Below are 68,992 nucleotides of genomic sequence, written 5' to 3' on the forward strand. Positions count from 1 at the left end.
CCCTACCCGCACACATACCAGCTGTGCTGGGGGAGCCCCATATCACTCCACTAATAGGAAATGGGATCACTTTTAACTGCAGTTTGTTCTCTGGGATTCCCTGCCAGGCTGCTAATAATGACCTGTAACTGTTGCCTGTTTCCAATATTAACTCCATGCTGGGTTTGCCTGCCTTATAATCTGATAGGACTGTTAATGCTGCTACTGACAGCCTACATTGAGTCAGCTTCCTATTGCATTCTTAGCTCAGCCCTCTCCCTCTCCCTTATCTGATAAGTGGTCTTCTTCAGTGTCAGTGAAATAAGTGTATGCAGAACGAAGCACTGATTACACATGTGCTATGTGCTGGACTCATTACAGTGAGTGTTTGATTGAAGTCTCACCGCCTCTGACTGCATTAACCTACCCTATCTAATCAAGACACACCTGAGATTGCAATTGCCATACAGGAACAGCAAACCCGAGAGCTGCGATTTTTACAGCCTCGGCGAGAGATAAGATGTGCCCTCTTTCATTTCTTTTTATTGCACAATGCCAGAGTTCAGAACAGGGGCGAGGTTCGCGAATCAGAGGGTCAGGGATCAACGCTGTCTCTCTCTTCAGCTACTCTGCACCGTAACGTTTGAGCGACCTGCCATAACACCGTTGGCAGGGAGCAGGATATCAGACAGCCAGCCTGCAAGGTGGAGAGATCCTGGACTGATCCTCACTGATAACTGGAATTCCTCTGGGGTGGTTGTACTAGGAAGTGGACATTTACAAAGCAGTACTTGGTAAAGTCCTGGATCCAGAATCACCTGTCAACTGAGCGCCCTCCAGCCCTCTCTATCTGCTATCCTTCAGCCTATTGCCACAGTCACTGACCTGCAGCAACAGGGAGGATAGTTTGTTCTCTAAAACATTCATTCACTTTTTTAATGTATCTCCTGAAACCTGCAGTGCATCATTATGTATAATTCCAACACCTATTACAATACAAGCAGGGATCTTTTTTTTTTTTTAATACAATGGCCCCACCTAGTGGAACTAAATGTCGTTGCACTCTTAATGCACCAGGGACGGAAATAAGACTCCCGTTGCGCAACAGTTTGATCCATTCCTGTTTTTACTAGGAGTTTAATAAGACACCTGAGCTTGTTACCTGCACGCTGGGGCTGATAAAACTTGGAATGGGTGAAACTGACATGCAATAGAATAGTCTTATTTCCATCCCTGAGATGGCAAGAATTACTCTAAATATATATATATATATATATATATATATATATATATATATATATATATATATATATATATATATACACACACACACACACACACATTTTTCTAGTTATAGTTTTACACATGTGCGTGGTGTACAGAACTGTGCTGTAAAATAAAAAATAAAAACTAGTGCACGTGATACATCAGGGTTAACAGGCATGTTAATGGAACACCTATCCCAATAATCTATTGAGCTGCGTCTCGATTGGCCACGCCTGTGAGTTGGGTCGCCCATGCTGGTGAAGGAAGATGGACGCTTTCGACTTGTTTCGTAGGCTGGGAGCAGGGGCCAGGTTTGATTTGAAGAAGTTTGGCAAGGACGCCGAGAGGTTTAAGGTGAGGATGCAGTGCAGACGGCTAACCTGGGCGGATTGCAGGTCTTGTGTTGTGAGCCGGCGTGTTGCATGCCTGGAGCGGTATCGGCTGGTGAAGTATCTCCCTCCGGCGGTACACATGCTGGTTCACTCCGAGTGGACACGGAGTTAACAAAACCAGCGTGGCGGATCACTTAACGCTGTGTAATAAGCTGTTGTTTCTTCATGTACAAGAAGGTGTCTTCCTTGCTTGACGGTACCATTAGGTTATACACACAGGCATCAAAACAGAATCAGCAAAGCTCGTGTTCTGATCAGAGACCAGACGCAACATCCCTAAATAAAAACACATGACTGGTAATCGATAAACACCAGCATCGCGGTAGCGATGGAACTAAGACTCCCATTGCGTAGCAGTTTCGTCTATTCTTAGTTTTAATAATACACACACGAGCCTGTTACCTCTATGCACTGTGACTAATCTGGCTCATTTTAAACTCTTGAATGGATCAAACTGCTATGCAATAGTCTTATATCCGTCCCTGCTGTTGCATGCCGTATTTAGCAGGGTAAGACCCTCACTAGTTCTGCACCCAGGGCTGGTAGATATATTACTGAAATGACCAGGGGCCAGGAATCAGACCTTGGCTACATCTACTTTGAAGGGATTGCAGCAGCAGGAATAAGCCACACTTGTGAGTCTGTGGAGGTATGCAGCTATAGGGGAGGGGTCTGATTGCACAGCGTCCTGAGCATTTCAGTAATACATTGCACTGATGGAACTACTCCCACCAGGACTGTGTTTGTTGTAGATTTTGATGAAACATCCCATTCCTGGGCCATGGTCAAATTATAACATTTTTTAAAAGCCAATCAAAAAAACACTTGCCAGTACTCACTAGGACAATTCTGCGCAGGTTTCTGTATCAGTGCCACAGTTAAAGAATTGGAAACGGCAGCCCTGAGTCGTGTGTGTCTCTTTTGCTCAGGTGGTGAAATCCAAGAAAAGCGAGTGGACAGACTCCTCCAGCAGCGTGCCGGACTTCTTCAGCACAAACGGGAACAGCAGCGGCGTCCGGAGCAGAGATGAGCACCACGTGGGCTCCAAGCCGGAGACGGAGGGATCGCCCCCAGCCGGGAAGAGGAAGAGAGGAGCGGAGGAATCTGGAAAGCAAATGAGAAAGAATCAATCTCCAGGTGTGCAGTAGGGTTAATGCTGTCTTCCGCCAGCTAAGTTTTAGAAGTTGTTATCAAAGGAGAAATGTGGAAAAAAAAAAAACTAGGCAGAGGTCAGATGATTCTCCACGTTCTGGGGACCTGCAGTGTCGCCCCACGTGTGCCATGCTTCTTGTAGTGATCTTGTATTCCTTGTTAAAGATGATGAAGCTGACACTGGGGACTCTGAAGCCCCGGAGAGCGATGGCATCCTGTGGACATCCTCGCTGGATAAGAAGGCCAAGGGGCCGCCAGGAAAGAGCCAGAAGCCGTCCTGGAAGAGGCTGAAGCACCTCCACCAGGAGAAGGTAATGTGCCTCCCCAGTCTGCCTCAATCCCACGCACAGCCAAGTAGAGTTCATCGCTGGCCCTGTGCTATGGTTTGTTATGTACCTCAAAGGTAGTTTCAGCAGGAGAAACACAGGTATGGAAGTAAGACTCCTGTTGCAGAGTAGTTTCACCTGTTCCAGGTTTTAATACGAGCTTGATCAGCCATGGTGTATAGGTAACAAATTCAGGTGTGCCTTATTACACTCCCAGTGAAACCAGGAATGGATCAAACCACTTATTTCCATCCCTGCTCTTACTTGCAGCGGTAGGAGGTTATACCCTATTATATTCGGCCCTATATGATTTTCTTTTCCTAATGCTGCAGGTGTGTTTCTTTTCTTCGTTGTTGGCTCAGACCACTGTTGTAGGATCCTAACCCCTCCCAATGATCCGTTCTTTCTCTGTGCTTCCAGGTCAATGGTATCAGGCACAAGCATAAGATTTACACCCACGGCTCAGACCTGCCGGACCCAGTCACCTCATTCGAGCAGCTGCAGGAGGAGTACAAGGTCCACCCGCGCATCATCCACAACATCAAGGAGGCCGGCTTCCAGGCCCCCACCCCCATCCAGATGCAGGCCATTCCCGTCATGCTGCACGTGAGCGCACTGCCCTGGGGTTAGCGGGGCGCCGGGGGGAGGGGGGCACTGCAGACGTGCTTGCTAGACTGAGACTCCTGTTGCATAGCAGCTTCTTACCCACTCCAGGTTTTACTAGGGGATTGATTAGCCACAGTGTGCAGAGCTAACAAGCTCAGGTGTGTCGTCTTAAACGCCTAGTAAAACCAGGACTGGATCAAACCGCTATGCAATGGGAGTCGTATTGCTATCCCTGTGTTATTTTTATTCTACGTGTCTGAATGTGACATGAGATCCTTCTCACAAAGTTTTAAGTATTTGCAGTAGAGAGATAAATTTGTAAGAATTTCTTAGTGTTTCATATTTATTAAACTAGTATAGACTGTAGGTTTCTGTTAAAAATAACAAACCCTAACAATAAAACACAGAGAGAAAAACACATTCCACTAAGGTTTTGTCGGTGTGGCCCATAAGCTTTTGGAACAAATGCGTACTGAGTGTCCAGCTGGTCATTCTGTTCGTCTCTCTTGCAGAGTCGGGAAGTGTTGGCGTGCGCGCCCACAGGTTCGGGGAAGACGGTGGCGTTCTGCCTCCCCATTCTGTGCCACCTGAAGCAGCCCATGAACAAAGGCTTCAGAGCACTGGTCCTCTCCCCCACCAGAGAACTGGCCAGCCAGGTAGGCTTTCAAATCAGTGACATGGAGGGTGTCCTGGAAGAACAAGTGTGCCGAAGCTCATTCTCATAATTGCCTGTTGATGGGCAGTTGTTAAACAAACCCGCTCTTTGGTGTCCCGTCTCCTCTCATGTCATTGTTGGTGTCTGGCCTCAGTAAATGCCAGTTCCTGGAACGCTGTGGTGTCAGGCTGTGTACTGACTGCGCTGCTCGTCTCTCAGACACACAGGGAGCTGGTCAAGCTGTCCGACGGTGTTGGCTTCAGGGTGCACATGATCCACAAAGGGGCCGAGGCGGCCAAGAAATTCGGACCCAAATCCTCCAAGAAGTACGGTGAGTCTGACCCAGGAGAGAGAACGGTGCTGTTTCATTATTGCACAGCAGTTTCACCCATTCCAGGCTTTGATCAGCAACAGTGTAGCGGTAACAAGCTCTGGTGTGTCTTACTAGACTCGGAAAACCAGGAACGGATCAAAGCGCTATGCAGTGGGAGTGTTATTTCCATCCCTGCTATTCATATCGTACGTCTAGAGCCAAGCCGTTCTTCACACAGTGATGGCTGTCAGTATGGTCTTGGATGTTAAGATTGCTATTTATTTAAGAATATTGATTTTACAAGATGCAGGATTTTGTTTAACTAATAGCAATGTGTCTGCCCCCCCCCAGACATCCTGGTGACGACCCCGAACAGGCTGGTCTACTTGCTGAAGCAGGATCCTCCAGCAATCGATCTCAGCAAGTAAGCGTCCAGCGATTTGAAACTGAGAACGTTTACTTCTCATTGATTTCATTCATTTTGCAGCCCTCAGTTATTTTTGTATTATTCACAGAAGACAGTAAGTGCCCTCCTTAACACATTGACTCAGGCTGAACTGTGTGCATTAGGGTTAGTGATATAGTCAGGGTTAGGATTGGGGGTATTGATCTTAGTATTGGGGCTGTGATCTCGCTCCTTCTCTGAGTTGGGTTAGGATTGGGGGTATTGATCTTAGTACTGGGGCTGTGATCTCGCTCTGTCTCTGAGTTGGGTTAGGATTGGGGGTATTGATCTTAGTACTGGGGCTGTGATCTCGCTCTGTCTCTGAGTTGGGTTAGGATTGGGGGTATTGATCTTAGTATTGGGGCTGTGATCTCGCTCCTTCTCTGAGTTGGGTTAGGATTGGGGGTATTGATCTTAGTATTGGGGCTGTGATCTCGCTCTGTCTCTGAGTTGGGTTAGGATTGGGGGTATTGATCTTAGTACTGGGGTTGTGATCTCACTCTGTCTCTGAGTTGGGTTAGGATTGAGGGTATTGATCTTAGTACTGGGGCTGTGATCTCGCTCTGTCTCTGAGTTGGGTTAGGATTGGGGGTATTGTTCTTAGTATTGGGGCTGTGATCTCGCTCTGTCTCTGAGTTGGGTTAGGATTGGTGGTATTGATCTTAGTATTGGGGCTGTGATCTCGCTCTGTCTCTCTGAACTGTGTGTGTGCTCTGTGGTTCTCTGCAGCGTGGAGTGGCTGGTAGTGGACGAGTCAGACAAGCTCTTCGAGGATGGGAAGAGCGGCTTCAGGGAGCAGCTGGCTGCCGTGTTCATGGCGTGCTCCTCACATCTGGTGAAGAGGGCCATGTTCAGCGCCACCTTCGCCCCTGACGTGGAGCAGTGGTGCAAACTCAACCTGGACAACCTGGTCTCCGTCTCCATCGGACAGAGGTGGGCTTCATTCACGTACGACATGCTGTGGCAGATGCTGCTGCCCTGGGTCCCTAATGCTGTTGTCAAGGGGGAAGACTTGCACTGTGGCGCTGAATCTACCAGACAGCTAAAACCTATACAATGCAATCATATCCAGTCCTGAAGTCCATTCTAGGCTTGACTTTGAGCACTTTTTGCAGTCAGATCGCTCCGAGTTGGAAACCTGTGTGTGCTATTTTCAGATCTGTTGGGATGTCTTTTTTAACTGTGGTTCCTGAATGAGCTGCGATAGTCTCCAGTGCAGATCTCAGTCTGCCTCTTCAATGAGACCTCCCTAGGTCTAGCCTGTGCCTTCACTCATCTCCTCTGTCTCTCTGTTCAGGAACTCGGCTGTGGAGACTGTAGAACAGCAGCTGCTGTTTGTGGGCACTGAAAACGGGAAGCTTGTGGCAATGAGGGATCTGGTTAAGAAGGTAAGCCGCTGTTATACTCCAGCATGAGCCTTTTCAGAGGTGGGTATGGCAAGTGTTGTAAATGCACATCTCTCAATAGCCCTTTAATTGCCTCCAATGAGAGATTCTGTCTAGAATCTTTGTTTTTGCTGTTCATTTTTCCACCAGGGTTTTTTGCCTCCAGTGCTGGTGTTCGTGCAGTCCATAGAGAGAGCCAAAGAGCTGTTCCACGAACTCATCTACGAAGGCATCAATGTGGAAGTGATCCACGCCGAGCGGACGCAGCAGCAGGTACAGTAACCTGGAACCAGCACAGAGCAGCAATGTAGCACAGAGTTTCAGCTCCACTACAGGATTCTAGACCTGCTTTGTTTATTCGCTTGATAATCGCTTGATGCATGTGCTTGCTGCTTGAAATCCTGTGCATGTGATCGGAACAAGCATCCCTCGAAGTTTCTCTCCCCTCCGTTACCCTGCAGAGAGATAATGTGGTGAAGAGTTTCCGAGCCGGGAAGATTTGGGTGCTGATCTGCACAGCCCTCCTGGCCCGAGGGATTGACTTTAAAGGGGTCAACCTGGTGATCAACTATGACTTCCCCACCAGCTCAGTAGAGTACATCCACCGGATAGGTGAGTCTGACGCAGAATGCATTTACAAAACACACCTTCCAGTTCAGGGGTGGTAATAAGACTCCTATTGCATAGCAGTTTCATCCATTCCAGGTTTTACTACGAGCTTGATTATCCCCAGTGTATAGGTAACAAGCTCAGGTGTGACTTGTGTTTTACCTATACGCTGTGGCTAGTCAAGCTGGTAGTAAACCCTGGAGTGGATGAAGCTGCTGTGCATTAAGATCTTTATTTGCAGCCCTATGAACGGGGTTTAAATGCTATTAATTGAAATGATTCCTATGCTTTCCAGGCCGAACTGGAAGAGCAGGGAACAGGGGTAAAGCCATCACGTTATTCACAGAAGAGGATAAACCCTTACTAAGAAGGCAGGTTCCTGTTTTACTCTGTGATGATGACCTTGTGCTGACAGCCATGTTGTTTGCTGCTGCTGCACTTCGTGGTAAAATCTTGCTTTCTCTCGTTTCCAGCATCGCAAATGTCATCAGGCAGGCCGGGTGCCCGGTCCCTGACTACATGATCGGATTCAAAAAACTGCACAGGTAAGCATCACGTTTTAAAGGGGATGAAGCTGCTTATTGCATTAAAAACCAGGAATCAACTGAGCATAAGCTGCCATCTCTGGGAGGGGATCGGACATGGAATGTGGGAGAGGATTCTGTAGCTGTGATCCGAGTCCTGTCCTGTTCCCTCCTGCAGTAAACAGAAGAACAGGCTGATGAAGAGACCACCAAGGAGGGAGACGATCCGGACCACCCCACTGTACCTGATGAAGGGGAAGGGGAAAGGAAACGCGAAGCGGTAAGAGCACTGTGTGAACCTCCTCAGACACGAGAGAGAAAGAGAGAGAGAGAGAACGAGATGCTGATGTTTCTCTGAAACTCAGTGACAGCGCTGTGATTCTCTTGTTTCTTTTCCAGAAAACCAAAGCAGAAAAAAAACAAAGAGGAGAAAGCAGAAAAGGCCCCCAGCGCCCCCGCAGAGACGAGTGCGAGTTGACAGGGCAGCCCGTCACCGTCACGACTGAACGAATCTGGAAATGTATCGCAGCAAAGAGCAACCAAATAAAGCAGACCTGGGTCAATTACAGTTACAGCAGAGTTGTTTGAAATTGCAATCACAAAGCTATTGTGTTCAATTAGAATTATACTGCAATAATTATAATTACAATTACACTAAAAAGTAGCACAAACCGCTCCTCACATTAACATGCTTAACTCTGTTTCTTCTAAATAACCAGCAGTAATAATCACAGCTACAAATACAGAAATAGACTATTAAACAACTTTTACTTATTTATTTTAAAACAAATCGGGGTCACCAAAGGGGTTGAAAATACAAGAATAACGATCGAATGACAAATACAGGCGTGATTGAAACTGGGATCGATCAGTTACTTGAGATAATTATAATTGCATTTACGCAGGCATGCCCAGATTCAACCACAGTTACATTGCAATTAATTATGCACTGCACGATTCCAGTTATAGCGGTGCCCAGGTGTGATATAAAGATAACTACCCCAGTGCTGCAACAGCTCCTGGGGCAGGGCTCTGGGGTTTGCAGTGCCTGTAGACAGCAAGGCGCTGCTGGAGCTACCTCTACACTCTTTATATAGCAGTTCAAACACTGTGGGATAAGTGGCTGCTGAATGAAAGTGTTCATTACAGACAGAATCATTTTATACTTTGTTATACACCTTGTGTTACTGTTGCTCAGCAGACTGATAATTAGAGGTACAGTATGTATTTATTAACTGTAGTAAAACCAGATATTAGTCTGGCATTCAATAGGTGAGTAAAGGAGGCAGTGTGATTCAGCAATCAGAAATGTTACTAATGCAGGTTTCACTGTCATTAAAAAGCCACCTTCCTTCAAAGTCTGAAATTCTGTGTGGATTGTTTTTTTTCTGTAAAAGGGGGCTTGAGGTTTCTATGAGATTGCCTTGCTAAAATTAACCAGGCTCAGGGAATGTCGGCAAACCAGTCTAGCACCAAGATTGCAGCTGTGGCCAGAACTGGTTTAAACTGGTCAGAAGTGATACGTTTGTTTAAATAATAATAATACCGATATATTACAAAAGAGAAGGGATCTAATTTTTACGGAGATTATAAATGTACCACATACGTTGTGTCAGCATTAACGGAACCATCAAACCCCAGGGTGTCGTGTAAATATGCGATAGCCGTTACATACTGAGATGTTGCAGGGCAGTGTGACCTTCCACTGTACGTGTTTTATTCTTGGCTGTCGCTTTCCAATCTTACATTGCGCCTTCATTCTGTGTTTTAAATATAGCCACGGCACTTTGTGAATAACACTGAGGAGAGGAGCCCCTTTCTCAATAACACTGAGGAGAGGAGCCCCTTTCTCAATAACACTGAGGAGAGGAGCCCCTTCCTCAATAACACTGAGGAGAGGAGCCCCTTTCTCAATAACACTGAGGAGAGGAGCCCCTTTCTCAATAACACTGAGGAGAGGAGCCCCTTTCTCAATAACACTGAGGAGAGGAGCCCCTTCCTCAATAACACTGAGGAGAGGAGCCCCTTTCTCAATAACACTGAGGAGAGGAGCCCCTTTCTCAATAACACTGAGGAGAGGAGCCCCTTTCTCAATAACACTGAGGAGAGGAGCCCCTTTCTCAATAACACTGAGGAGAGGAGCCCCTTCCTCAATAACACTGAGGAGAGGAGCCCCTTTCTCAATAACACTGAGGAGAGGAGCCCCTTTCTCAATAACACTGAGGAGAGGAGCCCCTTCCTCAATAACACTGAGGAGAGGAGCCCCTTTCTCAATAACACTGAGGAGAGGAGCCCCTTTCTCAATAACACTGAGGAGAGGAGCCCCTTTCTCAATAACACTGAGGAGAGGAGCCCCTTTCTCAATAACACTGAGGAGAGGAGCCCCTTTCTCAATAACACTGAGGAGAGGAGCCCCTTCCTCAATAACACTGAGGAGAGGAGCCCCTTTCTCAATAACACTGAGGAGAGGAGCCCCTTTCTCAATAACACTGAGGAGAGGAGCCCCTTCCTCAATAACACTGAGGAGAGGAGCCCCTTCCTCAATAACACTGAGGAGAGGAGCCCCTTTCTCAATAACACTGAGGAGAGGAGCCCCTTTCTCAATAACACTGAGGAGAGGAGCCCCTTTCTCAATAACACTGAGGAGAGGAGCCCCTTTCTCAATAACACTGAGGAGAGGAGCCCCTTTCTCAATAACACTGAGGAGAGGAGCCCCTTTCTCAATAACACTGAGGAGAGGAGCCCCTTTCTCAATAACACTGAGGAGAGGAGCCCCTTCCTCAATAACACTGAGGAGAGGAGCCCCTTCCTCAATAACACTGAGGAGAGGAGCCCCTTTCTCAATAACACTGAGGAGAGGAGCCCCTTTCTCAATAACACTGAGGAGAGGAGCCCCTTTCTCAATAACACTGAGGAGAGGAGCCCCTTTCTCAATAACACTGAGGAGAGGAGCCCCTTTCTCAATAACACTGAGGAGAGGAGCCCCTTTCTCAATAACACTGAGGAGAGGAGCCCCTTTCTCAATAACACTGAGGAGAGGAGCCCCTTTCTCAATAACACTGAGGAGAGGAGCCCCTTTCTCAATAACACTGAGGAGAGGAGCCCCTTTCTCAATAACACTGAGGAGAGGAGCCCCTTTCTCAATAACACTGAGGAGAGGAGCCCCTTTCTCAATAACACTGAGGAGAGGAGCCCCTTTCTCAATAACACTGAGGAGAGGAGCCCCTTCCTCAATAACACTGAGGAGAGGAGCCCCTTTCTCAATAACACTGAGGAGAGGAGCCCCTTTCTCAATAACACTGAGGAGAGGAGCCCCTTTCTCAATAACACTGAGGAGAGGAGCCCCTTTCTCAATAACACTGAGGAGAGGAGCCCCTTTCTCAATAACACTGAGGAGAGGAGCCCCTTTCTCAATAACACTGAGGAGAGGAGCCCCTTTCTCAATAACACTGAGGAGAGGAGCCCCTTTCTCAATAACACTGAGGAGAGGAGCCCCTTTCTCAATAACACTGAGGAGAGGAGCCCCTTTCTCAATAACACTGAGGAGAGGAGCCCCTTTCTCAATAACACTGAGGAGAGGAGCCCCTTTCTCAATAACACTGAGGAGAGGAGCCCCTTTCTCAATAACACTGAGGAGAGGAGCCCCTTTCTCAATAACACTGAGGAGAGGAGCCCCTTTCTCAATAACACTGAGGAGAGGAGCCCCTTTCTCAATAACACTGAGGAGAGGAGCCCCTTTCTCAATAACACTGAGGAGAGGAGCCCCTTTCTCAATAACACTGAGGAGAGGAGCCCCTTCCTCAATAACACTGAGGAGAGGAGCCCCTTTCTCAATAACACTGAGGAGAGGAGCCCCTTTCTCAATAACACTGAGGAGAGGAGCCCCTTCCTCAATAACACTGAGGAGAGGAGCCCCTTTCTCAATAACACTGAGGAGAGGAGCCCCTTTCTCAATAACACTGAGGAGAGGAGCCCCTTTCTCAATAACACTGAGGAGAGGAGCCCCTTTCTCAATAACACTGAGGAGAGGAGCCCCTTTCTCAATAACACTGAGGAGAGGAGCCCCTTTCTCAATAACACTGAGGAGAGGAGCCCCTTTCTCAATAACACTGAGGAGAGGAGCCCCTTTCTCAATAACACTGAGGAGAGGAGCCCCTTTCTCAATAACACTGAGGAGAGGAGCCCCTTTCTCAATAACACTGAGGAGAGGAGCCCCTTTCTCAATAACACTGAGGAGAGGAGCCCCTTTCTCAATAACACTGAGGAGAGGAGCCCCTTTCTCAATAACACTGAGGAGAGGAGCCCCTTTCTCAATAACACTGAGGAGAGGAGCCCCTTTCTCAATAACACTGAGGAGAGGAGCCCCTTTCTCAATAACACTGAGGAGAGGAGCCCCTTTCTCAATAACACTGAGGAGAGGAGCCCCTTTCTCAATAACACTGAGGAGAGGAGCCCCTTTCTCAATAACACTGAGGAGAGGAGCCCCTTTCTCAATAACACTGAGGAGAGGAGCCCCTTTCTCAATAACACTGAGGAGAGGAGCCCCTTTCTCAATAACACTGAGGAGAGGAGCCCCTTTCTCAATAACACTGAGGAGAGGAGCCCCTTTCTCAATAACACTGAGGAGAGGAGCCCCTTTCTCAATAACACTGAGGAGAGGAGCCCCTTTCTCAATAACACTGAGGAGAGGAGCCCCTTTCTCAATAACACTGAGGAGAGGAGCCCCTTTCTCAATAACACTGAGGAGAGGAGCCCCTTTCTCAATAACACTGAGGAGAGGAGCCCCTTTCTCAATAACACTGAGGAGAGGAGCCCCTTTCTCAATAACACTGAGGAGAGGAGCCCCTTTCTCAATAACACTGAGGAGAGGAGCCCCTTCCTCAATAACACTGAGGAGAGGAGCCCCTTTCTCAATAACACTGAGGAGAGGAGCCCCTTTCTCAATAACACTGAGGAGAGGAGCCCCTTCCTCAATAACACTGAGGAGAGGAGCCCCTTTCTCAATAACACTGAGGAGAGGAGCCCCTTCCTCAATAACACTGAGGAGAGGAGCCCCTTTCTCAATAACACTGAGGAGAGGAGCCCCTTTCTCAATAACACTGAGGAGAGGAGCCCCTTTCTCAATAACACTGAGGAGAGGAGCCCCTTTCTCAATAACACTGAGGAGAGGAGCCCCTTTCTCAATAACACTGAGGAGAGGAGCCCCTTTCTCAATAACACTGAGGAGAGGAGCCCCTTTCTCAATAACACTGAGGAGAGGAGCCCCTTTTCTCTCTTCACGGCTGCTCGGAGGAGCTCTCGGCGGCTGACCCGGAAGCTCCTGCGTGTTTCTCGGCAGGGCTGACGCTTTCAAATCGCCTGGTTTGTTGTTGTAAAGATGGCGCTACGGCCGGGAGCTGGCGGAGGCGGCAGGTATGCTAAACGGGATTTCTTATTGAAACGATTGCACTTTAATGGTCTGTCTCGGATCGTATTGATAGCGCTGCTGAAGCTGTAATTGCTCAAGTATTTAAAACGAAATGGGCGCTGTCGTGTTGTGCGTTTTCCCCCCTACCCCTCAAATCGAGACAGTCTCCTCATTTGTTTCTCTGCTAAACCGTCTGAATTAGTGAATTGGCACATTTTAATCGTGTTAATAATAATAATATCCGCGCTGTGTCACACAGATGTGTTTTTCACTCACTTCTTTTCCCTCCTTGTATTCGTATTTTACTAGTCTAGGTATTTCACAGGCAGGTGTGACGGATGATTATTTGTTTATGTAATTTATTTATATTTGCTTTAAAACAAACAAACAGCAGAATGCGTATTAATGCAAATTAATATATTTTGTCATTGTGTATAGTATTTGTATTGTTGTTTTAATTCAATTTGCTGAAACACTCGTATTTGGTTTTTAAAGGATGCGAAGTCTTTCCCTGTTCAATGTAATGCTTCCCAATTTGATGAAATGATATTATTAAATAATGATCAGTTATATTAAGTTCTTAATTTATTTTGCAGACGCCTTTATCCAAGGCGATTTACAGGTGTTGGGAAGTTGTGTAATCTCGGATGATCATTCATTCATTCATTCATTTGTTATAAAAACGGATAATCTGCCAGTCTAGTGGTTTCTATTTTTTACAGATTACGCCTTGCCGGATCAGTCATGGTTTTGTCACATATTTCCTCTATCTATGGCATGCTAAGGCAGTTTGCTCAATACTGAAGTCATTTATTCCTGTCCCTTTAAGCCCTGCCGCCGTATAGATGAGTTGACTATTCATCATTGCCAGTTAAGAAAATAACACCAGTGAAAGTAAAACAAGCAACTTATTATGACGTGTTAAAAAGTATACATTGTCTTAAAACGTACACAATAACACGTGTTTTAGTTTTAAATCTATTTCCACAGGTGTGATTCAGGGTCGTGTTTTTGTCAGTAAATTGGTGACTCACTCATTTTAATGGAAACGATATCTTAATCACAAGTCTAGTAATTGAATCTAGTGTATTTTTGTAATAACTGATAATACAATAGTAACACACAAGTAACTTGTATTTTTTAGTTGATGATAAGGAAAAGGTTTGGGGCGTTTCCTTTGTATTGCAGCTGGTTCACCTGTATAATGTTTTTACTGTAGTGGGTGTTAATGCGATTTAATACACCTGTGTCCTTCCTGCTGGGGTATTGCTCCAATCCATTTCTTCCGTCTTTCCTAAAAATTAAACATACTGTTTACTTAAACAGTGGCGTCATTTCATGTGTGGCGAATTCGCTATATAATCTATAGTATAAACCTTTAGTGTATTTACTGATTGAAAAAAGTCAATAAGCACAAATTATTGTAGACCCTTCTATCCATTGAAGCAATTGTGATATATAAGAAAGACAACTGAGTTGCATGTGATTGAAACTTCACTGCAGCAGAGATAATTGACTGTAGGTTCAGTTGGACGCGGTACAGTTTCAAAGCATCGTGCAGAGGTGAGTGATCATGTTGTTAGTGTGAGGCTTCTGGCGCTGGGACGCTGCGTTATCTCCACCTGGGAGCATGCAGCAGACTGGGTAAAGAGACAGTGCAGGCAGAATGCTTTTGTTGCTCGATTCAGGGCATGGGTCTGGCTATTTTTATCTATTGAAAGTATTTCCATGCTGTATATACTCTTGCACTGAATTGAAATCTCTTTTCAAGTTCTACAAGTCAGGTGTGTTGACCTCGCAGTAGTCGGTGTAGCATTTTGGATGACCGCACTCCATTTTATAAAAATTCCTTGTTTGTGGACTATGAAGGTGAAATTATTTGTTTTTTTATGTAAGCCTGCTGCTCAGCTGGGAAACTGGAGCACGTTTGTAATGGTAATTCGCTGGTTCTTTGGGGACTTTTTCAGATATCATAGCTGCATATCAATTAGACTTTGCAGCTGTGCTGGCATTTTAATTAAGCATCCAATCTTGAACCCCAGCCTGTACAGGAGCTGTGACGACACCCACGTTTTTAGCTGGCGTTTTTACTGTAACTGTCGTGCTTGATCTGGGTGTCGGGGCAGTGGCATCACTAGCTTTTACATGCCCTGGTGTTCAGAACTGGGGATACAGCAGTTAAACGCCCATTGCGTTGCAGTTTGTGACCTGCGTTGACTCTGTGCAGAGAGAGTCTTGTTGTATTTCTCTCCATTGCATTGCAGTTTGTGACCTGCGTTGACTATGTGCAGAGAGAGTCTTGTTGTATTTCTCTCCATTGCATTGCAGTTTGTGACCTGCGTTGACTCTGTGTAGAGAGAGTCTTGTTGTATTTCTCTCCATGGACATTGCATTGCAGTTTGTGACCTGCGTTGACAGAGTTGTATTTCTTGTTGTGCAGAGAGAGTCTTGTTGTATTTCTCTCCATTTGCATTGCAGTTTGTGCCCATTGCAGTTTTGTGACCTGCATTGACTCTGTGCAGAGAGAGTCTTGTTGTATTTCTCTCCATTGTTGCAGTTTGTGACCTGCGTTGACTCTGTGTAGAGAGAGTCTTGTTGTATTTCTCTCCATGGACATTGCATTGCAGTTTGTGACCTGCGTTGACTCTGTGCAGAGAGAGTCTTGTTGTATTTCTCTCCATTGCATTGCAGTTTGTGACCTGCGTTGACTCTGTGTAGAGAGAGTCTTGTTGTATTTCTCTCCATGGACATTGCAGTGCAGTGTCTGCATAGAAGTTATGGCTCTGAAAAAAGGTATAATGAACCAATAGCTGTGTTTGAAGGTGTTTTATGTACAGTAGCTGTTTTAAAATTTTATAAGATGAAAGATCCCTAGCTTATGAGTCCCCCCCCCCCCCCAACACCTGAGGATTTTACAATTCATGATTCTCCCAGCAACAAGTCTGTGCTCGCGAGGCTTGTAAATAATTTAAGACCCTTCCAGAAGGAGCCGTCAGGATCTCTTAAATATTTCATTCCCTGGTCTCCGTTTCCCTTGTGTAACGGAGTAGAATGTGACTCGTGTGCAGATCTAGTGACAAACTCCCGCTGATACCAGCTGAAACGAGAGCGGAGACGGGGGCCAGCTGGAATGAAGCTGATCGCCAGGCTTGTTTATTTCAGATGTCCATATTGAAAATTGAAGTTTACAATAGTTTTTAAGTTTTTATTAGTTTTTTTAATTGACACCACAAATATATTCTTCAGGGATTTACTGTACAGGTTATCTTTTAAAGGGAGTGATGAGAATACTGTCTTTTCTAAATGGCTGAGATCCTGCATTCTAATGTTTCCCCCTCTCTGCTCCAGTATGCTCATGATGGCTGGTTAATATCAATCCCTAAATATCGCTGGCTGAAGCAGGACAGGTCAGGCCGGTCAGTCTGACTGTTCGGACACCATAGTCCAAGCTTTCTATCCTTTATAAACCTGCATTGCTTTCCAGTTCACTTCTCAAAGCCCCTGCTCGTCTCTGTGCAGGATCCTGGTTTTGAACAAAGTACGTTTGCTAGTGCAACATCATTTGATGTCGAGACCTTGTAAATTCCTATTTGCATGATCCAGTACTGTCACCCACTTTGCCATCAAGTTTACAATCCTCAAAAGCCAGCGTTTCCCTAAGCATATGCATTATGTGAGCTTGAGTTCTTTGTTTGGTTAAATTATTGTAGCTTGTCTTCATACACAAGTAGTTTGGCCTTGCGTGGGTAAAATAAATGAATAAATAGTTTTCTAATGCTATGCACTTGTAAAGTGTAGGTTTCACCTCCCTTTGGCTGCTTTGTAAACCTTGGTTTTTACTGTTTGTGGCGAATGCATCACTCAACTGCTGTTCGCACTGAAAGGGCTGCAGCACTGTGTCACCACTGACAGGTTGCAGAAGCGTCACAGGATTGTCAGAATGACTGAATGCAATGTGAAGCGACTGGGGCGCAGCTGCCCGGAGCTGTGTGATGAAATCGTGTTTTGGGTTTGTACCATCTGAAAGTGCAAACTCCCTGGAAGACGTTCTGATGAGTGTAGAAGTTCCAGGAGTGAAAGCGAGCGTGGTCTTTGTTTCTCATCCTGCCAGTTTAACCTGATGTTGACTCGGGACTCTAGTGTGTGTCTGATCCGTGACAGCGGCTGAATGATTTATTGTCATCGTTATCTTTTGTGTTTCACTCAATACATTATTTATATTATTATTTCTGCTATTGTCAGTAGTGTGTAATGTAAATCATAACGGTTGTTTTTAAGCCCATTCACATGTATGCCCGTCTTGAATGCCCCCATTAGACTAGGATATATCATCATCTTCACCTGGGCTGGCGTGATTGAAGTTTTCATTGCTGCTGTCTTGTCTTAACTGCAGCACTCAGTCCTGATTGTGCAGCTTGCTGCTGTAACCAACCCATCGCCAACATGGGATTCAGAGACTAAGGAAAATCAATAACCTGTAATGCTTTACAAAGAGTAACCTGGTATTTATTCTTGCTTACAGCTTCATGTTCCCTGTTGCAGGGAGCCTTGGACCTTCACAAGGTGAGTCTGACTGTTGAGACACATCTCCTAATAGAAAAGGTCCTGGATGATGTTACCCAGCATTAGTGAGATCATGCTATAGCGTTCAGAGTAAGACAAGCACGGCAATTCGACTACATGTGGCTGGGTTTTGTGTGAAGAAAAGTACCATTGATTCATCCTTCCAAGAGCTACTGTGTCTGCAACAGTCTGATGTCTTGCAAGACGCGTGTGCATGTGGAGCTGATTAAAAGCCAATAGCCCTGTGATTCTGTCTCATTAGCTGTGAGGTAATTGAGCTGAATCAGACGATTATTAACGAGCCGTGCATCCTGCTTCGCTGAAGCCGTTTTCAAACCTCTTCTCTGCATTTTTAAATAGAAAAAAAAATGTTAAACTCAAATTGCCTAAATGCCGAAAACCTGTCTCTGTTGTACAGCTCTGAAGTGTATTAATACAATAATCTGGAACAGACTGTAGCAGCGCTGATGCATGATGATGACAGATGAGATGTTACTGAAGCAGAACCCCACAGAGAGCCCTTTAAAGTGCTTTACACAACACAGTAGTAATCATGGTGTTTGATGGACAGGGCGTTGGGACAGTGCAGTTTGAAACAGCGTTGATTACGTACAAGGCAACAAAAATAGATTTGAGACAATTAGCTGCTCTTTATTCAAGTCAGTGTTTAACGCTCTTGTAAATGAGGTGGCGAGAAAGAAAAGTTCTTTAATTCCTGTGTTTTATTGGAATGGGCTAGTGTTTAAGAGAGTGCTAACCTTGTTAATAAACTATCTCCTACTTCTTAACGTTAATGCTGGACCCGCACCTACTGTGCTGAGCACCTTCTAGTTAACTAACCCTGAACTCTTCAGATAACTGTCTGTAGTTAACATGGTCTGATTGCTTCTACTGTGTACCATAGGGCCAGTCATTCTACATTGCAGTGCTGTCTTTCAGAGGAATTGCTTGTTTTAACAGAATTAAAGGGGTACCAGTGATAACAAGGAGGAGCATTTCTATACTCCCAGCCATGTTAATCTGGTGTTGGTTTCTCAGAGCCTAACCGTTTGGTTTTAGGGATGATGCCAATGCAGCAGCAGCAGCAGCAGCAGCAGCCAGGCTATCCCATGATGCAAGTGATGCAGCCGAACATGCAAGGCATGATGGGTGTGAACTTTGGCTCTCAGATGCCCCCGGGCACCATGCCAATGCAGGTAGGTTTTGAGATTTTTAATCCTCTTTAATTCTGTGGGAGGAACCCGTGGTGCCTCTGAACAAGGGAGGTGTGCTCATTGCAGGGGAGAATTAAGTAAAGCTGGTCTGGTTCGAAACCACGGTGATCTGGTCTCATCTTGCTGGATTCAGAAGCTCTTTTGAAGCACTCTGAAATACAGACGAGCTGTTCCTGGTGTGTGCTGTTTTCAGAAATCGTGACGGGTCTTGTGACGGGCGTTCACATCACCCAGACGCTCTTTGCCCAATTCTTGCAAGACCAGCCTGATTCTGCCAGCAGCACACACTCATGCAAGTAGAGCACACTGAGGTGATGCACTAAGCCTGGAGCGTTGGAGTTTATTATCTCCTGGTGTTTCTAAAAAACCAAAGCAAATCAGAGGGCTTGTAGTCAAAGGGGTTTCACTGTTTTGTTTGATCAAATATTCTGAATTTTGGGTGAATTATTTAAAGGCTCAGTGAAGAGAAAGACTGGGGTGGGGAGAGAACAAACTGCCTTTCTTTCTTGTTCGGATTCTTCCGTGAAACACATTTCAACGGCAGTATTATTGCCAAGTTATTTAGTAGAAACCAAGTCTAGACCAGCGTTGCTACAATTAATCCTTTTTCAGTGTTTACCTGTTGTATGATCAAGTGCTGAGGGATGGGAATACAACTCCTATTGCATAGCAGTTTCACCCATTCCAGGTGTTAATTTGAGCTTGATTAGACGCTGTGCATAGGCAATAAGCTCAGGCATGTCTTATTATTAAACTCCTAGGAAAAGCAGGAATGGATCACACTGCTATGCAATGGGGGTCTTATTTCCACGCCTGGTGTTGAAAGCTTGGTCGGATTGCCCGGTTGTTGCATTGTTTGCGTTTGGTTTTGACAGGGGGGAATGCCGATGGGATCCATGCAGGCTGCTGGGATGCAGTACATGGGACAGCCTCAGTTCATGGGAATGACAGCCCCGGGTCCTCAGTACATGCCGGACATGCAGAAGCAACTCGCAGAGGAGCACCAGTAAGAGAGACAGATTCCTCACATGGTTCTGTGACCATGTGTTACACTTTGTCATCTTGGCTTGTTGTAAGCATTCGTACTATTGCATTGCCCAGACCCTCTGAATCTGAAATGTTCTGTTAGACGTCCGGCTGATGGTGTTTCTTGCATATTAAAATAGGAGCTGTGTATTAAGATAGCTCCCGCTGGTACGACAGTTAACGTGTGACTACTTCTAATATCATCAGAACAGGCAGACCAGTGTCCCACCTCTTGGGAAGATTGCAGCAGAGAGATGTTAAGTTATAGGCAGATGCAGCAAACGCATTCGGCTTATTTCCCAGACCCTGATTAGTACTCGTCTTGGACTTGCTCATCAGAGTTAGCTTTAGTTCTAGTCGGGGTCTGTGAAACCAGGCAATTGTGGCCGCTTGGACGGCACCCTCGCAGCCGTGCTTGAACTTCAGATACTGTCTTGCATCCCTGCCGAGAGCCGTTCCAGATGAGCGCTGTGCCGTTCCAATGGTTGCCCTTCCCTTCCTCCTGCAAGTTCCCTCGGGTCGGTGCCTCGCTGGTAGGAAAGACTCACTGATGTAGTTTGCTCCGCAGTGCTCGCTGGTGGACACACCCCTTTTGATTTTCCGCTAAGCCGAGGTGCTCCTGTCTGCCCGTGTCTCTACAGGAAGCGCCTGGAACACCAGCAGAGGATGCTGGAGGAGGACCGGAAGAGGAGGCAGTTTGAGGAGCAGAAACAGAAACTGCGACTCCTTAGCAGCGTCAAACCCAAGGTACAAACTTTCAGCTACCGGAGAGCAATCGCTTTCAGTGTGTGCTCTGAGCGGAGCGCTATCGCATAGTTCAGAACTCTGCTGGGACTGCAGTCAAAGCTGCTGTGCCCCATGTTCAGGCTGGTTCCTTCAACGTTCTGTGAGCCTGATATGCATCCCCCTGCCATGGTGAATGTTTTCCACACTTCTGCTCACCTACAACTGTGCAGCAAAGTGTTGTGACGGAGGGGTTAAGATTTCAGTTTCGTTAGCTAGAGTCGACTGTTCCGGGGAATAAATAAATAAGCCTGTGTTGAAACAAGCTGAAATAAACGTGGCTGTGCTTCCTCGTTCAGATGGGGGAGAAGAGCCGAGACGACGCGCTGGAGGCCATCAAAGGGAACCTGGACGGATTCAGCAGAGACGCAAAGATGCACCCGACTCCCGCCTCCCATCCCAAGAAGCCAGGTAGCGGGATTCAGTCAAGCCAGCTCATTAGCACGGCCGCTGCTTTTAATGAGTTTATTTTATCTGTGTCTGCTGCTGCTGCTGCTGCTGGCAGGAAAGGCCACGTTGTGTGGGAGTCAGGGCTCCATGTGGATACTCTGAAGCAGTGCTTATTCATCTCATCTTGCCAAATGCTGTTTTAACAGGAAATGCCACATTAGCATTTTGTGAAAACCTTGAAAAAAAATATAAATGGTACCCCTGAAGCAAAATGTGCATAGATCACTGCGGTTCTGGAATATCTCTGCATAAAATAGTGTTTGGGCTTCCAGAATATATCATTTTTAATTCAATGAATGGTTTTGGGTTTTCTTTTTAGCGTTGTGATCTGGAGCAAGAATGTGTTGCTTCTGAAAGGGGTTAAAGTAGCAGAAGTTGGTGTACGACACTGCGAGAGCACTAGCACCCAATCAACAGCAAAACCAGTTTCTATTCAATAGTGTGGAGGAAGGGGGTCCTAGCCGCTGACTCGGTGTCATGCCATGGGTAGCTTTATTTCAGTATGTAGACTCATCTGTATGTACTTCGTTTCCATTGGTTGACTGGTGATTGATTGGTTTTCTGTGTTGGTGTTCATTGTCTTTTTAGAGTAGATGGAAACTTCATGTGTTTGCTGATTTACTTGGGGACCATTTTAAACAGGGATGGGAATGAGACTTCTGTTGCATAACAGTTTCACCCATTCCAGGTTTAAATGCATGCTTGATTAGTGTGTAAGGAACAAGCGCAGGTGTGGCTAATAAACACGGTAAATCCAGGAATGGATCAAACCGCTATGCAATGGGAGTTTTGTTTCCATCCCTGTTTAAATTAGTTTTTTTCTTCTTGGTACCTGTAGTTACTTTACAGTAGTGTGATGCTTTCTGCTTTGTAGGTTTTCATCTTTACGTGTGCGTGGTGCGTGTGTGCGTGTGTGCCATTTGTTGCCATTGTCATTATTTTTCCATTTTTACAGACATGCCACCATCTCATTCTACTGCCTCCTCCTCCTCCTCCTCCCTCCTTTCCCAAACCCCTGCTTTTCCTGAAGACGACGATGATGATTTTAGTGACTTTATGCAGGGGCCGGTTGAACCCATGTCCTCTGCCACCACCACCACCACCTCCTCTTTCCAAACTTTCCAGCCCGACTCCTCGGGGCAGGCAGCAGTGCCCTCACACCCTGCCCCCCCTCCCCAAGCATCCCTGCCCCCTGTACCTCTTGGTTCAGCGGGACATCCCCCTTCTGTCCCTACTTCTACTACAAGTTCCCAATCTTCTGCGCTTAAAGGTAACACTTTTGTTTCTTTTTCACCTTTTAAACAAAAGCAAGATTATAGGAATAAAGTACAGATTTTGCAGAAATGTTGATTCAGCATCGTGGTTTTAAACCTTGTGCCAGGTTTGCTAAGCTTCTATAAGTGGTGATTTAAAATAATAATAATAATTCACATGCTTATGTTATGCTAATGGAATACCCAAAGCAAGATATTGTTAACCCATGAAATGCCATTGTCCTCATTTGAGGACCGGCTACTTGTGTGTGTTTTTTTTTTTTTTTTTTTTGGGAGAATTCAACTGGCATCTACCGGTTATTTATATTTTCTCTTTGACTGCATTATGATAACTTAGTCTAATTTTGTTAACCGCAAAAGTTAACTGCAACTCTTAATACTGCAAATGTAGCCCTTCAGGTGCTTTTATGACAACTCAGTATAAAATAAGAAGCCCAAACCTGAATGATGCATTTCCTAGTGTTTTTCCTCCCCGCAGTGATGATAAAGCTCAGTTTCTATGGGTCGAGCTTCATAGCCAGTGTGAAGTTTTACTGGTTTGATTAGAGGCGTGTCTAACTGGACGCTGAAAATATGTAGTAAACATGTCATTTCTACACTTCTAGAACTTCTAGAATGGTAACGTGTTGATTTAGAATGTATCAAATTACATACCGCTTGTGTGTGTTTTTTTTTCTTCTTCAAAGAAATGTTTGGTGCTTTAGTGGTTCTGTGAAGTGCGTAAGAAAGCAAGTGTTGCCTCTGCCCGTGTAACTGCAGCAGCTCTGCGCTTCCTCTCCTCCGTTTAGGCCCGTCTTTGAAGGAGAAACTTGTTTCCTCATGTGATTTAAGCGCATCCAAACAGGCCCAGGTTCACTTTAAATCCTCCCAGCCTTTGGCTGAGATGGGCCACAAAGCACCGGTCTCTGCCCATTTTCAGCCCAGCACTAAGGCGAGAAACTGGGGCATTGCCGACAGTAACCTGAGAGCTGCCTTCACTGTGGAAGCCCCACCTCCACCACAGCCTGCCTCCACACCAGCAAAGGTTCTGGCAAACGAAACCCATTTGACCGCTGAAGAAAGTGGTGAGAACGTTTTAAGAAAGAAATTCAGCTTCAAAACAAGCAAGCTAAAATGAAAGCACCCCCTCTGACTTCTTTTCAGTCCTTTCTTTTAACTGCAATGAAATCACGATCGATGCCTATCCTGCTTCTGCTCATTATTGCATTCTGTTATTATTTTTTTACTAAAAATGTAAAGATCTCTGCATGATGGTTTTAACAGGGTTTTTGTTCTATTTGAGCTGGTTCACCTTCGCCACCATTGCGCTGTATGTACGTAGCTCCTGGTGCTGGACAGGTGGAGAAAATAACAAAAGCAGGTTTTTCACCTTTTTAGTAGCTCACGGCTACAAATCCCTGAACTGAATAAACAGGGACCTTGCTCATTCCCCTTCACTGTGTCTGCTCTGAAGGCTTAAAACTGCTAGAATGAAAACCATATTCTCCTGTGGGCTGGAAGGAAAAAAAAAATCATCAGTTTGAAGGACTTGCTTATAAAAAGGAGCAGCGCTCCTCCGATAATCTTGAACCTGATAAAACATGCTGCCAGAGTCTCTTTAAAGGTGAAAACACAGCAGACTAATCATTTTACACCAAAGGCAGTTTGCTGCTCTATTTGCGCTTCCTTGAAGTGAGTACTTCGTTTTGATTGCATGCATGCATTGTGATAGATGAGGGATTGTACCGTCGGCTGCATGTTTTCACCACAGTGTATGCAAACGCAGGCAGCTTGCTCTGCCCCTTGGACTGTGCTTTCAAGACATTATAGTGGTGCGTTTAATTTTTTTTGAGGTACATGCCACTCAAATACGTAATGCATATGCAAGCAAACAACCTAATCAGATGCTTCCCGGATTCCGAGCTATGCTATAGACTTGCTGATGTCAAACAGCTTGACTAGCGGCGACTGTCTCCTGGGTGACATGGCAAGGTGCAGAACCCACACTTAACCTGGCAGCCAGCAGAGGTCATTCTTCTCTGCAGGGTCTGTCATTTGGGAAGCGGGGCTGCCAGTAATGTTCCCCTCGCTGATCTTCACCTGGTTAACCTCTGTGCTCTGTTGTTTGTAGGCGTGGGAGTGTTCCCTCAACAGGAGGCTATCCAGCCAATGGTGCCTGGCTGGCTGTACAATGACAGTCTCGTTCCAGGTAATCTATGAGTATGTTAACCTGCTGACACAAGATGTACAGCAGCCCTGGTTTTTTGCACCTGTAGTTGTAGTTGATGAAAGGCATGTTAATATGCCAACATGTTTGGAAGCTGGCAAGCAAAAGACTAGCAATATGTAATTGATATTGAATGCTGTAACGATCGGTCCATAGACCTGAATATACAGGGATGGAAATCAGACTCATTATAAAAAGCTTTCTCGTGCCGAGCAATCCTCCTTGTGTCAAAACCTGCTTGTGTTGAAACAGACCTGTTTAAGAAGGTGCTGGAGATCACAATGACTCCTTCGGGAATCGACACAGCGAAGCTCTACCCCATTCTGATGTCCTCGGGCCTGCCCAGGGAGGCGCTGGGGCAGATCTGGGCGTCCGCCAATCGCACGACTCCGGGGAAGTTGACGAAGGAGGAGCTGTACACTGTGCTGGCTATGATTGGTGTGACTCAGGTACAGTATGAAATTCACCTGCCTCCCAGCCACCGGCCCCCAGCTGAAACGCTGGTCTGCTGAGACGGCCTTCGAGTCTCTGGCCTTTTTGTCATTTGTCTTCTCTCTTTGCGGTTCCATGCACAGAGAGATGGGTAGGGAATCCATCGCAGAGACTGGCTGTATCATAGTTAAATACATCATTGTTAAATAACTGGGAAGCATTTGTGCAGCTTCTTGTAATCTAAGAGTAACATTTAAGGGGCCAGCCTGATATATATAGAGCTAGCTATCAAGTTGCCCCTTTTAAGTATATATAACGCTCACTCTTCCGTTCCTTCAGATGAGGTTGTTAATATGAGACTAGACCGTAATTAATAATTCAGACAGACATTGCAGTCTCTCAGTGGAGATAAAGAAATAGTTTGGCAGACAGTGTTGGTTTTTAATAAATCAAGAACCTGGAGAAGTTATATAAGAGAGAAGCACAGGACATGAAAGGATTGCTTTGCCAACCCACAGACTAGAGGAGAAGCCGGTCGTTATGTAATGGATGAATCATCGTGCATTGCTTTTATAACTCCATTTATACTGTGGTGCATGACCTGGGTGTCCTTTTAAAAGAAGACCTTCATGCATGTCTCCTTGAAGTCTGAAGCTGATCATAAATGACACAATGGTTTTTGTCTTGGCATGTGTCATATGAACCAGGGCATGGTTTTCGGAAGGCTGAATCGACTCTCTGAGAATGACCACGTTCCAATCGGCCTGACATGAAGGTTTTCCAGTTTGCCTTTGATTGTAGAGATCTGGATCTGCATTGGTGTTTCAGGAGTCCCAGAACCATGCTGTCTGGCAGGAGGTTGTTGCCAAGTCCTGTATTTTCTAAACTCGTCTGATTTTTGTACAGTGACGTTTTCTTTCCTTCCACAGAGGGGTCTCCCAGCTATGAGCCTTGATATCCTGACCCAGTTCCCCTCTGCACCTGAGCCCAACCTGCCCGGGCTGGCGCTGGTGATGCCCGGAGTCATGCAGCAGCAGCAGCAGTCCATGCTGCCCATGCCCCCTATGCCCCAGTCGGCCGTGCCCATGTCTCTCACCACTGCGCAGCCTGTCAAGGGCGTGAACCTCCCTGTGCAGGCAGGGGACTGGAGCACGCAGGTCTCCCCCAGCTTCATGCCTTCATTCCCCTCCAACACCCAGGTACACAGCATGGAAGCAGCTATTGAGCACCTGTATATGCACTTTATTGATCTTCTGCGCCTCATCTCCCCACTTAAACACACTATACGGATGGAAATCAGACTCCTGTTGCATAGCAGTTTCACACATTCCGGGTTTTACTAGGAGCTTGGTCAGCCACAGTGAAGAGGTAACAAACTCAGGTGTGTCTTATCGTAAAACCAGGAATGGATCAAACTGCTGTGCAGTGGAAGTCTGATTTCCATCCCTGCACACACACACGTTTGTTTATAGCGTCGAGGACTTTGCTTTAACTCCCATATAGTGTAGATTTACTGTTGTGAGGTGGGGGCTGTCTCATTCCTATTATATTTTATTTTGCCCCTTCATTCATGACATGCTGATTCCTAATGAAGTTCGGTGGGTTTCCTTATTTATTTTATTTTGCCCTTCATTCATGACCTGATGTTGTGTGTGATCTCCTCTTCGTTCTGTCATGCACTTTACAGATTAGTTTCTATAAAACTTTAGTTTTAATTCTCATATGCCCCACACAGCTTCTTTTAAGTGGAAGTTCTTGTTCCAAGACTGTTCTAGCAGTATCCTAACTGTGCGTTTGTCGCCCCAGGCATCCAAACCTGAGGACGATGATTTCCAGGACTTTCAGGAGGCTCCCAAGGCTGGCTCTGCCCACGACTCCTTCACCGATTTCCAAGAGGAGTCGAGCGGAGCCTTTCCCATAGCGGCAAGCACTCGGTCGCAGAACAGGTACGGTGCCAGGGGTCCAAACGCAGCTCGCTTCTGCTTAAACCAATGCCTTGCGTTTACATTTATTAGGGGCAGTGCATCCTGAGCAGTGTTGGCATTTAAAAACTGTACATGGCTACATTTTCAAGTGCTTTTAACATTCATATCTCAAGTTTCCATTGTCTCAGTAATGAGAAGCTTGGGGGAGAGAGCTGTTGCTTTAATTCATTCCCCGTCCTCCTCTTCCCTATAATTACCAGGGCAAGTCTGTTATCAGAGCCAATGAGCCTTTTAAACTGACAAAGATAAGCCTACTGTTTGTTATTCATTTAACCCATAAAGAAAGCCCATCACCCTGAGGCCTGGAGCTAAAGAAACAATTATTTTAAGAAAAGTAGAAAATCGAATCAGCTGAAGAAGTTATGCTGTGACTCGATTAGAAATCCTAGAGAGGAAATATTAAAATTCATTCTGGCCTAATCTTCTTCATCTTAAAGAAAAACTTGGGATTTGAATGAAAGAAGCTGGATTGTTTTTTCCCTGTTTATCCACAGAGAAAGGAAAGCGCTTGCGGCCTAAGCTGGATTTGAAAGCTGAAGAAAGTAGTGCATTGACCCACTGTGTTACACAGCCCTTAACAAAACACTGTCTTGCACTAATGCACGACCTATCCATAACCCTGATCAGCAAGTGCGTGTTTGAACCAATATATAATTCAATAAGCATGTTATAATCCCTCCCTTGCAGCACCCTAGCATTGCTGACTCCGATATCTGGAGCGTCCACGTCGGCCTCTTGTGATAAGTATGCTGTGTTCAAGCAGCTGTCTGTGGAGAGACCTGAGGAAACAGCTGTACCTGTTCCAGGTAAGAGTAGTTATTAATGAGTATGACGGCCAGTCTTTATAAATTGCATGCATGACTCTGTTTTCTGTCAGTGCAGTCTCTCTGATTCCTGTTCCTCTCTTCTTACACAGATTATGGTGATAAATACAGTGTTTTCAGAGTGCTGGAACAGCCCCCCGATGTCAAACCTATAGGTAAGCCAAGGAACTGTATCTTCCACAATATCGTATGCGTGTAAAGTCATGCTTCTCAGAACACTGCAATGTACGGGGATTCCAACTTAGAACACGAAAGACAATGACTGATTAATGAATTTAGAATGATGATGAAATTTAATAAAGGCCTTAAAGGTATATTGCATCTTCTGCCTTAATTGGAATATAATAAATACAGAAGCATTTTCTGTGCAGTCTCTCGTGCTGACGTTGGCTTTTCTTAACCCCTTTCATCAGAACAGTTTCCAAATGGGGAAGCTTTCAGGACACCAGTAAGTTCCAGTTGCTGTGGGGTTCTGTAGTGACCTGTTAGTTGTTAATGCAGTATTCCCTTTCCAAGGCCTGGTTTCACTGTGTGTGTGTGTGTGTGTGTGTGTGTGTGTGTGTGTGTGTGTGTGTGTGTGCGTGTGCGTGCTTAACTGTCCTGTCCACCAAAAGGAGTTGGGCCATTCTTTGCAGGTGTGGTTATGAGAGTGGTTTGCAGTTGAAGAGGCTACAGTAGTAACCTGCAAAACAAAATGACATTTCTGATTAGCGTACGCACGTGTATAGCGATTTATGATGCGATTGTCTCAGCCCAGCAGAGTAAGCAGTGTCTGTAAAGTTCCAGTAAACTGAAGACCTGTTCCTGTGGTTTTGATGCAGACAATGGGTATTTGAGATCGGATTATTCAGGGATGGAAATAAGACTCCTGTATTAAGACTCGGTCTGTGTTTTAATGCAAGCTTGACAGTGTATAGGTAGCAAGCTCAGGTGTGTCTCTTATTAAACTCTTAAAAAAAAAAAAAAAAAAAAAAACAGGAATGGATCAGACTGCTATGCAATGCAAGTCGTATTTCCATCCCTGTTACTGTTTGATTTGTACTGCTGCATGTGTTTGCTACTCCTGTGTGTGGTGGCATTATAAGGAGTTGCTTGTGAAGGTCAAATGTTTGATTTACTTTGCTGCAGATCAGGAGGTTGCGCACAGGAGACCTCTCTTAATCTCCCTAACGGCAAGAGGGCTGGTGGTTAGCTGAGGATTTAGGGATGTTGCATTTACACTGTACATTTCAGTCTTGTCTTTGAGCCCCTTTTTGATTTGTTGCATTAATGCCTGCGTGTTTTCTTTGTGTGTTTGCAGGGGAGGGATTTGCAGACTTCAAGTCCGCTGGAGGCGATGATGGCTTCACAGACTTCAAAACAGCCGACAGCATATCCCCACTAGACCCCCCAGAGCAAGCCAAAATCTACCAGCCAACCTTCCCTCCTCCTTTCCTCCAAACGCAGCCTCTACAACAACAATCACAATCGCACAACTCCACGGCAACTCTTCCTGCGCCCAAAAACCCCCTCAACATGGCAGACTTGGACCTCTTTTCCTCTCTGGGGGGCCCTGCTGCCAGCGCCACTGCCGAGACTAAACCTCTGTCGTTCCCACCCCCCTCCACTCTTGTCTCCAGCCTCCCCCCTTTGGCAGCCCCTTCCTCGGGGGCAGGCAGGAAAGCTCTCAGTGGGGCGGATGATTTTGGCGACTTCGCCCTCTTCGGTTCTTCCTCTTTGGGGGTCACGGTTCCGAGCCACGTCCAGGACGACTTCGCAGACTTCATGGCCTTTGGGAGCGCTTCTTCATCCAGCGTGCTGGTGGAGGAGAAACCAAGCAAGAGTAACTCCAATGTGGGAGAGATCCCCGTGCAGCAGCAGAAATCCTCGGACAAGTACGACATTTTCAAAAGGCTCTCCTTGGAAGGCTCCACGATGCCCTTGGGCTTCGAGGACGCCAAGGAGAGCGCCTCTGCAGGCCTTGCTTCTGCTTCTTCAGTGGTCAAAGGAGACACGGACGACTTTGCAGACTTCCAGTCGTCTTCCAGGTTCTCCTCGGCCCTGGGGGCATCCGAGAAGAGCCTGGTGGACAAGGTGGCCGCCTTTAAGCAGGCCAAGGAGGACTCTGCCTCGGTCAAGTCTCTGGACCTCCCGTCCATCGGGGGCAGCAGTGCGGGGAAGGAGGACTCGGAAGACGCCCTCTCCGTCCAGCTGGACATGAAGCTGTCTGACCTTGGAGGGGACCTCCAGCACGTCCTGTCGGACAGCTCACTCGACCTGCCAGTGGTCAGCGGGCACCAGCCCCCCGCAGCAGGTGAGGAACTGGTTCGATTGCTCTGGTAGAAAATAAAAACAAACGGAAGTGACGGGTTTGTTTTTGCGGTGTTAGTCGTTATTTTGTTACAAAACGTTCTGTTTATTATCAGTGTTGCACACTACACCCCCCTCCCCCATGGCACACCCTTTGCAGTCGTATCTGAGATGACTTCAGAACGGTTTTAAAATGTATGGTTTTTATTTTACCAAGGGAAGTATTCAGTATTTATTGCTTTCATTATTCAATTAAACAAATCCACTTCCCAATAGCAACCTTTTTAAAGACTCAGATGAGAGAATTATCTGTATTTGAATGTATTTATTATTTAAGATTTTGATTATATGTGTGTTTCTGGTTATATGCCTATCGCTGACGCCAGGCTATTCTGACCCATGTTAACATGTCACTGTACTTATTTTAAGTGCTGCAGCAAAAGAAATTCTTTCAACAGATAAACTGTGACAACGAGAGGCCACCAGATGTCACCATTTCTCGTTAAATTTCAAGGGACCAACTAAAAAAATGTCTTATTGGTAATTCTTGAGCCAAATGCATGGTGTCAGTTTTTTTTTTATTTATTTTTTTTTATAGAAGTTACTGTAACCCTGCAATCAAATTTCAGTTACAGAGCAATGAAAAGTGTTATGCATTTAACAGTACTGTGCATTTAATTGAAAACACTGTTTTAAAGGATTCATTGCAAATGAACTTAATCTGCATGTCCCATTCTGATCCTGGGCGTTTCTTAAACCACAAAAGCAAGGCAGCGTCAGGGTATTGAGCAAATCAGAAACGCTGCCCACTTGGGTCCACAGTTTGCTGTTCGTAGGCCTGTATTGCGTTCCTGTTTTTCAGAATGGTTTCCAAAGAGTTCGTTGGAGTGTTTTGAAATCTGCAGCAACATCTTTCTTTATCCTGCACAGCGGTGCGTTGTCCACCGTTTCACACGTCTGCTTTTGTCTGCAAGGATAGCGCACGTTTTTGCCTGAGCACTGTGGCAGCTCGTAGGACCTGAAGCCCCCAAACAGCACTATAATACAGAACAGAGGCGCTGATCTGCATGCAAGTTCATACGTATCCCAGTGTCCTTTGCATTCGTTTAGTTCTAGTCAAATTTCTTTTCTCTGGGAGGGCTCCAAAACAAAAAACAATTTGAACTAACCAGAAATTCATGTCAATTGAGTTCTTGCAAGAAGTAATTTACAATAACTGACAGCTTGTAGAAAATCTGTACCCTCGGGAAATGAAAGGTAATCCGACTGTGTTTTAATGAGAATTGACTGTAGTTAGTTTTTTTCCAAACTGTTTTTGTCTGGGGGGGGGGGGGGGGGGTCAGAAAATTTAGATAATATTGTTGTTAATCTCCAGACACAACCGCTAGGGCCAAAAGTTTTGCATCACCCTAGAATGATCTAATTTTGTTTCACAGAGTCGAATGAAACCTGCTGAATAACGTTTCGTTAACATATTACACCCTGCAGTCTTTCATATACTTTAACAAAAAACTGACCAATGGGAAAAACTACTCACTTCTAAATCTTTTGTAGTCATTTTTGTATTACTTTAGTATAAATACATGTTAATTTGGATTCATATGTTGTTTTTTTCTGACTTTATGTGAACGAAAAGACACACATTTGCCCATTTTCCCATTGAATATAGTGATATTTTGAAATATCACTGTCCTGGTCACAAAAGCAAAGTTTGTGGGGAATAATAGCCATTTTCTATACTTTTGAGGCATAAGCAATTAGGAAATAACACTTACTACCCAGGAACAAAAACAGTGTTACACAGTGTAATCACAACTGCCAATACACAAATATAATCTGGGACTTAAATTCAAACAAACTGAGTCCGTGAAAGTGAAAATGCAAGAGTGACGGATAAATGTGGAATTGAACTGTAATTGATGAATTATGGTACAATTACACAGGTGTGCCTTGGTTCACTTACATTGTAACTGCGATTTTAATTCTGAATTATTTAATTTCATGCGACCCCCTTCACGCTGGTGGCACTTTTGTTCTTGTGTACTAATATAGTAAAAAAGGAATCCCTTTTAGTTTCATTACAGCACGTGGACATTTGTGAAATTGACAAAAGCTGTTCGTTATTTAAAAAGAAAAAGGTACTGTCTCTTTAAATTCTGCCTTAACGCTTTTTCTTCGCTGCTGTAACCGAACCTGTGTTCCAGTTCTAGAACTGCTTTAGAATGTTTTCTTTCTGTCTGCTTTGTGTGTTTAACCCTTGGAGCACAGGAATAGCCATACAGTCTATCATGTATCCCAGCTCTGAATGTCTTTCAGTAGCACGACCGCTCTCTCTGCACTCCTAGTCATGCTGGTGGGAGAGTATTTTGTGCCAGATTTGAAGCCTGTGTTCACTTGGACGCAGCAATTTGCTGATGATGAAAAATGTAACAAGCATTGAATATCTTGAGTCTTTATTAATATAGACTTGCAGTAAGTAAAGAATCTTTTGCTCGCTCCCCACGGCGTGTTAATTGGTCCTTTTGACCAGTTCTAGCCGTTTTAAAGGCTTGCTGGAGGTTGGTTTTAGAAGCTGCCCTGTGCCAGTACTGCATGCCCTGTTTAATGTTCTTTACAGAAGGGCTTCAAAGGCGCTCTTCAAGTGCTGCAAAGGGTTAACTCATACAATACCTGGGCTTAACCAATCTGCAATCCCAATGTGTGTATCATTTGAAATCTCTTCTACCCAGCTGTTTCTGCTTGTGTTTCTAATATTACAGCAGTCTCTCCTAATGGTTATAATTCTGTGTGATCTGTGCCTTCTGGTTTCTGCTCCTGGGTTTTCTCTTTTTTGCAGATTTTTTTTTTGCATGCCCTTGTATACTTTTTAAAACAAACATGTTTGTTTTAGATAATCTCTCTTGTAACAATACAGTATTTTGTCTCTCTCTCTCTTTCTCTGGGCTCTTGTTCTCCTAATAAATCTATATCTTTGCATAGCTGAAACGCGTAACGGTGTGTTGATTTCTCCTTGATTCTGCCTTTACTTTACAAGTAACACTAAAAATAGCAGGTGCAGTGTCCTTATTTTGTATGACCCTCTTGTCAATTTCACAAATGGCCTGTGCGTGTGTGTGTTGGTTTGTTTGTATGCGTGTGCGTGTATACATGACATAACCACTGTGGTTCTCAGTTTTCCTCCGCAGTGGGCAGATTTTAGTTTGAAACAGTTTATCACAATATACAGTGATCCTCCACTCCCCTTTTAAATTGATAGCTGCAATTCCACCTACTGCTGGAGACATGCTAAACCAAGACATACAGTATGCATTTAGGGGCCCTTTAAAATCACATGTTAAGTATTAGATCACATTTAACCCTTTGTTGCTTTGCATTCTGTACTGTGCAATCAATTGAGTAGTCCAGACTGCATGAAGTATTGATAGTATATAATATATATTTTTATATGTAAATCTAATTTTATACATTTAACATATTTTTGCACAGAATAACTGGGGGGTGGGGTGGGGTGGGAGTGATTAGGAACTGATTTATTTGATGTTTACACAGTTATGTTTTTCAATGCAGGGTTAAACTCTTCTTTTGATTTAAGACTTGGCAGGGTATTGGCTAGACAGTGAGACTGTGTATTGTTAGTGGGGCTGCCCTAACCTGGAGAGAGGAGACAGGTTTGAAATGTGGCGGGTGGGAGTTGAAAGGGCCAGGGCTTGTATTGACTGAGTGGGAGCAAGCTTTCACGCCCACGCAGGCATCAGTCTGCCGTCTCTGCGCTGCACGCGGATTCACTGTCATTTACAACAGCAGCCCCCCCCTTGACCCCCCCACTCGAGGAGGAGTAGAGGCTCCTCTTACAAACCCTTCATACAAGCGATGGGCTTCACACTCCATTCCCGGCTCATTTGGAAATGCATCCCTGTCGTTGCTGTTTTCAGAATTATTATTATTGCTGAAATGGTTTGAGTCATGTTAACAATCTTGCTGCAGTCAATCTCAGTAGCATTGCTACCAGCCTCCCTTCGCTTTTATATTTTCTGGTCGACGATGTGGCTTTCAGTAACTGACATGTCGTCTGAGCTCCCAAACTCTAACTAGATTCGGATAATAATACCCTCTTTTTAAAAAGCTTGAATTTTTTTTTTTTTGCCAAACTGATTTAGTATTCACAAGGCAGCAGTTTTCTCCCTGTGAAATGTCAGAGTATTTAAAGTGTATTGTAATGCAAATCTGACTGAAGCTCTGCAGGCAGCCCCAGAATCTGTGCTAGTCACACTCCAGCAGGGAAGGCTAAATGAATCTGCAGCTGTCCCCCCCCCCCCCCCCCGGCTGGAGGACTTGTCCTGTTTTTTAGCAGATTTCAAAGAGAGTGGCATGACCCAGGGGGCGCCCCACATGCCAGCTTCTCTCTGCTCACTTTGAAGAAAGCCTCTGTAAATTCCATGTGGGTCTTTAAGAGTGTGCCAGTTGTTGTGATTATGTTTGTGTTTTTTGTGACCGTCCGCTTGGAGATAAACGAGACTGTGCTAAACCCCTGATCGTATTCCATACAGCATAGATTTTATTTCCGCTGCGCTGCCACCCCAGCGTGTGGCATTAGATACTGGATTCATGCTGTGCATACCTGCTTTTTTACAAAGCTTGCTGGCAGAGTAGGGGGTGCTGGGGTGTTTTTATTTATTTATTTATTGCTAGCAGGAGACCTTTGCCCTGAAAACGATTAAAATTCTGCTGAAAACACAGTCTTTACCCTTCTGCTGTTCGAAGGGCCTCATGAAAATCAGATTTCTCGTCTTTTTTTTTTTCTTTTCAAACACAATAAATCAATATAAAAGAGGTTAAGAGAAATGTAAAGAATTGCAGAATAGACAAAGCAGACATGTGTTCATTTACGCTACGCTATTGAATAATTACAAACTTTTAGGGGAGTATTTCCTAGAAACTTCATCCAGTGTTTCATACACTTTATTTATTTATTTTTTTTGAAAGATGGGGGGACTCTCTGATTTTGGGTCCATATAGATATAGTGTGAAATAAAACCAGCTTTTTTTTTTTTTTAACTTTGTTTTTGTGCTGTATATCTACCACACTGCAACATGTATAACATAGACACTGCAACCCTATACAGTAGGTCAATGCTGAGCGTAGAGGCTCCCTTGCTTGTGCAGTTCATCCTCATGACGGGGGTCCTGTAATCATCTCATTAGCAGGGTCTCGCCTTTATTGCTTTTGCAGAGGTGGACGACTTCAAGTTTGACCCCTTCGGTACCTTCAGTGCCGGCGACTCTGCGGTGAGCAGCCTTGCCAGCTTCGATTGGTCAGAACGGGAGGAGCCGGCGACCAATCGGAGCAAGAAACCGCAGCCAAGCTTCTTTATCTCCGAGGGCAGCCCTGCATCCGCCTCCTCTGTCCGAAAGAAAGAGACTTCCTTCGGCAGCGCGGAGAATGTCGCCGTGACAACCAGCGGCAAGGTGAGCGCCTTCACGAGTGAGGAGGCGTCGAGCGGCAGCGCTGCGGGGGGGCAGTTTGACGCCTTCGCGGATTTCGGGACAAAGGGCCAGAGTGAGGAGGAGGAAGAGGATGATTTTGGGGATTTCGCCAGCACGGTCTCTGAGAAGTCCAACACGGCCCCCGTCTCTGAAGATCCGGGCTTGGACACCACCCAGCCGGACGACTCCGTGGCCTCCCAAGCGGACAAGCCCAAGTTTGGCAAGTTTGACTTCCTCATGGCAAGCTCCCAGACCAAAGTGAAGTCCAGCGAGGAGATGATCAGGAGTGAGCTGGCCACTTTTGACCTTTCAGTGCAAGGTGAGTGGGGCTGTTGTATTGCGTAACTAATGCATGCTCATTCCTTTAGCCTGATCTTAGGGGTCAGCTGACAATTCAGAATCTTGCGTCTGGGCTCTTCTGGAAGAATATTTGATTTCTTAATAAAGCTTGCACAGTGACGCAGCTTTCCATTTAATCAATGAATAAATAATCATATTGATTTATTTGGAATACTGATTAAGGGGTAAATTTAAATAATAATGAAAAAGAAACACAAATCACTTTGACAGAAACCAAGGCTTTTTCAGGTGATGAAGTGGTTTTAGAACACTCCCCTTTCACTGACATTGTGAAATGAAATGTGCTGGCAGGGTTCACACATTTACAAATTAACAAAAGAACACGGCCATTGAGACGTGCAGGTGTAAACGACGCTCCGTCGCCTGGCTTTACTGCTGTCTGCAAAGTGCTTTGAAAGCTGTGTGGGTGGATGCTGATGTATAAATACAGATGCAAGTTCTTCAGTCTTGATGCATCTTTGATCTCAGGGTCTCACAAAAGGAGTCTAAGCCTGGGGGACAAAGAGATCAGCCACTCCACTCCATCCCCAGCCCTGGAGCAGCCCTTCAGAGACAAGTCCAGCACGCTGAGCGAGAACCCAGCCCTGCCAGTCATCAGAGACAAATACAAGGACCTGACTGGGGAGGTGGAGGTGAGCAGCCAGCTTCCCTTGAACACTTTCAAGAACTGCTTCAAACAGTGCCATCTAATGACTGAAACTGTTGAGGATTGCATGAGCGTACAGCCCCACCCTGACCTTTCCTCTCTGGCTATCCCCCACCCCCCAAAACAGGGCGGACATTATTCTAATATAATTCTTTTCTTGCAGGAGAGCGAACGCTATGCGTATGAGTGGCAGAGGTGTTTGGAAAGTGCTCTGCAGGTCAGTGACTGTGCATCCTGCAGTGATATTTAAAAATGATTATTACTGATCTAACAATCTTGGTAAGGCAAACAAGGTTGCATGTAGATTATTATTATTTTTTTAGTTCAGTTTTCTTTTTTCTTTGTAATGAAAGCGTGTTGACCATGAAGCAGCGGACAGCGCAGTGCTACACTGTATTCGGAGGCCCTTATACAAGCACACTCCGAATACAGTCTCCATTACTCAGCTTGGGCTTGAAGCCATGCTGTGCTGTACTGAGCTTGAAATCTTTTTGGTTGCAGCTTGGCAAATTTCAAGTAGATGCTGCATTTTATTTTTTTAAAGTACCTGCATTTTAAAACAGCATGATTTTCCATGAATCAGGAAGAACTCAGTCCACTCAGTTGCAATGGTCACAAGTGAATGGGCGTGTATCTTCCTGTAGGTCATTAATAAAGCCAATGACACTCTGAATGGGATCAGCAGCTCTTCTGTTTGTACTGAAGTCATCCAGTCCGCCCAAGGAATGGAGTACCTCTTGGGTAAGGGATCTTGCTTTTACAGCATTTTAATGTACAGCATATGGGATGATCTAAACCCAGTTTCGCTTTTGTTTTTAGTCTCGGCATAAATTGGGTATTGATGCAGTGTTGGTCCGAAGTTTTTCTCTGTTCCTAAAATAACTTGAACACTAAATCACACTGATATCGGGTTTTACAAACTTCAATTAGAACTAATCTTGGAGCTAATCAGTGTTAATTTTAGGTAAAATAATCTAAGATTTAGAGCCAATCCGGGTCTGTGAAACTAGCCGGTTTAGTGTTGCTGTAGCGAAGCCCAGGACTAGTGCTCATCCTGATTTGTGAAACCGGCCGTCTAAGGCGCAACGTGTGGGTTGGAGGCTGATGGTTTTTCCTGTGCGCAGGCGTGGTGGAGGTGTACAGAGTAGTGAGGCGCGTTGAGCTGGGGATCAAAGCGACGGCAGTGTGCAGCGACAAACTACAGCAGCTCCTGAAGGACATCAACCGCGTGTGGCACAACCTGATTGGGTTCATGTCCCTCGCAAACCTGTCGGTGAGTCCCCTGTGATCAAACCCCTTGCCTCCCTCTGTGTGTGAAACTGTAGGAAACTGAGCAGGTTTGCTCATTGCTATCTATTTTTTCCAGTAAGACAAATCCGTAATTCTTAACTCTGCCTGTCAGTGACAAACGCAAAGAAAACATCTTGTTTCTTTTTTGACAGCAGCAACAATGCAGTTAGATGCAAAATGACTAAACAGCCTGCATTGTCAAAGCAGTTTGAGGCTGCGATGTTCAGTGGGCTGGGTTAGCACAGCTCCTTCGATTCACAGTTTTGCCGTCTCTTGATGTTTTCAGCCTGACGAGAGCTCCCTGGACTTCTCCTCTTGTATACTGCGCCATGGGATCAAGAACGCCAAGGAGCTGGCCTGCGGAGTCTGCTTGCTCAGCGTGGACTCCAGGAGCAAGGTACGGAAAAAGAAAAGCACAGCTGTGCTCCCGATCCTCCTCCTGCCTTTCAGAACCTTCATTTAACTGGGACGCTTTGGAAAGATCATGTTTTATACAGCTACAGCAACCCGATCAATAGCTGAACTTGTAGAGCAAGTTGCTTCAACGAATAGCTTTACAATGCACAAGATGAGAGCTGTGGAGGCAGATCAGTAAAGGGGTTTGTTTGCATCATGTAAGAAATGGTTTCTAACCCTTTGCTATTCTTTTGCTTTGTAGACGTCAGGTTTGCCATTGTTTACCTTGGTCTTAAACGCTTTGCAGAAGGAAGACAAAGCAAAGGAACGACCCCCTAAAAATGTATGAAGCTGTAAACAGCACCTCATGACCCTCACGCTTTCACTTTCCTCTAATCAATACTGGCAATGGGGCAGGGCCTCGTTTTCCTGATCAGCAAGGAGCACAAAAATGACGTGTGTGTGTGTGTGGTTCCTGTGCGGTAGCATTGTGCTTGCAACTTCACACGTGCAGAGGACGCTGTTTACCTGTAATTCACTTATATTGGTATCTATAGATATCTTGCAAAATATCCACGTCCAAAAGCCTGGTCTTCAGAACCACACACATGCCACTTCCATGCTGTTTTAAAGGTGATGTCCTGTTGGTGTCGGGGCTGGGAATTTGTCCAGTGCAGAATCAGTGAAGCAGCTCAACAGGCAATTCTGACCCATTAAATAAAAAAAATAAAAAGCTAACACACACCAATCTGTTCCTAATGAAATCAGTCATTGATTTAGATAGGGCCTCTGCTTCAGCAGGGCTGTACCTTGTAGCGCAGGTAATGTGATAAGGATTGGAGACGCAACATTCCACCGGTTTTAACGGTGTGTTTTCATAGATGATTTAAGAATCATTTCTAACGTTCCAACAGTGGTTCTGCTGCCCTGTTTCAGAACCACTTGATTCTCACAGCATGGCGTTGTTCCAGCCTGCTAGATCTATTAATAATTCACTTGTTCAATGTTGAGCTGCTTCAACCAATCCTGAGAAGCTTTTATCATTTGGGTGTCCTTTACAATAACGCTATAATCACATCTTGCTGTTTTCCTCTTAGGCAGTCAAGCACTCTCTCCCACTCTCCCCTGCTCCACGTCTCTCTCTGTTTGAATAGTCACATGTTATTGCACAAGCCTTTTTGAAGAAAGCAAACTGGAAGACGGCCCTGCTTGTAATGGAGTGTTTAATTCTAGGCTCAGTGAAAGATCTGTTCTCGGTTTCTTTAACCCTGCTGACGAACGCTGAGAAATACAGGACGCTCCGAAGGATCCGAACAGCAGCCGATCATAATACTGCTGCCCTCGAGGCGTCAAAAAGGGGCAGGCGACATTAAACATCCAGGACCCAAAGGATTTAGTAGAGATCTGACTTGAGCCATAAGCACAGAAACATGTGGTCCTGCAGTCGGCAACAAGACGAGCTCAAATGCATTGCGTGTTTGTCAGCGTAAGCAGTAACACACGAGACGGCCAGTATTAAATACAGTGACTGCACTACAGATGCAGCAGTAACTCGGATTGTGGACCAGATGCATTACCTGATTTATCTATTCTCAGTAATCCATTATGATATTTAGAACAGAGAAACAATAAATAGCGGCTGTAAGGCAGAAATCCTTTGCAGACAAACTTGGATTAGAAAAATGATATCTGACCCACGGGCTGTGCTTTTTTAATTACTTCACGATATTCCTGGTCAGCCGATCAGGATTTCTAGAGCTGGGTGGCTGATTTGTAATGGTATCTTTATCAGTCATTTACTTTAACAAGATCTTCAGCTCTGTATGTTTTTATAGCTGGAGTTCCTTCACTGGAACTCAGACTCTTTTGAAGGGTAAATTGCATGCAATCACTGGGATGAAAACCTCTTTCTCTTGTGCGTTCTCTCCATTGTCCTTCCCTCGCGATGAGATGCAAACCTTGGCAGATTATTTCTCAGATCAGAAGCAATAAGAGGAACGAATGGAGTAGTTCAAGGATGTGGGTGAAGAGCAATTCTGCTCCCCCATCCACATAACCGACCCCCCTCAGCCTTAAAACAAGAATGGCATGATCCCTGGACTCCCACAGTCCCACATTCTTCCCTGTTCAGAATATAAAGAATTCACAGCCTGCCCACTGAAGTACTGGCAACGAGAGCTCTGTATGGAGTGATTCATTCTGCTTACCATTTTTTTGTATTTTAATTTTTTTTTTCTCCCTCTGTGTAGGAGATCATGATTCATGGCTCATTTACATTATACATGCATGATGCATGCTTGCACTTTCGAAAAGTTATCTATCTAGAACCAACCTATCTAGAACAGGACCAAAAAAAAATACTGGTCCTTCCTCTGAGGTTCAACGCGCTCCTGAGTGTGTCGATCACATCCCAGCACGGGTGACGAGTCTCCCCTGTTTCCTAAATTGATGCTCAAAGACCCTGTAGAAGAGGGATTAACCCAAAATCTGGCAACTGGAGCAATCTGTGTGCTGTCAGTGGTGCTGTGAAGTGCAGGAATAAACATTTCTGTCAGCAGCACCAGGATGATTAAGCCAATAGGTTTCTGGGTAAGATTTGGGGTTTGCAGGTTTAATGTTTGACGGTTTCTAGTGCAGTGCGGATGATTCTTTCTCTTAAATTTAAAACATTTATGTGACCTTGACAAGGTGGATTAGACCTGAATTCACCCCGGTAAAGGAATTTGAAACACATTTCTAAATGATTTGTAACATATTCCCCCCCCCCCCCCAGGCTTTCAGCTCGGAAACGGACAGCTTCAAGTTGATGTACGGGGGTCACCAGTATCACGCCAGCTGTGCCAATTTCTGGATTAACTGCGTGGAGCCCAAACCGCCAGGCCTCATCTTGCCTGACCTGCTCTGAGCTGCTGCCATGGCGACCAACAGAGCTGCTAGGCAGAGGCCTGTGGAGAGTCAAATCACAAGGCTGTGGACGTGAAGTCTCCAGCGCTCGCTCAGACCAACTGCTCTCCATTAACCACCCAGAGCTTGTGTTTGAGGACTTCATTACAGAAGCTGGGAATTGGAGCTCCTTATTCCTTTTCTGTTGTCATCTCACCTCCTCTCATCGACTGCCTAGGCCAGTGTCCTCGAGTGTTTTTGTTGAGCTGAAGAACTCCTTTTATTAGGTGTACATGAGAACAGGACAACGTGTTTTTTTCCATACGTTTCTACTCGACCCCAGACTCGGACCTAGGAGTCCCATGAGGTTCCAGCGTGATTTCCGAGGGCTTATGTTAACATACCAGGATTGAAAGGGTTAAAGTACAGGTTTATCCAATGCCACAAAAGCAGAGCTTGAACACAGTAGTAGATTGTAATGAGTTTTATTCCCCTACCGACTGAAGGATGGAAATATGACTCCCATTGCATAGCAGTTTGATCCATTCCCTGGTTTCGCTGTGAGCTTAATCAGATACCACCTGAGCTTGTTACCTGTACATACTGTGGCTAATCAAGCTTCTAGTAAAACCTGGAGTGGGTGAAACTGCTGTGCAATAGGAGTCGGGTGCCAGATTCAGATTCACCCACCGGCACACCTCAAAGGACCACTGCCCTTGAAACGAGAGTGTCAGATTTTTATCATTTATTTTTGTTGTTGAAGTAAATGGCGAAATCATTCTACTCTCATTTGATTGGTGTTTACAGTGTAATACGGTCTTGGAAGGGAAGTGACTTAATTGACTTTTGGTAAATATTGGATAAAAGACAGGAATGTAAAAGCATCCGAGTTGCTTTTCAGTAGGTGTGTTTAAGCAGCTGTAACACAGTGAGGTATTGTTAACTTAATTTATTGTGGCGCTTAAGCTGATACCAAATCTAAGCCCTACAAACCACAAAACCAATTTAAAAAAAAAAGGCTTATTATAATTATAATTTACAGGAGTGATTTATCAAAGAGTATTTGTTGTTGCTGAGTTGTGTTGATTGATTGATCGTTATGTGAAATCTTCTTCTGCGTTGCTATAATTCCACACTTTCATTTTTCCTGATTTAAGATCTGGCGCTCTCTAAATGCAGTGCCGTATTTATTTATTCCTTGTGTGTGAAAACTGTGAACTGGAGTAGAACAAGGGGCATTCAGTTGTAATGTTTAGACTGTTCTCAGAAGAGAAGTAGTTTCTGTGTGTGTGTGTGTAATGTGATTCTGTGTGGAGGGCTCCTGTTACCAGCAATCTTCTTGGTGCATTCTGTATTTATACACTGAACTGTGTTGCTTTTACAAAGTCTTTCTCCTGCCCTGAAGTTCAAACTTTGCTGTCATTTAACATTGTCCCAGTTGCATTCATATCTGTGGGGGTTTTGGGGTACCTGCACAGCCCTAATTGTCAAAGCTTTCATCCCTGATACTGCACACAAACCTATAGCCCTTATTTGTGTACTGTATGCCTAGTTTCTGTACATCCCCATGTACTCATATCTACTGCTCTGTCAGTGTGCACTGTTCCACATGTCTGATCAGCAGGGTTGGGAAATCCTAATAAAGCGGTTTTGGAACGAAAGCCTTGGAAGTCTCTGACATTGCTTTGTGACGGAGTTTGCAGGTCCAGTTACTCATGTAATCAACCTACTCTTGCATGAACACGTGCGAGTTATTGCTGTTAAGATGCATGGTGATGTAGCGCTTTTCATGCGCAATTTTATAAAGTATGTAGCAACACAAGACCTTGTGATGACAGTAACAGGGCTGCCGCTATGCTCTCAGCAGTACAGTGCAGCTCTGAGTGTATGTGCTGTCTTGTAGTTCATTGAAGCGGTTTCTTGGCCAGGGTTTTGTAGCTGTATCGGTGCTGTAGTTTAGATTCAGGCTGATGCGACAAACCATGACTGACTTTTTCTTGAATTGGAAAACTCTGTGTAGGGGTTCATGATACGTTTCTCATTTTGCATGATTTGTCGGAGAATGTCTTTTAATGCCACAAAGAGGAAGTGCTATGCAGATGCAGGCTGGTGCTTTTGAAAAGTTACCTATGTAGAACAGACAGGATCAAAAGAAAATACTGGTCCTCCCTGAGGTTCAACGCACTTGATCCCAGATTTACCTGCTGCAGAACACTCCAGCTGGTCTCTGTGCTACTAATCTGCAGCCTCTGTCCCCTGCGTGTGTCGATCACATCCCAGCACGGGCGATGAATCTCCCGTTTCCTAAATTGATGCTCAAAAAGACCTCGCAGAAGAGCGTATTTTAATTATCAGCTATGAAATCCATCTGGGATCCTAGTGAGGAGTGACAGGAAGGAGCAGTATTGTGAGGTCTGAATTGCCACTTGAAAGATTTTAACTGTGTCTCCATTCCTAACGCATTTTTATTTCCTGAAAGGAATTGGTAAACGCAGGGTATGCTTTATTTTTTCTGTCTCTTTCAGTAGTCGGGTTTGTGGGACGAGGGATTTCTCTGGGTTTGTCTAGCTCTGCTCTCCCTCCGGGAGTTTTGCTGCTTTTTAATTTACCAGATTTTTTTGTATTAACTTCATTACAAAGCGATGAGAATGTGGGTCTCTTCTCTGTTGGACTGCTTGATCCCAACAGACTTCTAAGAATACATTTCGAGCACATTGTCTTCTTTGTAAAACCAATTAACCCTGATTGCTGTGTTCTGTCACCTAAGGGTAGCGGAGTGTACTCACTGTCTTTGGAAACTCAATCTAACTCTGTATCAGTGCATGCATGGGACATTATCTACAGGGTAGTCCAGCTTGTGAGTTGGAGCTGCTGTGGCAGTGACCTGTATAAGTTTACCCCTCTGCTAACCGTTCAGTAACATCTAATAAACTGCGCCCAGATGTTTAATAATCTGCACGCGTACTACATTCTCACAGCTGCTTATTAATGAGTCGTTCCCCGTCGAAGGTGAGGTCCTGTTTGTTGTCGTGTGGCCAGCAGCATTTATCTGGAGCCCCCCGTGCTTGGCTCCGTGTCGTGTAATTTATAAAGGTAAGGAAACATCCCAAGCCGCAGCAGCGAGTCGAGATCTCTTTATCTGCAGCTTCAGGGTGGGTAGCCGGGGGTTAAGGCTGTGTGTTTGTTTATTTCTAATTTGGATTTATTTTTATACTCCCTTGGATAAGTTTCCTGAGTGAGAAATTAAGGCGGCTCGTTAATTCAGCCCTGAACGGTTGTTTATTTATAAGGAATCGCTCAGCAAGTGAACCCGGCACAAGGTTGCCTCTCGGGGGCAATGCGTTCGTTTAACGAGTGTTTGAGTTTGTAACGAGTGCTCCGTGGTGATTTCATTATATCCACTAGCACAGGGGGTTTAACATTGGAGCACAGAATCTATAGCCCAGGGTGCTCTTTATTAGACTGTGACCCAAGCCTCACCTGTGAGCTTATCTTGTAGTGTAGTAGCACGAATATATTTCTTATTCAGGAATAATAATCTGGTTAAAAGTATCCTGCCACCGTGGCAGATTTACAATTTAGAGCTGAATCGTGTTCGTGGATTCTTGTATTTCATGCCACGAAACGGTATGGATTATGGAAAACAAGAAACTCCAATTAAAGACATCTGCTGCTTTATCTAAACTAGATGGCTACACTGCATGTGTGTCTATAAATTTATACACAGTTACAAATGTATGAATAGTTTCTCAAGCTTTTTTCCCACAGGCACAAAGTTTAAAAAAAAAAAAAAAAAAAAAAAAAGCTGTGACTCAGTCCGACCTCCTGTTGCTTCTAACTAACTGGTTGCTGTATGAATCATTTTTAAATGCATTTATAAAAAAAGTATTAATCCATGATTTACCTTTTAACTGTTGAATTTGGAGCAGTTGTGGTGCTTCGGTACAGTAATATGGACAGACAGACGGCTCCTATCATTCCCCAGATTGATACCCCATGACAGCTTGTTCTGGGAGCCTCCTGATGAAGATTTTATATAACATGCGCACACATATTTATAGGTCTCTCTGGGGGTGGAGCTGTATATGTCCCAACTGCCTTTTGGGAAGCATTAGATGTTTGCTGTGTCACGACTGCCTGCTGCTTCTGTTTATAGAGGCTGTGCAGCTGCTCTACCGGCTGCATAGCCTGATGCCTGATATCCACTTGATTGCGGTGACTCTCTGCTGCATCACTGTTAATATTCATCGCTAAGATCCCTGCTGCCCTTGGTGACGGTTACCAAGGTAACTGTCCTTTTCATTCGCTGTCGACAGGTTTGTAATACACTGCGTCTTCTCCTGTTTTCGTTGCATATCGCTCCAGATGGTCGTCTTGGTTTCTAGTTTAACGTCTTTTTATAATGCAGAGGCATTTCATTTAACTCTCTACTTTCCCCAGTTCCCCTGCGCTCCGAGTAGAACTAGTTAAGCTTTTAAATGTACTTTCTGATCCATACCTGACCCAGAGAGTAGACGTTAACACTGTGCATTGGAACATCCCCAGTCTCTGTACACATTTAAATGGATGCCTGTACGGCACATCACCCATACACTGTAGCTGTTGTAGAAGACTGTTTGTACAAACGGCAAAGCCTAACACAACTGTACGTGCACAAACAGAGAAACAAATATATATATAAATAATGTGTGTGGTGTCTGACCAACTGTTTATACCTTGACTATTCAACTCTGAGCAAATTAAAACAGGAGACCACTTTTAGACAGAAGTGATAATCTTTATTTGTATAGTTATTCATTTAATAATCTATTAACTTTTATTTAATGATTTATTTTTGTATTCGTGCTTTACGTGTTTCATATGTTAATCTAGCACCTAAACTTTATCAATGAAGTAAAGACAAAACCACCAGGAACATGTAGATGAGGTTTCTTATTTTTTATTGGTGATTTCTCAGGCTGAAGATTGAATCCGAGGCAGTCCAGAACAATGGATCCAACATCTCTCTGGTTTTCAGACAGGCTTTGAAACGTACCCCCCCCCTCCCCCATCGTTCAGCAATGCAAAGCTAAAGGCTCGAAGGTTTCACTTGTCTCTTCTGCTTTGCAGTAAAAGTGACCTCGGATTGTTTGTGCTCTTTGTCTCGTTCCACAGCACGTGCTTAATAACCCTAGGTGACAAAACCCCTCGATTTCAGCAACTCTGTTCAACTGCTTGAAAATTCCCCTTCCTTTGCTTTATCACGGCAGCCTTGGTGAAGTAATCGTGGTCGTTCTGCGCAAGTACGGAGTGCTTGCACCCTAAACAGCGTTTTCATCTTCTGCTCCATCAATCACGTGTTTGTTTTAAGTACGTTTAGGAAACGCATGTTAATTTTCTTAACCGTTCTGGTATTCTGTGCACTCAAACTCCACAAAACGCTATGAAAGTTGAGAGAATCTATAAAGTATTTTAAAGGCTGAAGAGTCTGTGCACCAAACTGTTTCCCCGCGGGGCAGGGGTTCACCTCGCGGAGAGCGTGTGTTGAGATGGTAGCGCATTGAACTGGACATGGCACATATAAAAAAAAAAAAAACACTTAGCTCATATGTTCACCCATATGGCTAATCTATTAAGGACACTTTGCCTACAAGATAAATGCTAGCTTAACCCCAAACTAAACATCCCTGCTGAACTCTTAAACTCCTCTTGTGTTTCATACACAGCAGTTGAACTGATATCACCTTAGCCCAATAGACAGGCTGCCCACAGAATTGCAGGGGTCTGGTAGCAGATTGACCCCCCCCCCCCGGTAAAGCATCGAAATCGGATTACAGAAAAGATCCTCTAATGGCGCACAGATACATCATTACCACCTCCAGCTGGTTTTGACACACACAGTACGACAATTATTAATCTGCAAAGTTTGCAGCCACTCCCCTCTGCTCCTGTTCTGTACAGACAGGCGCGCTGGCTGCAGTGGTTTGGGTTCCCAGGACCAGGCTAGCTTAGGACTGAGAGACACTTGGGGTGTCAGGATTGTGGAGTACAGAGCTGAAGGATTTAGGGGAGCAGGGAACTCTGCTCCATGCTTGCCCCAGGATGTTCAACAATTAAAAAAAAAAATAATAATAATAAAATAATCCAAAATGAATAAATAAATGAAATATTTCCGTGTTCCATTTTGCTTGTAGAATCCTTGCGGTGTGCATTAGAGACTATAACCTCTTGTGACCTCAACGATTTTCTTTTCTTTTGGATTTGCCTTTTGGACGATTTGAGAAATAAATAAACCCAGGAATTTCAGGAAACAGTAATAACCAATGGGGGGGAAAAAACATACCCAGGGCCACAAGAGGCTGTTACAGCTTTTAGTTTGGTTTCTGAAACCAAACTCTTGAGGGGGGGGGGGGGGGGGACAAAAAAAAGGAACCACTGCTCTTCACGCTCCAGTAGGCCTGGAAAGCGTCGAAGGGAGAACTCCACTCTACCCTGTCCCCCTCTCCCCTCCTCTAAATGCCCCAGTAGGGGGGCAGGTTCCTGCGGCCCCTCTCGCAGACGTCGGGAACGACCCCGTAGGGAGTCGCCACCATTCTGACGCTGCTCCTGCCGAACAATTTGCGCTCATACTCGATGAGCTGCTTCCAGAAGCCGGCGTTGGGGCGGATGACGGGCCGGCGCGACTTCACCCAGGCGTGGGCTTCGGCCAGCGACATGCGGTGGTATTTCATGAGGTACGCCAGGCACAGCGTGGCGGAGCGGCTCACCCCGGCGGCACAGTGCACCAGCACGGCCCCCCGCTTGCGCCCCACGCTGTGGATCTTGTCGGCCACGCTGTCGAAGTACAGGGAGATGGGGGAGTGGGGCACGTCGGCCAGGGGCACCTTCACGTACTCCACGTGGGGCCAGTTGAAGTTGGGCAGCTCGATGGTGGCGTTCACCACGCAGGTGATGCCCTTGGACAGCAGGAGGCTGCGGTTGGAGGCCACGTTGCCCCGGCTCAGGAAGAGGGAGGGGGTGATCTGCGCGATCCCCCCCAGCACACTGGTCTCGTGCACCAGCCTGGGCAATGACGTGGGCACCACTGAGCTCCGGTGCGGTTGCTGCTGGTGCTGGTGGAAGTAGCTTTGACTCCGGGAAGTCATTGAGAGACAGAGAGTGAGAGTGGGAGTGAGATTGGGGGAGACGGAGGTCGTCCTGCTTCAGCACGCTGCAGCCATCATCTTCCAGCGGGAGGAATGGTTCTCTTCCAAGGTAAGCCGGTTCTTTTGGATGGTGTGAAGGGATTACGTCCTCACCAACATTACTGATCCTGAATGAAAAGAGGAAACAAAAATGTTTAGAGGTGTTTAAAAGAAGGACTCGTAGGAGTGCTTTCGGCTTTGATAGGAGCAGCTTTTGGATTGAAGCCCTCTTCCAATCAAGGTATGCACAGTGTCAACAGGTTTTTAAACAGTGAGAAATCGATAGGTTGAAAGAATGATCACCTTTTATTAAGAGCTGCGGATGGAACTCGTTTAAAATAGTTTGAAGCAATAAAAGGATTTCTTCACAGGATTGCAATGTAAATTACAAGTGTGCCTCTAACACCATATATTTGCATTTGACAAGTAAAAATAAAATCCTCTGACCTTAGTCCAGTTTTTAAAAAAAAAAAAAGAGAGAGAATTAGTAGACCTTGGAAGTTCAGACCGGGCTGTCGCACCCGAGGAAATCGAAGAGCCTGAATCTGATGGAAGCGCGCACGCGTTCCTCCACCATCATGTGATCAATCCTATGCTGGGCATGACTACACTGCTGGCTAGACTTGCAAAGCTTATGATCAAGTTAGCGCTGTTGTTGTTGTTAATAATATGACGTCAACGTCAACGAGTCGGTCCTGATGAAATATAACACAGTTAATAAAGCCAAAATAACTCTCTCATCAGTGCTGGAATCTAAACCAGCGGTGGCCAGCCATCTTTGCCAGCCCAGGTCTTTGTTCCAGCTCTATTCTAATTCCTTTTAATTGAACCAGTTAAACTTCCATCCAGACCCTCAAGTAGTTAATGATCTCATTTTACTTGTTAAACCTGGAGTGGAATAGCCCTCCAGGACCGGGATTGGACAGCCCTGATCTAAACGGCAGCAGACCAACATGCTGCCTCTCAATAACCCTTGTTACATCCCTCCTTTTAGTGCATTTCATATATGAAGCCCAGAATCTCAGCTATGAGGTTACTGTGATCTGAGTTTCTTGGTTCTGTATTGCAATCTGTATGAAACCGGTGCAGCGCTATACTGCAGAGGCTGCAGAAGTCCGTTCAGTTACTGTTCGGGGCTTGATCATGGGTTTGAAGTGAACTGCAAACCCTCTAGCGAAGCAAAAGGTATCCATTCATTCTAAAGTGCTGAGCTGCCACTGCAGCGGATCTAGACCGCTATTTATACAGGCGTGCAGGACAGTGAGGCTCTGCGTTTTGGCATAAGCTTGTATTGTAAGCAATCCCACGCTGCTCATTCCTCAGGGAGCGGACCTCGAGCTGTCAGCAGCGCTCCTGAATGGATGTGCCGGGGAGAATGCCTGTAACATATTCCCTGAGTCAGGCTTTCATCTGCTTAACTCTGATGTGCTCAGAGGATTCGGTCATTGATCTACTCCATTGCAGTCCCGGGCTGAGCAAACAAACGAGTAATAACACGCAGGCAACGTAGGAACACCCCCGCGTTCCATTATTATACAGGGGTGGAGATCAGACTCTCATTGCAACCAGTGCAGGTTTTACAGTGTACACACACCTGAGATTTAATTAGAAAAAAAGTGAAAAAGCACAGGTGTCCCTAATTCAACCCTGTCAATCCCTGTCACTGTGTGCACAAACACATTATTACAGATGTTGTTCCTGGCACAGGGGAATGTGTGTAGCTGCACAGGATCAGTCTTGGTGGTTGTTTTATCTGCTCTCTCAGCACACACTGCAGGGGCCTGTGGTACAGGAACAGAAGCGTGATGTACTCGTCCTCATCAGAAGCAGACGAGTACCCCAGGGGTACAGTGGTTCAGCAGCAAACGCCAGCTACCACATTCCTCGTTTCCATGGAGAGGATGTGCTGCGCAGCATCAGCTTCAGTCCAGTAATACCCTCCAGTGCCTGTGCTGCCTGTCTGCCCTGCTGGGATCCCTTGCTTATCATTCCCATCCTTTCAGCCACACATTAATCCTGTTTAACCTGCAGGGTGGCCCCCTTTTTATTCGTATTTTGAATGCATTAAAAAACACCAATGAAAGAGATAGAAGCATCTGCGATGTTCTCAAAGTTTCAGAGCGACAGGTTCTATATCCTCCACATGCTGGCGCTGGTTTTGGTCTCAAGCTTTTAACGGTGGCAGGATTGCTGGACAGTGGATGGGCTGGAGAGCCGCTGGGAAGCAGGAAAGCTGAGAGCTCCAGAACTCATTTCACGTGGGAGCCCCCGTTCCACCCTAATGCTTTAACCAGGCTCTTAACCGAGCTGCGAGTCCAATAGCCGCTCAGCAAGTGTAGCTGCTGAGCCACGCCCCCATGTATCTCTTACTTCATAAGAACAGAAGAATGGTTACAAACGAGAGGAGGCCATGAGGCCCATCTTGCTGGTTTGGTTGTTAGTAGCTTATTGATCCCAGAATCTCATCAAGCAGCTTCTTGAAGGATCCCAGGGTGTCAGCTTCAACAGCATTACAGGGGAGACCTTTTACTGATTCATACTGAGTGCTTTTAGGAGTTGCGTGCAGAATGGACACGTTGTTTTAGTAATGCAGTGTTTGGTTTTGTGCGAGCTCTCCTGCCCCTGTTCATGTTTACACTGCAGCAGCGCAGCAGTCTGGTTCTTGTCTGAATGCGGTAATACAGGAATCCCCCTTGTGTGACACGCTGACACCCTCCACGCCTGGACCTGCATGCTGGCAGCAGCTGCATCACCTCGAAAAAAACCAAATTCGCTGCTGCTGAACTCGACAAGCACTCAAACAAATCAGCTTTTGCCCACAAATACAAAACTTTAAGAGAAATGTTGTGCCTCGAAAAAACAGACCTACAACAGACCGCAGCACATTCAAATCATCCCGTGATTGTTAATGAGGTCTGTACTCGTAGCGCTGAAGTGTAACCTATTGCTAAGAATCATGCGTGTCAATATTGGAATATTGTGTTGTAGAATAATGGCTTGAGACGGGCTGTAAAACTGTTATTATTCAAGGACTAAGCTGTTGTCTTTTTTAAATGTGTGATCCTATTTTGCTTTCAGTGTATTTGTTTGCTTGGTTGTCACATCATTCTTAAGATTAATACATTTGATGCAGCCCCCACATGGACAGAATCTGTGCAGAAACCTGCTTTCCTAGCGACTTTCACCAGAGGCTGAGGAGAAGCGGCTCATGAATAATTAACTAAAGTGGGTGTGGCTATATCCACCTGTTGATCTGCACAGTCAGGACATTCCGGATTTCACCGTGCCCTGAGGAAATGCTCTCCCATAGTGTTCTGAATACGTTGCCATTAGCAATTAGCCTAGCAATCCGATGCCTGTAACAAAGTTGAACACAGCTTGGGGGATCGGTTCTCAAGGATACAGTTTCAAAGAGCCTTGACGGTTTTGTTCACAGGGGAAAGGAGGTGAAGTCTAGAGTTCACTGCTGTATTCGCAGGTAACCCAGCGTGTTCTTCACTCTCGGCTGTGCTTTTTGAATTTAATAAGAATCAAAGCTGGCAGCTGATTTTCCTAATTACAGAATTCTAAAAAATCACTGGACTAAAACTCACATCCATTTTTATAAAAGAAAGCTCTGTATGTGAATAAAGTGCATTACCATAAAAATAAATAATAATCCAATCTGATCTGTACTGTGCCATTTAATTAGGCACACCATGGGTTCCCTGGCTCTAGCATGCCAGATTCTCCCTGTCAGCTCCAATGTAAAATGCTATTAATGAGCGCAGGCCATTCAAACACTGCAGAAAGTGACACAAGCTTTCCTGGTAGATTCCTCCAGTTAAATGTAGAGTGGAGCAAGCACCTGCTCTTCAGGACTCCCTGCACACGCGTTCATATTAAACATGTAAGAAAGACAATACACATGCATGGTACTGTGCTGAGGTTTCTTGCTATTAAAACAGATGATAATGTTAATATTGTCTTAAGCTACTGTTCTTTGATGCTAAAAAAAGTGAATCGTTTGAATGCTGGCTAGGAGAGCTGTCCACCCTTCACAGATTGGAAGCATCTAATGCTGTGTGGATTACAGCAGGAGAGGCTCTACCAGACCCATCCAGGACACTGAAATGCCTTCGTGAACACATTCTGAGTTGTAAAGCGTTGGGGTTGTCCACTTCTCTATTTTGAGTTGGTTACCCCGCATCCCTAACACTAGACTGGTGTAACAAAGAAGCGGGTTTGCATCGCACGCCTTCTTAATGCAGGAGAACACCACGCAGAGTGAAGATCTGTTTGCAGAGCGGGTGGGTGGGGCTCTGTTGCAAATTAAACTGTTTGACCAGGAACGCAGCAACACTGAAAGTTAACAGCGGAGAAAGTTCAAACACGGCAATGGATTTCCACTCCCAGCTAACCTGCCGCCCGTTCCGTGGAGTCCTTCTCTTGTGACGTCTATTAACGTCACTGCCAGCCTCGCGTCGTGTTTTTTAGCCAGGGTTACACAAGATGAAAGTATAGGAAGGCAACAGTGTATCAATGCATTACAAGCATTGTAATACTAATAAAACTGCTTCGGGTTAGAATAATAATGTGCATGAAATCCACTGTGCAATAACGAAACCAATTATTATTAACTTTGTGTATATATATATATATATATATATATATATATATATATATATATATATATATATATATATATATATATATATATATATTGCAGTATGGGAGAAAGTCCTAACTGTGAGTATTTCAACGCATTCCTACTTTACAGTAACAGTGATGCGCGTATACGTGTGCATCAATTATTATTTAAATTATTAATATATCTGTCGGACGCTAACTACAGTATCTCAGACTACATGCGTACAGAATGCTCTTACCTTATAGAAGTGGGTGTTTGCGAAGTCTGCACCGGCTGCTGGCGTGCGATAAACAGTAATGTAAAAACACTTTTCCTGCCGAAAGCTACTTGCAGATTCTCGATTTCAAAGTCGGCTATTATTTGTTTATGTTTTTTTTTTAAAAAAAAAACACACAAACCCGAGCAAACTGCCGCGGACTTGCTAACCTTCTAGAAGAATGCAGGCGATGCTGGAGCCGAATCAGAGTCCGCAAGCCGAGCTCAGGTCTGTGCGGGGAATGAGCGCAGAGTGAGGCGACTGTACTTGTCTTTGCAGAAGCACCGCCCCTCCTCAGCAACACTGGGCAAAGCTAACACGACAACGCTGCAAAGACACAATTCTGCACGGTACCGAGGAGCCCAGCACAAACACAGACGACCTGAGTGATGCAATCACAAATCCGGGTCGGGCGAGCGGCAGTTAAGCGTGCAGAGTTTTTAAAACATTTTTTGTTTTTTTAATAATTGCTGAAAGCCCAGATCTTGCTTGCATTCACATACCTTATCAAGTCAAATAATTGCATAGCGATACCAAGACAGCTTACTGTTTGAAATATGACGCGCTTCTAATTCCAAATTCCGAGCTTCACTTGTTCAGTGCAAGCCTAAGGAGAACGAGAAAGGTTTTTCCCTGTACCAGCAACAACAGCTGTGTTCTTTTTCCCCCGTGTGTCTCGGAGAGAACGCCCCCAGGTGATGTGCTTGGTTGTAAATATCTACCTGCTGCGCCACCTCGACACTAAGCAGTAACACTGCTATTGCATTCACGGATAAAGCATTGAAAGCATTCCAATTACTCGACATGGGGGGGGGGGGGGGCAGCATCGGTAAAGAACTACAGGTCAAACGACTCTGCAGCCCAGCTTTCAAAACTGCCTGACAGGGGCAGCTGTATTTTCAGAGACTTGGTTCATTGACCTTATATTCAGTGAGATAGGCAGGTCTTCCATGGAAGTGAGGTGGCACAGCGGGCTACTTCACTGGCATGCTGTGCTGTTTCTGCTTGGTGGACTGGGTTCAAATCTGTCTCATCCCTGCCTTTGTTTTCAAATTAGTTAATTGACGTTGTCTATAATGTGAAGCAGCACGTTCCTTCCAGGAACTGGTGGTGCAGAGGGCTAATCCCATGGCCTTCTCTTCCTGAAGATCATTGTTCCTGAGGGTTAGTAACAATGTTGGTTGTAAGTCATGGTGTAGAACAGGTATAGTGTGTGTGAGGGAGATTATTGGTTAAATACTTTTTCTTGGGCTGTCTGTGTTTCTGCTCACATGGGTCAAGACTCCAAGCTTTGTGTGGGCTGAGCTGCAGAATTGTGAATGCCGTCGGGATAAAACTTGTCTTTGTCGGGAGTGAAGAGAGCAAAGGAGCCGCCGAGAATAGCACAGACTGGAGGCGTTGAGTAACACAGTGAAATGTAAAGGCACCCAGGGAAAACTGCTCGAGTCTTTAACAGCCTGCAGCGTGAACGAGCTTCCCTCGTCAGAGCTGTAACGAAATGGTAAGGAGGGAAGCGGCAGTTTTAACACCAGGGTGTTGACTCATTGCAGTGAGGGGCCCCGCTGTGATTAAAGCAGGGAGGTCTCGCTCATCATATGCTCAAGGATCTGAAGCGTTCACTGTCATTATGGGAAACAGCTACATTAGTAACTGCTGCTGTGCCCAATCACCAATCAGTTCCTGCACAGTGCTGCTGTTTTGAGATCCACATTATACATCAATCAACAGGGGGGGCTGTTCCTGCAGTAATTTCACTGTATGTGTTGCATATCTAATGCTGTGTACGTCACATTTCTGAAACAGATTTAAACAGGTGTTGGATTTCTAACAATGCCTGCTGCAGCAGGGGGTTTACAGAGCGAACCAAATCACAACTAAATCCCACTCGAGTCAATGCAGCTCAGACGAGACCATTATTATGGAGGCTGGGTTTGTGCAGTGACACAGACTGCTAAATAACACACACATACACACACTGATCTGAATGCAGATGACTCAGTGGGTCAGATCACGCTGAACCAAACCCCTAGCTGACTCACATCATCACAAATACAGCAAGCCTGCTTCAGATCAGCGGCTGGAGGAGGATTTTCTTTTAATTATTTTATTCAGTTTGCAAGCCTTTTTAAATGTATTTAGTCATTACAGTAAGAATGCATAATACAGAGAAATAACTGCATACATCATTTAATATGTTGAGAGCTACCCTGCCACAAACCTGAGCTACTATAATGATGCCTTTTACGAGTTTTAGAAACATAATGAATTTACAAGACAAATCATAACTGTGTATGCATTACAAGAACAGTATTGATAGGAACTTTAAAACACAGTGCACAGGGACAGCTCAGTTCAACTCCCAATGTATGTTCACACCTTTGCAGAACTACAAGGACCAGAATGCATTGCCTGAACTGCCCCCAGTCTGGCATGGCGAACATTTAGCCATATGGTCACCCTCAGTATGCCTTCCAATAAGTGGACAGTTCTGTGACACCTGGAACATGATCTAGAATGCCAGTTTCTCCCAGCAGCCCTCCACTGGGAACCCTGAAAGCATTCGTTTGTGAAGGGTTCTCCGAAAAAAAAAAAAAAATGTCATCTCTCTGGCAGGAACAAGTGCTAATTAGACCAGTCAGTAAGAATTTGTAACAGGAGAGATAACCCATTTTAGTTCCCCAGTGCTAAATATCTGCTTTAAATAGAAATACAGCGACGAGAGAGCAGACTGGCAGCAGGATAGGAAACCCCTTACCTCTAGATCATTCATTAAAAGAGAGACCAACAACAAATCACATTTCAGGAGCCAGAACAGCCTGCTACCCGGAGCCCGCTCCCGCAGTGTCACTGTCCTTCCAGTCATGAGAATCAGAACATTCTTCTACAATGGAATCAGTGCTGCTAATGAGAGAACTGTCCCGGGAAACACACGCACACAAAAACAGGAGCGAGGCGAGTCGATAGCTTTGAAGAGCAGGCTTGCGGTCTTAGTTTTTGACAAAGTGCACTTATTATATCAGAAGTCAGCATCGTGGAAGCATTTTGAGGTCAGTGGTCACAATGGCTTTGGAGCTGGACAGACCCGAGCTTCAGGGCCGCGTTCGACTGTGCAAAGTTTAATAAAATCCTCAAACTCAGTTGTGTGATTCTTTAGATTCGTGAACTGGCGGCCTGGGGAGCTCATGCTGGGGTTGAGCCATCTTAGAATTGAACATTTTAACAGAGATTGTCTCCCCCATTGTCAGGTCACCTGAATGTACACAGCAGCTTGTCTATGGAGACCAGCGTTACACTGAGCGGTGGTTCAGAGGTGAAGCGATAGTCCTGTACTGGCAGCTGTTTTAAGCTGCAAGGCTGCGATGAAGCCCCTGTGCTGACGGAAATGGAAGATTCCCGTCACACTTAATCCATTTATCTCTCAGAGCAGAACAGAGGTGTGTCTGTCTGTCTCTGTGTGTGTGTGTTTCAGACTCCACTCAAGCGGCTCCCTTCTTCCAGCTCCGGAATGCCAGGAACCTCGTTGCCAGGGGAACCCAGCGTGTTGGTAATAGAACAGGCAGCTCTCATCTCAACGGTAATTGTTCTGTTCAAGGTTAGAGAGTTGCAAGTCATCGCTAGCGGATGGCTGTTCAGAGCAGGGAGAAAACATTTCGTATGTCCATGAGGTTTACTGGGGAGAGGGGTTTCCCTTAAACTGTCACTTACTGTCACTTTGTAAAATGGATGGAGTTATCTTTCCTAGACCAGTTAAGTGTATATATACCTGCATGCCCTTTTTCTTTTTGATTTTACACCTTTTAGGACACAGCAGCTGTCCTTTTTCAAATTAGATATATTATACAGAATCGCCTATCAAACATGATCTAGTTTTAAGAGAAACAAAATGAGATAATTACAGGAAAATAAATAGACAGACTCCACACCATGATGCCTGCTACTAAACATACCGAATCACTGGGACGTTCACTCTTTTGAGAACAAATTTATTACATTCCACATTTTAAAAACATCTCATTTCCCAGGTTCGCCACGTTTATGTTGTGGGTAATATTGGCACCATGGGTGTATAAGTTTAAATTCTGGGTCAAAGACAATTGAGACAAAGTGGGTTCTTTTAAGCAAAAACTATAAAAGATCTGCTTCCCATTTCATGCAGACAGACAGGAAAGGCAGATCTCTGCAAAGTTGCAGTGTGGAGTAGAGAATCTCTTGCCAGTGCTTCTAACAACAGTGCTGGGCATGCCTCTCTCCCGCAGACTGTCAGAGCCTCAGAGAGGCAGGCTCAGCAGCACAGCAGAGGCCGTGTGGGAGACTCTCAGGAGAAACAACACATATTACATTGAGGGCAAGTTCTTCCAAATTAGGAGGCAGCGTAGGCGTCTCGGCTTTTACTGCAACATCTGTTTCACTCAGAAATTCTCACGATTCAACGTTCCTCGTACAGCTTGTGTCACTTTTTCAGAAGTGTAAATTGAAGAAAATGGCAGGATGACACATCAGCAGAAAGCGACAGCTTGCATTTGAAAAAAAAAAAAAAAAAAAAACATTTTGGGTGTTGGTCACGGGCAGTGAATTACAGTACAGCGCGAACACCGGCGATCACGTGGCACCTCACAATACCCACAAGCCACCTGGATGAACGATTCTCCACTTCACAGGCTTTCGCGAGTTCAGAAGTGAAGTGTAGCGAATACACGGAAGACTCATTAGCTAGAAGGCATGTCACTTCTGCAAGGCTCACAATCTGTCAGTGGGGAGATAAGCCTTCACGTTAATCAGCTGCAGATGATATATCCCACATTGATTTTTGTCATAGGGTTGGTGCAGAAGACTTTGTAGAACAGCATTATATCTCAACATTTTTTTTTTCTAGATTCAGAGGCAGGTGTCAAATATGACTGCGCAAATCATCCCTCAAATGCCATTAAAGCTGTAGCTCATCAGAGAGCTGGCAGCACCCAGACTAACCCAGCCCTGCCATTGCCCTGCTGCAGCGCCAGGCTGGGAACGGATTGCCATTCAAATACCCAAGACAATGTGGTTTCAAGTACTAGCTACGAGCACAACGCACTGAACTGGAACAGTAAACACCCGACACACAATGGGACAGTTTCTCCCTTCACGCAAACAAAACAAAACACTAGCTTCATGAATCAAGACATTTTTATTTAATACGTGACTAAATACTGTACATGTAAAATAATAAATACATTACAAATAAAAATTGCCACACCTCTCCTGTTCAGCCAATCAGAGGGCTGCGCAACCCAGTGGCGACCAGTCAAGCACGTTTTCAGAGTCGCTCCGTTGAAGCTACAGCCAATCGTATTCGTCCTACAAGTCAACGGCTGCATTGCAAAAAACCGAAAGGCTATACAGCACAATGGTGTGGTCTAGGACAGCAGGCAGCTCCACACCGTAAAACAGACAATCCCCACTGAATCCAGGCACTGCGCAAGAGCCAAGGAGACCTGCGAGCACCAGCAGTGGATCACTACAGAGCCGAACGTCTGCAGAGGCTGGGTTCGGGTCCCATCTGCTGATTTCAAGACTGTGTCTCTAACCTGCAAGGGAGAAGTCTTGATGGCTTGCCAGCCCTGGTATTAAAGCGAGAGTCTAATGTAGCTTGGTCAGTCCCTTTCCATGATCCACGGCTTCCGGCATTATGTGTAGCCGGGATGAGAACACGTGGTCTGCCTGCATTTTCAACTGATCATGCACAGCACAGAGGCCCCAGTTTTGTTTTCCTGAATGTTAAGAGATCATAAATGCAGAGCGAATCTCTTCCCGACAGCTACAGCATCATCAACAGCAACAACACTGCACGTATATAGCGCCTTTGAAGACCAGGTCTGCTCAAAGCGCTGTGTATGTATAATAACTGCCTGGAAAGATATATTGTGATGTGATTCTGCTCTTCTCCCAGAACGCACTGCTTGTCTCAGCAGTTTTTTATAATGTAAACTGAGCTCCACATTCCTGTTGAGGGATAGACAGAGAGAGGTGGGGGTGTGAGGGGGGAGGTATTTAGAAGCAGGCAGCTCTGGCCCATTGGCTAGTTACTTTTCAGATGGGCTAGGCTTTGCTGATGTAGCCCTCCCTGATGAGGAAGTCGTAGATCTTGCGTGTCTTGTTGACGTCGATCTTGATCAGCGCCCGGGCCTGTGCCAGCCTCAGGCCCCCCTGTCTGCGGCACTCATTCGCCAGCGCTGCCTTGTACTCCAGATAAGCTCCGGGCACCAAGCGCACCACCTGGCACAGCTGAAACACACGTAGCCCAGTCAGGAGGAACCCCAATTACAGCAGCGGTGAAGAAAGACGGGCCAGCTGACAGAATTCAAACACTGAGGGTGATACTTAAATCGGTTCTTAATTAGGGTTAGGACAACGGCTCAAAGAGAACGTGTCACGTGTTTTTTACACTGGCACACCTTTCTGAGAGCATGGCCTGTCTTTCTGCACCTATGCCCAAATTAAAGTCTGAAAAAGAAACTTGAAATTGCTGTTTAATGGGGGGGGGACGACACACGTATTTTTCCAAGTAAAATAAGCAGGGATCAGCATTGAAAGATAAATAAAAGACACGTTTGAAAAGCATGGAGTGGAGCGGGTTCGAGAGAGTACCTCCTTCTCCTTCTCGTTGAGTTTGTCAGTCCCTGGCAGGCCGGTGAGGTTCAGAGGGGGCGCGCTTCTTCTTCCCGCGGCTAAACAAACAAACAAAGGCAAGAGGTTGATTCAGCACTTGGCCCAGCTTCCGATCTGTAATCACGAGACCTGAGTATCACCTCCCAGGATCACTCACACAAACAAACTGCAAGAGACTTTCCATAGAAAACAGGGGTGTCCAATCAATCCCAGTCCTGGAGGACCATTCCACTCCAGGTTTAACTGGTAACATGAGATCATGAACAGGGTCTGGGTGGAGGTTAAATAGGTCCAATTCAGCAATTCAAAACAGGGTTGGAACAAAGACCAGGAGTGGAAGAGACGATTTTGGCCACCCCTGATATAAAACCACAACGCAACAGCACAGACAAACACTAAGCAACAAAGATAACATGAAGGTAGGGACAACACTGCCTTCCTTCCTAAAGACAGTCACTGTTCCTGCCAGCTACCCTTACCTGAGCTGGAGATGGCTGCCACCACTGGGTTCAGACCCGCGTCACTGTGGAACAGGAGAATGAAGAGTTACTGCCGGGAATGCGCTCAGCTGCAGCTTCCTGCACTTCATATTTTATTGAAGACAAGCAGAGTTTCGAACATGCCTGGCTTTCTTTCACAAGCATCAAGATCAATGTTCAGACTTGCACTGCAACAGCGCCTTCCCAAGAATGCATGAATAATTCACGTATATTTTGCAGAAGAAATATGATTACATTTCTTGCCTCAGGTAAAAGCGATCTTGTACAGCTATGGCCAAAAGTTTTGCATCACCTAGAAATTTTAGGATTGAGAAATATTTAAATTAAAAAAACAACCATATGAATAGAATTTATAAATTTTATTGAACATCAAGTAATCAAAGAAACTACGAAATGATGTTGCATAAGTCTATAGAGCGATGCACAACTTTTGGCCAGAGCTGCACACCTTGACTGCTTGAGGTTATTAAAGGATCACTTCTGTTTTATGAAAAGGTCACTCAAAGCATGCTGAAGCTGGCAGCAGTCAGCTACTGCACAGCTAGCAGTGATAGGCACTCACATGGCAGCCTGCTTGTGGAGCCACTGCTGGCAAGCGTTGCTGTCCTGGATGTATTGCAGCACCTCAGCCAGCATGACCCGTTTCTTCCTCTCCTCCTCTCGGGACCTCTTCAGGCGGTCGTACACTTTCGCACCTGCGTTCCAAATCAGACCCTGGCGTTAGAGAAAGACACAGCCACACTCACAGCCAGCAGCACGCTGGCCCCGACTGGAGGAGGAGTTGCCCTGCATACAGAGCTCCATGTGACATCTGAATGTTTTTTTCTGAATACCTACCTTGTTGTTTGTAAACATACCGGGCAGTGGTTATGGACAATGTTGCCCCCTGCAGGTGGGCAAAATAACGGGTTACGATATTTAAAGCGAGGCTCGTTTCTGAATAATTATTCCTTGATCTAAGGGTTGAGACTGCTTCAAGCGGCAAGGTAGCCAGCTGGAGCAGAGCCTTCCCCTGATATGCAATCTCTGTGGGTTCTGCTGCTCCACTGTGGAGCGCTTTTCATTTCTCTCGAGAAGCGTCTCGACCTGGCTTTCGCAGCTGCAGGGAGAATGGGATCTGCTTCATGCCCGACGGTACAGCAGCTGCTGAAGGAACTCACTGCAGAAGGTTTGGATTCCCACTCGTCTGTACTCCTGAAGTCGTGCGATCTCCCTCCGAAGTTCAAACTCCACTGCAGACGGGAATAGGAGAAAACAAGCCAGTGAACGTCAGACAGGCTCAGAGGCTCAGGACGCTGTCCTAAGACTGAAGCGGGGAGATGCACTCACAGGCGTGGCTCTCGATGAACTTGTCGTGCTCAGTCGGCCCCAGCACCCTGGCGAAGCGCCTCATGGCATCGTACATGTCTTGAACTTCTTTGGGGTAACGTCTTTCCAACACTGCAAACGTGAACAAATACAAAAATAAACCACCATTACTATTATCAGCATCCTCCTCCTCCTCCTCCTCACTGCACTGGTCAATCACTGGGGTTTCCTGCTTCAGTACCGGACAGTACCTTCAATTCAAACATGCATAAAAAAAAGAGTCAGCCTAGAGATGCAAATAACAAAAGCAAGATTGACAAACTCTCCAGCAGCCGTAAATAAGAGACTTGGAGATGGGGGCCTGACTCAAAGTTAGCAGTCTTCTTTCTGCCTGCCAGAGATGGTAATAAGACTGCATAGCAGTTTCATCCATGCCAGCTTTTACTACAAGCTTGATTAGCCCCAGTGTATAGATAACAAGCTCAGGTGTGTCTTATTAAAGTGGTAGTAAAACCAGGAATGGATCAAAGTGCTGTGCAGCGGGAGTCTTATCCTCATCTCTATCACAAGACTAGGGCAGCAGGAGTCATCTCAGCTGACACACATAAATCATTTCTTTCCTTCCGATTCATTTCCTTCAGAGGAATTAAACTGGATTTAGCTTCGCACAAAATAAAACAACTCACTTACTTTGAAATTTCCTCAGGCTGATTAAGCCGTGGTCACGTATTATTCTGTTATGAACAAAAAAATAATAATAACTCAGATTAATGTTCTAAAAGGTGACACACTGCAGACGTGCAAACAGACGTGCCTCTTAGCTGCATGTCAGGGAGCAGCAATGGAATGAGACTGTTAACCTACACAGCATACTGGGCTATAGAAAGGTACAGTCTAACGGGGGCATTAGATGCTGGTATACCAGATTGCAGCTCTGCTTCAGAGCCACCAGCGATGACTAGGTGAGAACAGAAACAGGGCTGACTTCCCACTTACTGGTATTTAAGGACACCAGTGGTTAAAAAAAGCAATGCATTTATTACGATTTCAGGACCTCAAGCAGACTGGACTGTGTATGATCCTGCATTCACAAGGTCAGGTTTCTTTATTCTGCTGTTTTAGAAAACTCCAGGCAGACTTGCTCTCTGCTGCCATCTGCCTGGTGGTTATACTGGTGCCCAGAGCTGCATTTCCACACTACAGCAGGGCGAGTCCTGGTTTACCAGGTATTAGGGACTTGTGATGTCCGCAGGGTTAGTAATAAGACTCCTGTTCCAGGTTTTACTGTGAGCTTGATCAGGTAACAAGCTCAGGTGTGTCTTATTAAACTCGCAGCGAAACCAGGAATGGATCAAACTGCTACGTAATGGGAGTCTTATTGCCACCCCTGGATGAGAGGGTAAAGACTCCTCAGTATACATCTTGATTAACAGAATACATTGAAAGAAGACTCACTTTTTCCTGCGCTGTCTTTCCTTCAGTCTTGAGTGATATATGTCTACAACCGCAATCTTCAGGGCTATAAGGCAATCAATCAATCAATTTTGCAGTTGACACGGAGACGGCTTTTGATAAATATTTCCACAATCCCAACTCACCGTGCAGAACATCAGAATCGTCATCAACAAAATCAATGTCCCTCAAATCCCACTCCGCATAATTGTCAAACTCCTGGCAGAGTGAAAAACAAACACACACAACAACAATCAATCAGTCAGATCCGTTACTTATCCAGAGGAGTCAATCGAGGACAAATTCTCATTTACAACGACAACCTGGCAAGAGGCTCACAACATCAAACACGAGAAATAATAACAGAAAACAGAACTCGGCAGCAACTTCGCAGATACAGGAGTCAGCCAGCAATGAGCCTAAAAGCAAGCTCAGATTTGAACCGTTCCGATTTAAACTTTGTGTGAAACTCATTCCACGCACCGGCAGCTGCAAACTGCATGGGAACAAACCAGCATAATAAAACAACAGGATCTTAAAACTAGCGACTCTGCTGTGTCACTAATGAGCAGCAACCTTCAGTAATTCACGGAAACCCTCCCGGCTCTCACCTCCATGAAGTCAGCCCGGGCCGGCATGTACCCTGCCATGTCTCTGGAGAGCAGGGAGTCGAACGTGGGTCGAGGGGGGTCGTCTCCTGCGGCTGAACAACACCCACAAACTCGGGTTCAAGAGAAGCAGTCTTGTAACTCGTAGAACACAGTTATTACATACACAGCAGCTTGTTCCTGACAGCAGTGCGACTCTGCATGCAATAACACGTTCAGAATTCTCTCACTATAGAATTACTTGTTCAGAATTTCATCGTTTGAATTTTTCAGAGACTAATAACTGGAGTTATCAATCATAGATTCTAACAACTTGTAATCCTGGGATGGAAAGAAGACTCCTATTGCATAGCAGTTTCACCCATTCCAGGTTTTACTATGCGCTTGATTAGCCCCAGTGTGCAGGTAACAAGCTCAGGTGTGTGTTTTCGGGTGAGGTGACTCACGTCTGAACGGGATGGCGGTGTCGGCAGTACGGGCCTCCTCCATCTGCTTCAGGCTCAGCAAGGTGGAGGAGAAGAGGGGGTTGTTGATGAAGTGCTTCATGTAGTGGCTCTCGCACTCCTCCTTGCTCTTCGTACGCAGCTGATTCGCCACGTCCTGCCTGAACAACCAGCTCATTCAAACACACTGCCATTCTACGGAAGGTGCTGCTTTTTTAAAGAGCCTGTTCGTCTCACAAAACCGAGATTCCCTTCAGCGCTCAAGGGGTTTTCCTTCTCGTTCTGTAACGTTCACAGGATTTTTTTTTTTTTTTTTTTTTATTCACAGTTTGCTCTGCTGTAACGTTACAGGTTCTCTGTCAGTTTTGCTTTAGTTACTCACCAGTTCCCAAAGCCGCAGTCCATCACAGCTTCCAGTAACCCCACCTCCTCCTGTGCGGTCCAGCTGGGATCCAGCACTGGGAAATCGGACGTCTGCACAGAAGAGAACAGGATCACTACCTGGGAGATTTCAGCCAGCAGTCGCAAGTTTAGGATCTAGTAGCGGTGTTTTCTGTGCGGAAGCCTGACTCAGCCTGCTTCGCTGGGGCAGGACAGAGCACTCTCACCGAGCACGGTTTGCAGGACCAGTGGAACCCCAGCTCCAGTCAGAGCACACACAGTGCAGGGCAGCCCCCAGCCCCTCCCTATCTCCACTCTGCTCACCATGATCTCATATTTGTGATCACTTTGATGCGTTCTGTATTCAAATCCTCTGGCAAAGCACTACAGCAGCAACAAACAAGAAAGAAAATAAGTAAGTGCATTGTTATGATAGAAACGCACACGCATACACACGGCAACCTCCAAATCTCACTACAGGTAGAAAAGTTATACTGCCACATGGCCAAATGGGACTTGGCTCATCTACAAAGTTAAAACTTACATATAATGCCTTCAGGTTTCTCTCTGGGGTTCGGGACTACATGTACCAGAATGCATTGCGGTACAAACAGACATGCCCTTCCAAACGGTCCTGCTGGTCACCCTAAGCCTCGTGCTCACGGTGCTCCGGTACAGTAGTACAGGGTCACTATAAAACACCATGCTGCGAGCGTGCCCGCCAGGCCCCTTGTTACCTGCAGACACACGAGGAAAGGCGGGGGTCCGCACTCGGCACACTTGATGTAGGGCTCCTTCAGGGCGGAGGAGCAGCCCTTGCACGAAGGCTTGTCAAAGGGATCGCCTGAAAGGGAACAGAGGGGTAGAGCTACGAGCGAGTCGCTGGAGCCGAGGCAGACAGTGGGCTCTAGAAAGTGATGAGCTCACTCGGCCCATTGCATTTACCTTCTGACGGCGCTACCATCATTGTAACATGTCCATAAATGCTAAACCACAAAGCACCGTACTGGTACAGCAAACCCCGCTAGATTCCCTACTGGAAGCACTTCGTATTATTTATTACATTAGCATTGTGTCTGCGCGGGGTTGCAATGCAATGGCTCTGGAAGGTATACTGCTATACTTACCTCCATACGAAGCCAAGCGGTCCATGCTTTTATTAATCAACAGACTTCTTTTTTTTCTTTGCTATTCTCACAGCAATGTGATCAAGCGTCTTCCTGCACGATAGTCAATGGCAGGCGAAAGGAATCCAGCACCGAGCAAAGGCATGATCAATCATACACAGCTTGTGGATCCCGCCACGGTCACTACAGCGACCTCTAGCGGTGTGTGCATATAAACATGTTGTGAAACTAGATATCGCAATCTTAATTGCCATACTCATAAAAAAAATGATCAGACCATGTCTTAACTTTGTATGGAACATGGAAGGAGGCAAACATTTTAATTGAATCATTTTGATATATTTAATTTAAAGATACAAAAACAAAAAACAATGCGACAGATTATCTTGCAACGAGGCAAGTTAAACAATGATACACTGTCATTTCAAAACTGGCAAAACATTTTTCAACAGCTAAAACATTCCACGTGGAATAAGAATGAGAATATAGTATGACTATAATATAGTGTGACTTTAGCAGAACACTCCAGTAAAGATTCACAGTGTAGAATCACATTTCAACAGCGGTTAACATTGTTCAATGTGGATCTGTCTTTCACTTTTAATAAAAATGCCCCATTTCAGAAATCCACAGGAATGAAGGGGACTGAAACCCCTGTACAGGATGATCAGCAGGTCCACTTCTTTCATGGTATCGTTTAAAACATGTGCACCAAAATCCATCTGCAAAAGAACATTCAAACATGCATGTACTGCTTATAGAGAAACAGGTGTGACAGCACTGAACTGCACTGTATCATGCATGGAGCCCTGGAGTCAAATACAATTGTGATTGTGTCATTTATAATTTATTGCAATTGTCACTGTAATTGCTTTTGAGCCTTGGCACACCTGTGTAAGTGTAGTTTTATTATACATGTCACTGATAATTTACAGTTCAATCCCACACCTTTCCACGCTTAATCATTCTCAGGTTCTGCGCTGTGTTCTACACTGACAGATCGTTATTCACTTTTAGTGACCCCATTTGTTTAAAAAAAAACCCCAAAAACGTTCTATAGTATATGCCTGTATTTGTAGCTGTGATTATTGCTGGGTGATTTATTGTGTGTGGTTGTTTATGTTTTTAGTGTAATTGTAATTAGAATTGTAATTAGTGCAGTGTAATTGTAACTGTAATTGAACAAAATAGCATTGTAATTTTAGGAAATGAAGCTGCTGTATTTGTGGTTCATTACAATTGAGCCCAAGGCTGCTATATACAAGAACATGCAGTGAAATGTGCTCTGCAGAAAATCATTCTACATTCTAGAGGAAGCAGTGTTGCGATCAACCTCTAATTAGATCAGAAAACCAAGACTGAGTCATAATCCTTGGTGGATTACAACATAATGTAAATGCAATGCAATAACGTAGGCGTTACTGATTTCTAAAACTCTTACTTGTGTCATTGTACTTATATAACAGTACTGGTACTCAAGATTTCCAGACTGGGTTATTTATAGACCCACTATTTAAAAATATATGGAATACAAGCTGTAATAGAAGGCGATTAGTAACACAGTCTCCTCAGACACACTCACACACACAGTAACACACTCACATTATTCACCAGGCACTGAAACAGCTTCTGAGAGAACCTCGGCCCTGAACAGAAAAAAAGAGACACGTTAACAAACTCAGATCATACAGAATCTCAACCTCACTGCTTTACTCCCAACCCGAGTATCTTCTGCACGTCCTCTGAGATCTGAAGTCATTCCGTTTGAATTCAGCCCCCTGTTACTTCATGGATTTAATTACTCGTATTCATTCCATGTTCCCTTGTAACCAACAGTATTGCTCACATGTATAAGACATGCATTCATGTTCCCACCAGGGGATTGTGAGCCGTGTTCATGAATGCATGCCTTGCCTCGGCTTGCCCAGGTCTCCACACACTCAGAGTGGACCTTTCCTTCCCAGATTCAGACTCGAGTCACCAACTGATTCCACAAAACAGCGTATCCCTCAATTCCTTACACATTGCACAGGATCAGCATGAACAGCTCCACTTACAGCAGGCTGGCTCTGTACTCTGGGTACAAGACCATGAGTGGGACAGAGATGTCTCCACAGTCCACCACTGCCAGCACTCCATATGGGTCAGAGGAGCAGGAGGCTGGCGTGCGTGGAGGCTCCACTGTGGTGCAGGCTGGTGTGTGTGGGGGCTCCACAATGGTGCAGGCTGGCATGCGTGGGGGCTCCACAGTGGCGCAGGCTGGTGTGTGTGGGGGCTCCACAGTGGTGCAGGCTGGCATGCGTGGGGGCTCCACAGTGGCGCAGGCTGGCGTGCGTGGGGGCTCCACTGTGGTGCAGGCTGGTGTGTGTGGGGGCTCCACAATGGTGCAGGCTGGCATGCGTGGGGGCTCCACAGTGGCGCAGGCTGGCGTGCGTGGGGGCTCCACAGTGGCGCAGGCTGGCGTGCGTGGGGGCTCCACTGTGGTGCAGGCTGGTGTGTGTGGGGGCTCCACAGTGGTGCAGGCTGGCATGCGTGGGGGCTCCACAGTGGCGCAGGCTGCCGTGCGTGGGGGCTCCACTGCGGCGCAGGCACTGTCCTCCTGCAGGACCAAGCACATTGTTTTATTTATTAGATTTGCTTATGATTTAACTGGTGTGCTTGTGGAGTGCTGCTCCTCCGTTCTGACACCAGTGCAGGGATGGTAATAAGACTCCTATTGCACTGCAGTTTCACCCAGTCCAGGATTTACTACGAGTTTGATTAGCTCCAGTGTATAGGTGACAAGCTCAGGTGTGTCTTATTAAACTCGTAGCAAAACCAGGAATGGATCAAACTATTAGGCAATGGGAGTCTTATTTCAATTCCTGCTGTGCTTGATGAGAAGAGATAAGATATCTGTGAAAGAAAAAAACAAGCATAGGGCTTTAAAGACAAGTTTAGCAGGTCTGAGTGCAGTGCGACAAGCCACGCAGCGGCTCAGAAAACCCTATCTTGTTATCTTTCCTGTAACTGTGTTGCTTTTAATAAATAAACAGCAGAGACTGCACTGTGTATGCATCCGAATATCTGACAACGATCACTTCATCTGCCTGTGGTGTAAATAAAAGCACTTTGTAAGATTTATCAATGATGATTACAGACTATCCAACCACAGACACCACACTCCACCATTGCGACAGCCTCTGAACGAAAACATTGTTCCTAACACAACAGCACAAGCACTGGCGCGCCTCACCGGCAAATAAATATCAAAACATATCTGTGGTATTGCTGTCACAACTCTTCCCAGCCCACAGCCCGCTTCATGAAATAATA

At 45.4% G+C, this 68,992-nt stretch overlaps 5 protein-coding genes across 14 annotated transcripts in view; 2 read left to right on the forward strand and 3 right to left on the reverse strand.

Annotated features, from left to right (window-relative positions):
* Positions 1-1,481: 1,481 nt before the first annotated feature.
* Positions 1,482-9,018, forward strand: ddx52 (DEAD (Asp-Glu-Ala-Asp) box polypeptide 52). The gene is made up of 15 exons (XM_041241382.1): positions 1,482-1,599; positions 2,567-2,774; positions 2,955-3,100; positions 3,536-3,721; positions 4,234-4,377; positions 4,596-4,707; positions 5,041-5,113; positions 5,864-6,067; positions 6,432-6,522; positions 6,670-6,792; positions 6,981-7,131; positions 7,424-7,499; positions 7,602-7,673; positions 7,831-7,932; positions 8,052-9,018. Exons 1-15 carry the CDS (start codon positions 1,513-1,515, stop codon positions 8,128-8,130), a joined length of 1,854 nt encoding a protein of 617 aa, XP_041097316.1. The 5' UTR covers positions 1,482-1,512; the 3' UTR covers positions 8,131-9,018.
* A 3,898-nt stretch (positions 9,019-12,916) lies between these two features.
* On the forward strand, positions 12,917-47,552 carry synrg (synergin, gamma). Of its 5 annotated transcripts, XM_041241354.1 has the most exons (23): positions 12,918-13,064; positions 17,582-17,622; positions 18,682-18,818; positions 19,712-19,842; positions 20,504-20,609; positions 20,945-21,056; positions 22,051-22,365; positions 23,158-23,433; positions 24,480-24,557; positions 24,828-25,024; positions 25,937-26,206; positions 26,814-26,953; positions 27,680-27,798; positions 27,909-27,971; positions 29,117-30,109; positions 35,336-35,908; positions 36,418-36,581; positions 36,759-36,812; positions 37,240-37,336; positions 37,720-37,868; positions 38,172-38,282; positions 38,544-38,624; positions 41,055-47,552. In XM_041241354.1, exons 1-23 carry the CDS (start codon positions 13,030-13,032, stop codon positions 41,184-41,186), a joined length of 4,374 nt encoding a protein of 1,457 aa, XP_041097288.1. In that variant the 5' UTR covers positions 12,918-13,029; the 3' UTR covers positions 41,187-47,552. The 5 variants fall into 5 exon arrangements, with proteins under 5 accessions (XP_041097291.1, XP_041097288.1, XP_041097290.1 ...); XM_041241356.1 differs by lacking the exon at positions 23,158-23,433 and having other exon boundaries at positions 12,919-13,064; XM_041241355.1 differs by lacking the exon at positions 38,544-38,624 and having other exon boundaries at positions 12,920-13,064.
* dusp14 (dual specificity phosphatase 14) lies at positions 46,088-53,556 on the reverse strand. Of its 2 annotated transcripts, none has more exons than XM_041241360.1 (2): positions 53,384-53,556; positions 46,088-48,455 (listed from the first exon to the last, which is right to left on the reverse strand). In XM_041241360.1, exon 2 carries the CDS (start codon positions 48,286-48,288, stop codon positions 47,656-47,658), a length of 633 nt encoding a protein of 210 aa, XP_041097294.1. In that variant the 5' UTR covers positions 48,289-48,455; positions 53,384-53,556; the 3' UTR covers positions 46,088-47,655. The 2 variants fall into 2 exon arrangements, with proteins under 2 accessions (XP_041097294.1, XP_041097293.1); XM_041241359.1 differs by having other exon boundaries at positions 53,196-53,552.
* Positions 53,557-58,396: 4,840 nt separating this feature from the next.
* tada2a (transcriptional adaptor 2A) lies at positions 58,397-65,786 on the reverse strand. Of its 5 annotated transcripts, none has more exons than XM_041241375.1 (15): positions 65,678-65,786; positions 65,288-65,394; positions 64,875-64,934; positions 64,552-64,643; positions 64,173-64,330; positions 63,730-63,821; positions 63,265-63,337; positions 63,122-63,185; positions 62,357-62,400; positions 61,688-61,798; positions 61,519-61,590; positions 60,921-61,053; positions 60,338-60,381; positions 59,838-59,917; positions 58,397-59,474 (listed from the first exon to the last, which is right to left on the reverse strand). In XM_041241375.1, exons 1-15 carry the CDS (start codon positions 65,700-65,702, stop codon positions 59,289-59,291), a joined length of 1,341 nt encoding a protein of 446 aa, XP_041097309.1. In that variant the 5' UTR covers positions 65,703-65,786; the 3' UTR covers positions 58,397-59,288. The 5 variants fall into 5 exon arrangements, with proteins under 5 accessions (XP_041097309.1, XP_041097308.1, XP_041097310.1 ...); XM_041241374.1 differs by having other exon boundaries at positions 63,730-63,839; XM_041241376.1 differs by lacking the exon at positions 64,875-64,934 and having other exon boundaries at positions 63,730-63,839.
* Positions 65,787-65,911: 125 nt separating this feature from the next.
* Positions 65,912-68,992, reverse strand: part of LOC121308765 (mucin-7-like) — a 3,282-nt gene continuing 201 nt past the window's right edge. Inside the window, exons 2-4 of the mRNA XM_041241379.1 lie at positions 67,735-68,276; positions 67,280-67,323; positions 65,912-66,399 (exon numbers count right to left, since the gene is read on the reverse strand). Coding sequence (XP_041097313.1) covers positions 67,281-67,323; positions 67,735-68,276 — 585 coding nt within the window. The 3' untranslated portion in view covers positions 65,912-66,399; position 67,280. The remainder of the gene's footprint in view (positions 66,400-67,279; positions 67,324-67,734; positions 68,277-68,992) is intronic.

This window comes from Polyodon spathula, unplaced genomic scaffold, assembly GCF_017654505.1.
Source record: "Polyodon spathula isolate WHYD16114869_AA unplaced genomic scaffold, ASM1765450v1 scaffolds_766, whole genome shotgun sequence".
Taxonomy (NCBI): Eukaryota; Metazoa; Chordata; class Actinopteri; order Acipenseriformes; family Polyodontidae; genus Polyodon; species Polyodon spathula.

What these genes read in the sequence shown, in the direction of transcription:
- ddx52 (XM_041241382.1), top strand. Translation starts at nt 1,513, where the DNA reads ATGGACGCTTTCGACTTGTTTCGTAGGCTGGGAGCAGGGGCCAGGTTT. An exon ending in CCGAGCGGACGCAGCAGCAG is followed by an intron (nt 6,793 to 6,980) that starts GTACAGTAACCT and finishes GTTACCCTGCAG; the next exon opens with AGAGATAATGTGGTGAAGAG. An exon ending in AGAGTACATCCACCGGATAG is followed by an intron (nt 7,132 to 7,423) that starts GTGAGTCTGACG and finishes TATGCTTTCCAG; the next exon opens with GCCGAACTGGAAGAGCAGGG.
- synrg (XM_041241354.1), top strand. Translation starts at nt 13,030, where the DNA reads ATGGCGCTACGGCCGGGAGCTGGCGGAGGCGGCAG. An exon ending in CAATGACAGTCTCGTTCCAG is followed by an intron (nt 24,558 to 24,827) that starts GTAATCTATGAG and finishes GTGTTGAAACAG; the next exon opens with ACCTGTTTAAGAAGGTGCTG. An exon ending in AGGAATGGAGTACCTCTTGG is followed by an intron (nt 37,337 to 37,719) that starts GTAAGGGATCTT and finishes TCCTGTGCGCAG; the next exon opens with GCGTGGTGGAGGTGTACAGA.
- dusp14 (XM_041241360.1), bottom strand. Translation starts at nt 48,288, where the DNA reads ATGACTTCCCGGAGTCAAAGCTACTTCCACCAGCACCAGCAGCAACCG.
- tada2a (XM_041241374.1), bottom strand. Translation starts at nt 65,702, where the DNA reads ATGGACCGCTTGGCTTCGTATGGAG. An exon ending in CCCGGGCTGACTTCATGGAG is followed by an intron (nt 63,338 to 63,729) that starts GTGAGAGCCGGG and finishes TCACTCTGCCAG; the next exon opens with GAGTTTGACAATTATGCGGA. An exon ending in GGGAATCCAAACCTTCTGCA is followed by an intron (nt 61,054 to 61,518) that starts GTGAGTTCCTTC and finishes TTTGGAACGCAG; the next exon opens with GTGCGAAAGTGTACGACCGC.